The sequence below is a fragment of the Capra hircus genome, assembly GCF_001704415.2.
Source record: "Capra hircus breed San Clemente chromosome X unlocalized genomic scaffold, ASM170441v1, whole genome shotgun sequence".
NCBI classification, from domain to species: domain Eukaryota; kingdom Metazoa; phylum Chordata; class Mammalia; order Artiodactyla; family Bovidae; genus Capra; species Capra hircus.
This window is the reverse complement of record NW_017189517.1, coordinates 2,826,648-2,898,736: the sequence shown is the minus strand read 5'-3', so window position 1 is coordinate 2,898,736 and position 72,089 is coordinate 2,826,648. Positions and strand designations below refer to the sequence as shown.

Genomic DNA, 72,089 nt, shown 5'->3' with positions numbered 1-72,089 from the left:
GAACAATCTTGATTCCTATGTTTATGAATCACATACAGTGTAAAACATCTATCTCTGAATTTCCAAGTTGATAAGTGACCAACATAGAAAAACCCTTGATATCCCATGGAATTTAGTTATTCATTGATCCTTTCATGAGTGATGAATATTAAATTCCTAGGGCCATTTTGAACCACTTATAACTTGCTTTAGAATGAATTCTGACCCCCAGTTCAGCTTTAAATAATCCACATTTTCAATACCTAGTATAAACAGAGTACTTTCACCACTGATATTTGAAACACTCTTTTAAAAGCCCCAGAGTATGAAATGTGCTGTAATAATGTACAGATTGGTAAATTATGTTTTCAGTTTGTCCTCAATTTCAAGAAAATACTCAGCCAAATAAACTAGAAAGCAAATAAATCAGTTTAATTATAATAAATTGCAGTTTCTCTAAATATATTTCTGGCAGCAAATAGATTCTATTATTGAGTTTTGCAAGAATAATTTAAGGGAAAACTATTCTCACTAAAGTTAGAGCTGCCTGCCTTTGAACTGCTATTCCTCATCTGTGTATATTACATTCCATTTTGATTCTTCCATCATGGAAAAACTATTTCCAACCTTAAGGCACATAAGCTGATATATTTATTATGAAATTATCCATCTTGTAAATTATTTTCTTCATAGTGCTGCATTGGCTAAATTTGAGATTGCAATCTTCTATAGTGTAGATAGAATAATCATGGCTCAGGTCAGAAAAAAAAATAATGCCTTTCTAGAATTACAATAATATATCACGGTATTAAAATGAGACAAACTTTTACAACAAAAATTTTTCCATTGGCAAATAATTTTTCCCCATTAGTAATTTTTTTTACATAATAAAGATTGATCAATCGTGGTAGCTTTCTTGTGTGGTGAACAGAACATGGGATTCAGATCAAGATGATCTGGCTTTAAACCCCAGCTTCAATGTACTAGCTGTATGACTTTTGGCAAATTGCTCATTTCTAGGCTTGAGTTCATTCTTCTTCAAAGCAGAGATACCATTCAAATTTAAGAGCAGTTTATGAGTTTATAAAGTACCTAGTGCAATATCTGGCATATTGTGAGCATTCAATAAATGGTAGTCATTAATAATTGAATTTTCATACTTTATCATATTATTATCATATGCTCATCTAGAGTCTAGAACTTTTTATTGATATCCTTTGGTGAAATTACTAATCTCAATCAATCATTAACAGATCCCTGCTAAACCTGGTAGTCAACCAATTTTCCTAAAGATACAGGTATGTGAGGCTTATCAGGAAGCGGGGATGGTGTTGTGAAGATGGATTTAAAAGCATAAGAAGAATCTATAGGATTTAATGAGTTACTGAAAATTAATGGGGGAGAAAAACTAAAGAGCTTTACCAAGGAGGCTAAGGAAGGAACAAGTTCACCAGCATGGTTTCATGAGTATAGATGCAGTCCAACTTATCAAATTATACATTTTAAGTATGTTCAGTTCATTGTCAATTCTACCTGAATAAAATAGCTAAAAAATAAGCTGACTTACAAAAAATAGTACAAAGGTGACAAATAAGAATTAAAAATTATTCATTGTATAAAGGCAACTAGGACACATTTATAAATATCTGGGAAAAGTATAGCCAGGCAACACGGGGTGAAGAACAAAATGCCCTTTTTAAGAAATCTGTAAGACAACAGGATACAAAAGGGACACCTTACAGGTGTAAGGTTATTACTTAGGGTTCTTCTACAGTATCACAGGCAAAGTGGAGAAGTTCTCTAATACAGCAGATCTCTGAATATACAAAGTATGTATTTTGATTATCATTGATACAATTTTACTTACGATCCTCTTTCTTCCTCCCCTAGATTCTTCAGTAGAAGCCATCCAGTTATTACCATATATTATAGCAACTTTAAACATTTGCATTAGGATCTGTGACATTCTGTATGTTCTTTAGAGGAGCCACTGATCAAAACCACTCACCCTGGCCAGGTACATTAGCAAGCACTTGCATGCGTTATCTTTTAACAGGGGGTCCTGGTAAGGAACATGGAGCTGGCAAGCTACCCACCAATTGTAAGAATTCGGGAAAGGTCAAAAGGAGAGGAGAAATGCCAGTCCATATGTCCTACCAACCTCCCAGAATCCTTCCCACTGGAATCCCTCTTGACTGAGCAATGCATGCGCCACTAGGAAGGACCCTGAGTCAGAATGACTGCCCAGAGACAACCTGGAAACTAACCCCATTACCACATGGCTGAACAATTCTCCTGGGTTCCCTTACCCTAGTGCTCTCTACCCAGGCACCCTTTCCAAATAAATTCTCTAGCTTTGTCAGCATGTGTGTCTCCTTGGAGAATTCATTTCCAAGTGTTAGATAAGAGCCCACTCTTGAGCCCTCGAAGGCGTTCCCCTTCCTTTAACATGTTGATCACAGTATGAAATAGGTCTCTGCTCATTTCACTTCACTAATACCTAGAACCAGCAATGCTGAGCTGTGCCTACACAGTGATATGATCTGCAGAGCCGATAAAATTACCAATGCCAGGGCTTCCTTTGTGGCTCAGTTGGTAAAGAGTCTGCCTGCAATTCAGAAAACCGCCTGCAACGCAGGGACCCAGATTCAATTCCTGGGTCAGGAAGATTGCCTGGAGAAAGAAATAGCAACCCAGTCCAGTATCCTTGCCTAGGAAATTCCATGAACAGAGGAGCCTGGTGGGCTACAGCCCATTGGATTGCAAGAGTTGGATACAACTTAGCAACTAAATCACCACAACCAAGGCCCAACCTGAGACCACACAGACATAAATATCTCTTAGTAATATCTAGACATCTAAATTGCATATTTTAAAGCTCTCCAGGTGACTCCCAATATATAGTGAGACTTGAGAAATACTGATTCTCAGGCCCTAGACCATGAAGAAATTGGTTATTGGTAGAAATTTAAAAATCTATGAGGGTTCTAAGAAATGGGTTTGTAAATTTAATGAATGACATAATTCACACACACAAAATTGATACTACTATGTTTAATGGACATATATTTTTGGGGAAATATAAATAAAATTAACCACATTATTTGAGTCATATGAATCTTTCTGTTAAGGATCTTTTTTAAATCAACTGATACTAGAATACAATTAAAATCACTGAAGGCTAAGATACCTTGAACCTCTAGTTAGGACCCATCTGCTACCCATGGTGGCATAGGGGAGCAAAATCTGCCACTGCAAAATGTCTCTTTGGCATGTAGGTTGTTTCAAGCTGAAATAGTCGAGGTCCAAAAAAACTTCGACTTTCCTGCTAACTTCCTTAAGAATATGGATGGAGGACCTGTTCAAGGAAGGAGCCATCAACATAGGTAACTATAGAATGGACTAGGTGTGTACAGAGGGAGGAAACAGCTACATCTATTTGTTAAAATTCCTCTCTGCGTTCCATTGTCTCTGCCTGGCCCAGCAAACATTTATTTACCAAACATTTGCTTTTCCATCTCCATGTCAATTACCTTCCTCCCCTTCTAAGTCCCAAACCCCAAAATCCTATTTTGTCTTTCACTGAAGATAGTATTTAAGAAGAGGGCTTTGGAGGGGAGGAAAAGATGGCGGAGGAATAGGACGGGAAGACCACTTTCTCCCTCACGAATTCCTCAAAAGAACATTTCAACGCCGAGCAAACTTCACAAAACAACTTCTGTAGGCTGGCAGAGGACATCAGGCAACCAGAAAAGCAGATCATTGTCTTCAAAAACAGGTAGGAAAAAATATAAAAGACGAAAAAGGAGACAAAGGAGGTGGGGAGGGAGCTCCGTCCCGGGAAGGGAAGCCCGTCCCAGGAAGGGAATTTTAAGAAGAGAGGTTTCCAAACACCAGGAAACACTCTCCCTGCCGAGTCTGTGGCAAGCCTTGGAAACACAGAGGGCAACATAACAGGAAGGAAAAATAGATAAATAATTAAAACCAACAGATTACAAGCCCAACAGTAACTCCCCCAGCGGAAAAGCAGCACAGACGCCTGCATCCGCCACTGGGAAGTGGGGGCAGGGCAGGGACGCGCGGGAGGCGCCGGCTGCAGAGCTTTGTAAGAATTGGGCAGGAACGCCCCACGCACAACCAGAACGATCTAACTTGGGCTAGCAAACCAGACTGTGGGATAGCTACCACGCGAAAAGCTCGAACATAAGACACCGCCAGGACCGAGCACAGAACAAAGGACGGAACGGGAAAAGCCGGCTGCAGACCATCCCCCGCCGGGGACAGGCAGCCAGAGTCGTAAGGACTGGAAAGGGGCAATTGCAAACTCGGAGAGACTTTACTTACCTAACTGCAAGCAAGCTCCTTTGCTAAGACTTCTGGGGGTGCTGGACAGTCACACTCTACCGCACGGGGTGCGCCAGCGGCCCGCCCAGAAAGCTGAGCAGCAGCGGCAGAAAAGGTGACAAGCCGCAGCGCTCGCGCTCGCCAAACTCCTGAGCTACTTGGACCTGGGAAGGGCACAAAGCGCAGTTCCAGCCGAATCTGTGCCTCTGAGGGCTGCCTGAGCGCCGAACCTGAGCGGCTTGGACCGGGGAAGTGCACGCAGCCTAGGGCCGGCCCCAGACGGTTCCCGGCTGAGCATCCTAGAGCCGGAGCGGTTTGTGCGCCGCGAAAAAGGACAGGTCAAGCCGGGCAGAGATACTGCGTGCACACGACAGTGCTATTTGTTAGCAGCAGCCCCCCTCCCCACAGCGCAACTGTGAGCCTAAAAAGCCAGCAAACAGAAGAAGTTAAACAGAGGGAACCACCTTGGAAGTGATCCCACACGGCCCATTACACCAGAAAGGGCCAGATATTTTTAATATTTATAAAATCATTCCTTTTTTTTTTTTTTGCTTTTTTTTTCTAACTTTTTTTTAATTGTTGTCTTCTATTTCTCCTCTAATTTTTATTTCTATAACCTATTATTACTATATTTTTTTGTTTGTTTTTTAAAAAGACTTTTTTTTTTTTTAAGGCAAACACCATATACAGTCTTTGGATGGTTGTTGATGGCTTTTTTTTTTTTTTGATTGTTTGTTTGTTTGTTTTTTAATAATTCTTTTTCTTTTTTTTTTCTTTTTCTTTCTTTCTTCCTTTTTCCTTCTGCTTCTCTCTAATATTGTATCTTTGAAAATCCAACCTCTACTCTAGATTTTTAATCTTTGCTCTTAGGTTTTTGTGGTCAATTTTGTACATTTAAAAACCCTAACTTCACTATCCCAGTTTACCTGAGAGCGAGATTACTGGCTTGACCACTCTCTCCTCCTCTGGACTCTCCTTTTTCTCCACCAGGTGGCCTCTGTCTCTTTTCTCCCCCATCTCTCCTCTATCCAACTCTGTGAATCTCTGTGTGTTCCAGACGGTGGAGAACACCTAAGGAACAGGTTACTGGCAGGATTTGTCTCGCTCCTACTCATTCCTCTCTCTGATCCTCCTGGTCACCTCTGTCTACTTCCTCCCTCTCCTCTTCCCCGTATAACTCTGTAAATACCTCTGAGCGGTCCAGGCTATAGAGCGCACATAAGGAAGTGACTACTGGCTAGCTTGCTCTCTTCTCTTTTGATCTCACCGCATCTCATTCCAGTTACCTCTAACTACCCCCTCCATCTTCTCTTCTCCTTATAACTCAGTGAACCTCTCTGAGTGTCCCTCAATGTGGAGAAACTTTTCATCTTTAACCTAGATGTTTTATCATCGGTGCTGTATAGATGGAGAAGTCTAGAGGCTACTGTAAAAATAAAACTGAAAACCAGAAGCAGGAAGCTTAAATCCAAAGCCTGAAAACACTAGAGAACTCTTGAACTCAGGGAACATTAAGCAATAGGAGCCCATCTAATGCCTTCATACCTACACCGAAACCAAGTTCCACCCAAGGGCCAACAAATTCCAAAACAAGACATACCACGCAAATTCTCCAGCAACACAGGAACACTCCCCTGAGCTTCAATATACAGGCAGCTCAAAATTATCCCAAAACCTTTGATGTCTCGTAACCCATTACGGGTCACTCCATTGCACTCCAGAGAGAAGAAACCCAGCTCCACCCACCAAAACTCCAACACAAGCCTCCCTAACCAGGAAACCTTGACAAGCCACTGATAGAACCCCACCCAAAGTGAGGAAGCTCCATAATAAAGAGAACTCCACAAATTCCCAGAATATAAAAAAGCCACCCCAAACGCAGCAATATAACCAAGATGAAGAGACAGAGGAATACACAGCAGGTAAAGGAACAGGAGAGTTGCCCACCAAACCAAACAAAAGTGGAAGAAGTAGGGAATCTACCGGAGAAGGAATTCCGAATATTGATAGTGAAAATGATCCAAAATCTTGAAATCAAAATGGAATCACAGATAAATAGGCTAGAGGCAAGGATTGAGAAGATGCAAGAAAGGTTTAACAAGGACCTAGAAGAAATAAAAAAGAGTCAAAATATAATGAATAATGCAATAAATGAGATCACAAACACTCTGGAGGCAACAATTAGTAGAATAACGGAGGCAGAAGATAGGATTAGTGAAATAGAAGATAGAATGGTAGAAATAAATGAATCAGAGAGGAAACAAGAACAACGAATTAAAAGAAATGAGGACAATCTCAGAGACCTCCAGGACAATATGAAATGCTCCAACATTCGAATTATAGGAGTCCCAGAAGAACAAGACAGAAAGAAAGATCATGAGAAAATCCTTGAGGAGATAATAGTTGAAAACTTCCCTAAAATGGGGAAGGAAATAATCACCCAAGTCCAAGAAACACAGAGAGTTCCAAATAGGATAAACCCAAGGCGAAACACCCCAAGACACATATTAATCAAATTAACAAAGATCAAACACAAAGAACAAATATTAAAAGCAGCAAGGGAAAAACAACAAATAACACACAAGGGGATTCCCATTAGGATAAAAGCTGATCTTTCAATAGAAACTCTTCAGGCCAGGAGGGAATGGCAAGACATACTTAAAGTGATGAAAGACAATAACCTACAGCCCAGAATACTGTACCCAGCAAGGATCTCATTCAAATATGAAGGAGAAATAAAAAGCTTTACAGACAAGCAAAAGCTGAGAGAATTCAGCACCACCAAACCAGCTCTCCAACAAATTCTAAAGGATATTCTCTAGACAGGAAACACGAAAAGGGTGTATAAACTCGAACCCAAAACAATAAAGTAAATGGAAACGGGATCACACTTATCAATAATTACCTTAAACGTAAATGGGTTGAACGCCCCAACCAAAAGACAAAGACTGGCCGAATGGATACAAAAACAAGACCCCTCTATATGCTGCTTACAAGAGACCCACCTCAAAACAAGGGACACATACAGACTGAAAGTGAAGGGCTGGAAAAAGATATACCACGCAAATAGAGACCAAAAGAAAGCAGGAGTGGCAATACTCATATCCGATAAAATAGACTTTAAAACAAAGGCTGTGAAAAGAGACAAAGAAGGCCACTACATAATGATCAAAGGAACAATCCAAGAAGAAGATATAACAATTATAAATATATATGCCCCCAATATAGGAGCCCCGCAATATGTAAGACAAATGCTAACAAGTACGAAAGGGGAAATCAACAATAACACAATAATAGTGGGAGATTTAATACCCCACTCACACCTATGGACAGATCAACTAAACAGAAAATTAACAAAGAAACGCAAACTTTAAATGATACATTAGATCAGTTAGACCTAATTGATATCTATAGGACATTTCACCCCAAAACAATGAATTTCACTTTTTTTTCAAGTGCTCATGGAACCTTCTCCAGGATAGATCACATCCTGGGCCATAAATCTAAACTTGATAAATTCAAAAAAATCGAAATCATTCCAAGCATCTTTTCTGACCATAATGCATTAAGATTAGATCTCAATTACAGGAGAAAAACTATTAAAAATTCCAACATATGGAGGTTGAACAACACACTTCTGAATAACCAACAAATCACAGAAGAAATCAAAAAAGAAATTAAAATATGCATAGAAACGAATGAAAATGAAAACACAACAACCCAAAACCTGTGGGACACTATAAAAGCAGTGCTAAGAGGAAAGTTCATAGCAATACAGGCATACCTCAAGAAACAAGAAAAAAGTCAAATAAATAACCTAACTCTGCAACTAAAGCAACTAGAAAAGGAAGAGTTGGAGAACCCCAGAGTTAGTAGAAGGAAAGAAATCTTAAAAATTAGGGCAGAAATAAATGCAAAAGAAGCAAAAGAGACCATAGCAAAAATCAACAAAGCCAAAAGCTGGTTCTTTGAAAGGATAAATAAAATTGACAAACCATTAGCCAGACTCATCAAGAAGCAAAGAGAGAAAAATCAAATCAATAAAATTAGAAATGAAAATGGAGAGATCACAACAGACAACACAGAAATACAAAGGATCATAAGAGACTACTATCAGCAGTTGTATGCCAATAAAATGGACAACGTGGAAGAAATGGACAAATTCTTAGAAAAGTACAATTTTCCAAAACTGAACCAGGAAGAAATAGAAAATCTTAACAGACCCATCACAAGCACGGAAATTGAAATGGTAATCAGAAATCTTCCAGCAAACGAAAGCCCAGGTCCAGACGGCTTCACAGCTGAATTCTACCAAAAATTTCGAGAGGAGCTAACACCTATCCTCCTCAAACTCTTCCAGAAAATTGCAGAGGAAGGTAAACTTCCAAACTTATTCTATGAGGCCACCATCACCCTAATACCAAAACCTGACAAAGATGTCACAAAAAAGGAAAACTACAGGCCAATATCACTGATGAACATAGATGCAAAAATCCTCAACAAAATTCTAGCAATCAGAATCCAACAACACATTAAAAAGATCATACACCATGACCAAGTGGGCTTTATCCCAGGGATGCAAGGATTCTTCAATATCCGCAAATCAATCAATGTAATTCACCACATTAAAAAATTGAAAAATAAAAACCATATGATTATCTCAATAGATGCAGAGAAGGCCTTTGACAAAATTCAACATCCATTTATGATAAAAACTCTCCAGAAAGTAGGAATAGAAGGAACATACCTCAACATAATAAAAGCTATATATGACAAACCCACAGCAAACATTATCCTCAATGGTGAAAAATTGAAAGCATTTCCCCTAAAGTCAGGAACAAGACAAGGGTGTCCACTTTCACCGCTACTATTCAACATAGTTCTGGAAGTTTTGGCCACAGCAATCAGAGCAGAAAAAGAAATCAAAGGAATCCAAATTGGAAAAGAAGAAGTAAAACTCTCACTGTTTGCAGATGACATGATCCTCTACAGGGAAAACCCTAAAGACTCCACCAGAAAATTACTAGAGCTAATCAATGAATATAGTAAAGTTGCAGGATATAAAATCAACACACAGAAATCCCTTGCATTCCTATACACGAATAATGAGAAAGTAGAAAAAGAAATTAAGGAAACAATTCCATTCACCATTGCAACGAAAAGAATAAAATACTTAGGAATATATCTACCTAAAGAAACTAAAGACCTATATATAGAAAACTATAAAACACTGATGAAAGAAATCAAAGAGGACACTAATAGATGGAGAAATATACCATGTTCATGGATCGGAAGAATCAATATAGTGAAAATGAGTATACTACCCAAAGCAATTTACAAATTCAATGCAATCCCTATCAAGCTACCAGCCACATTTTTCACAGAACTAGAACAAATAATTTCAAGATTTGTATGGAAATACAAAAAACCTCGAATAGCCAAAGCAGTCTTGAGAAAGAAGAATGGAACTGGAGGAATCAACTTGCCTGACTTCAGGCTCTACTACAAAGCCACAGTCATCAAGACAGTATGGTACTGGCACAAAGACAGACATATAGATCAATGGAACAAAATAGAAAGCCCAGAGATAAATCCACACACATATGGACACCTTATCTTTGACAAAGGAGGCAAGAATATACAATGGAGTAAAGACAATCTCTTTAACAAGTGGTGCTGGGAAAACTGGTCAACCACTTGTAAAAGAATGAAACTAGATCACTTTCTATCACCGTACACAAAAATAAACTCAAAATGGATTAAAGATCTAAATGTAAGATCAGAAACTATAAAACTCCTAGAGGAGAACATAGGCAAAACACTCTCAGACATAAATCACAGCAGGATCCTCTATGATCCACCTCCCAGAATTCTGGAAATAAAAGCAAAAATAAACAAATGGGATCTAATTAAAATTAAAAGCTTCTGCACAACAAAGGAAAATATAAGCAAGGTGAAAAGACAGCCTACTGAATGGGAGAAAATAATAGCAACTGAAACAACTGACAAACAACTAATCTCAAAAATATACAAGCAACTTCTGCAGCTCAAGTCCAGAAAAATAAACGACCCAATCAAAAAATGGGCCAAAGAACTAAGTAGACATTTCTCCAAAGAAGACATACGGATGGCTAACAAACACATGAAAAGATGTTCAACATCACTCATTATTAGAGAAATGCAAATCAAAACCACAATGAGGTACCACTTCACACCAGTCAGAATGGCTGTGATCCAAAAATCTGCAAGCAATAAATGCTGGAGAGGGTGTGGAGAAAAGGGAACCCTCCTACACTGTTGGTGGGAATGCAAACTAGTACAGCCACTATGGAGAACAGTCTGGAGATTCCTTAAAAAATTGCAAATAGAACTACCTTATGACCCAGCAATCCCACTTCTGGGCATACACACCGAGGAAACCAGAATTGAAAGAGACACATGTACCCCAATGTTCATCGCAGCACTGTTTACAATAGCCAGGACATGGAAACAACCTAGATGTCCATCAGCAGATGAATGGATAAGAAAGCAGTGGTACATATACACAATGGAATATTACTCAGCCGTTAAAAAGAATTCATTTGAATCAGTTCTGATGAGATGGGTGAAACTGGAGCCAATTATACAGAGTGAAGTAAGCCAGAAAGAAAAACACCAATACAGTATACTAACACATATATATGGAATTTAGGAAGATGGCAATGACGACCCTGTATGCAAGACAGGAAAAAAGACACAGATGTGTATACCAGACTTTTGGACTCAGAGGGAGAGGGAGAGGGTGGGATGATTTGGGAGAATGGGAATTCTAACATGTATACTGTCATGTAAGAATTGAATCGCCAGTCCATGTCTGACGTAGGGTGCAGCTTGCTTGGGGCTGGTGCATGGGGATGACCCAGAGAGATGTTGTGGGGAGGGAGGTGGGAGGGGGGTTCATGTTTGGGAACGCAAGTTAGAATTAAAGATTTTAAAATTAAAAAAAAAATAAAAAATTAAAATTAAAAAAAAAAAAAAGAAGAGGGCTTTGGCCATTTGGGAAACTTACTCAGTTCTTCTGGTTCTCTCCCATTTTTACATATTATTAAACTCTGATTTTCTCCTTTTAATCTGTCTAATGTAAATTTAATTTTTAGACCAGCCAGAAAAACCTAGAAGGTTAGAGGAAACTTATTTCTTCCTTGAGAGTTCAAAATCCATTTGTAAACACTGCATATAATGTCTCTTTTTAAAACTTAACCATGCACAAAAATACATTAAAAGCTCTAAGACTCCCTTATTAAAAAAAAAAAAAAAGTTTCTTCAGCATTCTAAAACTTACTGTGCACAGAATCTTTTCCCCATTCCCAAGAACACATATTAATGTCCTAAAAGGCACTGTTTTCCTAAGATATTTTCAATTCCCAACTGGGGTCACTACAGAAGGGAAGGAATAAAGAAACTCCAGATGTATGCTTTCACAATGAGTGAACTATTGCAGGTGGTGCAGTTATCTTTACAATGAAGAATTATACACTTTCAAATGTGGTTTGCAAGGTCGAAAGGGTTGAATCTTGTCTTTTTACTTTTAAAAAATAGATACTGATAATAATAATGATAGCTAAACTGACGCTCAGTCGTGTCTGACTCTTCGCAACCCCGTGGACTATACAGTCCATGGAATTCTCCATGTCAGAATACTGGAGTGGGTAGCCTATCCCTTCTCCAGTGGATCTTCAGACCCAGGAATCAAACTATAGTCTCCTGCATTGTAGGCTGATTCTTTACCAGGTGAGCTGCCAAGGAAACCCATATAATGCTCCAAGCATTTTTCTAAAAACATTAGAAAGTATAATAGTTAATGTTGTTATCATTTTACTTATTTTAAAAATGAGAAACTAGGCCAAATAAGGTTTATGAAACTTGTCCAAGTTCACAAATCTAATAAGCAGCAGAGCTGGGTATTTAACTCAAGTCAATAACTTCAAACTCTAATCTCTGAAAAAAATAAGCTCAGTTACACACATAGACTAGGAAACCAGATTTCAAATTTCTAACTGGTTTAGATCTAGATTTTTTAGTTCAAGAACACAAGTTCAAATCTGATGTAACCATCAAAGAGATGAAAACTATTTATAAATAGCACTTGATGTCTTGGTAAAATTATTTAAAGAAGCATTTTTCTAACTTGTAGGGAATCTGTATTTACATTAAAACCTAAATGTAATACTATATGCAGAATTAATTTCTGTAGAGAGAAGAGTGACATTTATACTATTAGTAGCCAATTTCAGATTTTTTTAAAACTTGTACTTTTAGTATATCAGTAATACCGTCTACAATTATTTATGGTAGTCTTACTTGTATAGAAGAAAAAGGTGAAATTGTCAATTGTCTGACTGCTCCTTAAATCTTCTTACAAAGGATTAGGAGGATCTTGGAAACAGTGATCTAATGAAAGATGTGTGTCCTAAAACAGTGAAATGACTTGTCAAAGATTACACATTGAGTTTTTGGATGAGCTATCCTCAAATTGACAATTATTGACTCCTGCTTCTCTACTCTTATGCCATCTGTACTTTTCCACATCCACTTCATTTATAGAAACCACAACCTTAGTAAGATTGTTGGCAATTCAAACATATTAAATCTGAATGAGGCACCAATTTTAAAAGGAAAATTTGGCAATATTTCTTCTAGATTGTGTACTACAATTTATCTCTAATTAACCTAGAATGAGAGCACAGGAGCTGATAAATCCTAGTCACAATTCTATTAATAACTAATCAGGCCTAAATGTAAATTTCTGTGGTCATCCAATATGGCTTCTGCATCAACTTGTGATAGGGTGCTTTCCTCATTCGTTCAGATTTTCTTGGCATTGTCTGAAGATGTTTAAATAACACATTTCAGGAGTTACATTGATTGTAGACAGTGGATTAATGATTATCCAAGAAAATGTTAAAATAAGGCATTTAACTCACCAACTTCCTCTCAAATCTAAACAGAATGACAAATTTAAATCAGTAGTGGAAGCTAGAAGGCATGTTTCTGGTGGAAATATAAGTAGGTACAGTTTGAAAGGAAAGCTTGCAATTCATTTTGTTTAAAAGCTCCCAAAACAGTAATCATATATCAATTGTGCTCTTAATAAGTTATACTAAAAAATAATCCAATAAGGTAAAAAATGGAAACATTCCCATCACAGTTTTGATCTTATATAGCTGGGGCTGACATACAAAATACTTAAATAACAGAAATTTATTTCTCACAGCTCTGGAGGCTGGAAATCCAAGATCAAGATGCCAGCTTATTTGTTTCCCAGTGAGAACCATTTCCTCTCTTGTAGAAGGCCACTTTCTTACCAAGTGCTTGCATGGTCTTTCCTAGATGAGTACATGCAGAAAGTGAGAGAGAGAGGGTGAGCTCTCTGGTGGTTCATCCTACTTTTGATTAGAGCACTAACCTCATCATGTGGCCCCACCCTCATGAGTTTATCTTACCCTAATTATCTGCCAAAGGCCCACCTCCAAATAGCATCACAGTGGGGGTTAGAGCTTCAATATGTATGTGAATTTAGAAAGTGCATGATTCAGTCCACAGCAGGTTTATCATTAAAAAAAAAAAACAAACAAACTTGGAAATAAATTCAAATGTTTAACTAATTCTAATTAGCAAAAAATGTTCACAAAATTTCGGCTTTTTTTTTTCCATATAAGTATGTTCATTTTTGTATTCTAGTTTCATAAATACATACTTTATATTATAATAATCAGAGTTCAAGTGTATATTTTATTATATTTTACTAATATTTTTTAGACATTTACTCTGCCTAGATTCCCCACATCAGTCATATGTTATGAAATAAGGCAGTACAATCTAATTTTGTAATATGTTTATGCATATATGTGTTAGGTTAAAAATCAAGATATAGACCAGAATCTGCTGCATGAATCAATCTAGGTAAAATATTTATGTACATTCATGTGTATATACTCACAGACATTTCTGAAAGTGCATAAAATATACTGCTGAAGGTAGAGTCAGGAATAGGGTTGGAATGTTGCATTGCAAAGGAAACTATATTTTTAAGAATTTTTTGAATTGTTTTAAAATTTTACCATAGGAGCATATATTTCCAACTAAAAATGACTGTAAACAATCATATACAAAGAAAACCAAGACTGGAGGTAATGTTGACCGGAAAGTCTCATAGCTTCCTCCTTGACTTCGTTCTGGTTTTTCTCTAATGTCACTTTTTCCATAAATTCCTCTTTGAGAACTCTATTTAAAACAGAAGCTTTCTCCACGTTCACTGCCATATTCCCAATCCTCATTCTTGTTTTGATTTTTACCAAAAAAATTATAAACATACTGAAAGACTTCCTTATAGCTCAGATGGGAAAGAATCTTCCTGAAATGCAGGAGACCTGGGTTCAATCCCTGGGTCGGGAAGATCCCCTGGAGAGGGAAATCGTAATTGACTCCAGTATTCTTGCCTGGAGAACCTCATGGACAGAGGAGCCTGGTGGGCTACAGTCCGTGGGGTTGCAAAGTCAGACACGACTAAGCAACTAACACACATGTACCCTGCAACCTTTTTAAACTGAACACTATATTTTTTACTTCTTTTCAGTTCAGTTTAGTCCCTCAGTCATGTTCAACTCTTTGCAATCCCATGGACTGCAGCACCCCAGACTTCCCTGTCCATCATAAACTCCCAGAGCTTACTCTAACTCATGTCCATTGAGTCGGTGATGCCATCCAACCATCTCACCCTCTGTCGTCCCGTTCTCCTCCAGCCTTCAATCTTTCCGAGGATCAGGGTATTTTCCAAGGAGTCAGTTCTTCACATCAGGTGGCCAAAGTATTGGAGTTTCAGTTCCAGCATCAGTTCTTCCAATGAATATTCAGGATTGATTTCCTTTAGGATGGACTGCTTGGATCTCTTTGCAGCTCGAGGGACTCTCAAGAGTCTTCTCCAACATCACAGTTTAAAAGCATCAATTCTTCAGGATTTAGCTTTCTTTATAGTGCAACTCTCACATCCATGAAAAACCATAGCTTTAACTAGATAGACATTTGTTGGCAAAGTAATGACTATTATTTTTAATATATTTTCTAGGTTGGTCATAGCTTTTCTGCCAAGGAGCAAGAGTCTTTTACCTCCATGGCTGCAGTCACCACCTGCAGTTATTTTGGATGACACCACCCTTATGGCAGATGACACCACCCTTATGACAGAAAGTGAAGAAGAACTAAAGAGCTTCTTGATGAAAGTGAAAGAGGAGAATGAAAAAGTGGTCTTAAAACTCAATCTTCAAAAAACTAAGATAATGGCATCTGGTCCCATCACTTCATGGCAAATAGATGGGGAAACAATGGAAACAGTGACAGAATTTATTTATTATTTTACTTATTATCTGTCTCCATCCCTTGTTAATATAAATTGACTTTGGTTGGTTTTGTTAATGCTATATCCCCACAGCCAAGAAAAGTGCCTGACACATTTTAGGTGTTTCATAAATATGTGGTGAATGAATGAAAGAAAATACATTGTGTTAGCTATCATGGGTGGCTATCACAAAGAACCACAATCTGAATGGCTAAAACAACAGACATTTGTTGTCTCATATTTTTGGAGTCCAGAAGTCTGAGATCAAAGTGTCTGCAGGTTTGATTCTTTCTGAAGCCTCTGAAGGAAGAATCTGTTTCAGGACTCCTTTCTTGACTTAAAGATAGCTGCCTTATACCCGTGTCGGTTCACATTATCTTTCTTCTATGTCTATCTCTGTGTCCAAATTCCCCCTTTTTAAAAGGACATAAGCCAAATTATTCTGATGCAAGCAGTCAAAGGCTGTGGCATAGTCAATAAAGCAGAAATAGATGTTTTTCTGGAACTCTCTTGCTTTTTCCATGATCCAGTGGATGTTGGCAATTTGATCTCTGGTTTCTCTGCCTTTTCTCAAACCAGCTTGAACATCAGGAAGTTCACAGATCACATATTATTGAAGCCTGGCTTAGAGAATTTTGAGGATTACTTTATTAGCATGTGAGATGAGTGCAATTGTGTGGTAGTTTGAGCATTCTTTGGCATTGCTTTCTTTGGGATTGGAATGAAAACGGACCTTTTCCAGTCCTGTGGCCACTGCTGAGTTTTCCGAATGCTGGCATGTTGAGTGCAGCACTTTCACAGCATCATCTTTCAGGATTTGAAATAGCTCAACTGGAATTCCATCACCTCCACTGCTGCTAAGTTGTTGCTAAGTCGCTTCAGTCGTGTACGACTCTGTGCGACTCCTTAGACGGCAGCCCACCAGGCTCTTCTGTCCCTGGGATTCTCCAGGCAAGAATAATGGAGTGGGTTGCCATTTCCTTCTCCAATGCAGGAAAATGAAAAGTGAAAGTAAAGTCGCTCAGCTGTGTCCGACTCAGCTACCCCATGGACTGCAGCCTACCAGGCTCCTCTGCCCATGGGGTTTTCCAGGCAAGAGTATTGGAGTGGGTTGCCATTGCCTTCTCCTTCACCTCCACTAGCTTTGTTCATAGTGATGCTTTCTAAGGCCCCCTTGACCTAACATTCCAGGATGTCTGGGTCTAGGTGAGTGATCACATCACGGTGATTATCTCTGTCGTGAAGATGTTTTTTGTACAGTTCTTCTGTGTATTCTTGCCACCTCTTCTTAATATCTTCTGCTTCTGTTAGGTCCATACCATTTCTGTCCTTTATCGAACCTATCTTTGCATGAAATGTTCCTTTGGTACCTCTAATTTTCTTGAAGAGATCTCTAGTCTTTCTCATTCTGTTCTTTTCCTCTATTTCTTTGCATTGATCCCTGAAGAAGGCTTTCTTATATCTTCTTGCTATTCTTTGGAACTCTGCATTCAGATGCTTATATCTTTCCTTTCCTCCTTTGGTTTTTGCTTCTCTTCTTTTCACAGCTATTTGTAGGGCCTCCCCAGAAAGCCATTAAAATTCTGAAAGAGAAGGGAATACCAGACCACCTGACCTGCCTCTTGAGAACCCTATATGCAGGTCAGGAAGCAACAGTTAGAACTGGACAGGGAACAAAAGACTGATTTCAAATAGGAAAAGGAGTATGTCAAGGCTGTGAACTGTCACCCTGCTTATTTAACTTCTATTCAGAGTACACCATGAGAAACACTGGGCCTGAAGAACGACAAGCTGGAATCAAGATTGCCGGGACAAATATCAATAACCTCAGATATGCAGATGACTCCACCCTTATGGCAGAAAGTGAAGAGGAAGTAAAAAGCCTCGTGATGAAAGTGAAAGAGGAGAGTGAAAAAGTTGGCTTAAAGCTCAACATTCAGAAAATGAAGATTATGGCATCTGATCCCATCACTTCATGTGAAATAGATGGGGAAACAGTGGAAACAGTGGCTGACTTTATTTTAGGGGGCTCCAAAATCACTGCAGATGGTGATTGCAGCCATGAAATTAAAATACGCTTCCTCCTTGGAAGGAAAGTTATGACCAACCTAGATAGCATATTCAAAAGCAGAGACATTACTTTGCCAACAAAGGTCCATCTAGTCATGGCTATGGTTTTTCTAGTGGTCACGTATGGATGTGAGAGTTGAACTGTGAAGAAAGCTGAGTGCTGAAGAATTGATGCTTTTGAACTGTGGTGTTGGAGAAGACTCTTGAGAGTCCCTTGGACTGCAAGGAGATCCAACCAGTCCATTCTAAAGGAGATCAGTCCTTGGTGTTCTTTGGAAGGAATGATGCTAAAGCTGAAACTCCAGTACTTTGCCCACCTCATGCAAAGAGTTGACTCATTGGAAAAGACTCTGATACTGGGAGGGATTGGGGGCAGGAGGAGAAGGGGACGACAGAGGATGAGATGGCTGGATTCCATCACCGACTTGATGGACGTGAGTTTGAGTGAACTCTGGGAGATGGTGATGGACAGGGAGGCCTGGCATGCTGCAGTTCATGGGGTTGCAAAGAGTGGGACACGACTAAGCAACTGAACTTAAATGAACTGAACTGAAGCCAAATTATATTGAGGCCCACATTAAGGAACTCACTTTAACTTGATTACCTTTGTAAAGATCCTGTCTACAATTAAGATAACATTCGGAGGTACTGGAGGTTAGAACTTCAACATATGAGTTTTGAGGGGACACAATTCAACCCACAATATACATCTATGTGTTAATGGCTTTCTTTTTAATTTTTCCATATTTTTCAAATTTTAAAATAATGAGAATGTTTATACATTTGTTATCAGAGAGTATAATAATTTATTTTATTTATATCAAGTAATACATACTAGGGTAAAAAAATTAAATTAAAGCTTTCAATGAATAAAGAGCAAGAGCTCCATTCCCAAGGTTTTGCCCAGGCCTCTACTTTACAGAAGCAATTAATTGCAAACTCTTAAAAATTTTTTTGGTTACCTCTATATATCAAAATATGATTTAATATTTATTATATATCAACTTTAAACATCATCCATGAACTTCCTGTTATGAAAAAAGAATTTTAACACTTTTACATCCTCTACTTCTTCTTCTGACATATCCCAGTTGAAGTCCCTCTGTTTTAAGTCGCCTTAGTGACTTCAAATAATATACTTGAATCTACATTTCTTATTCCACCAAATGCAGTTTATCTTTCTTTCTTATCAGTTTTTCTCTAATAATCACATATGTTTTGCTATCTAAAGCCATAACTAAAGACATTAAGGCAGTTTACTATCCTAACCACTGTGCTTACATTTGTGTAAAGCTTGTGTCCTTTCTACTGATATATAATTGGAGAGTCCTAGCTGTGAAATGTCATGGGCATCTGTGTTTTACTTCGAAGCTTAGCATTTTAGAGGCTATTGAATAATGTAGATCCTTTTTTAGTGGTGCCACCTTCTCTGGGATGAAGTTGCTCAGTCGTGTCCGACTCTTTGTGACCCCATGGACTGTAGCCTATCAGGCTCCTCCGTTCATGGGATTTTCCAGGCAAGAGTGCTGGAGTGGATTGCCATTTCCTTCTCCAGGGGATCTTCCCAACCCAGGAATCGAACCCGGGTCTCCTGCATTGCAGGCAGATGCTTTACCGTCTGAGCCACCAGGGACTAGCATTTTGATGTGCCATATGTGATGCCGCTAGAAATTTCTGAGCTTTTCTATTGTACCATCAGCACGTCTGTTATCTGCCTTTGGCTAGATTCCTGAAATATGCCAGCATTGGCTTCAGTCTGGCCTGGTTGCTCTCTCTAGGTCTGCCACAGTGGTCATTTTGGGCTTCTCACCACTATTCCTTACAGTATCCACTGTTGCATGAATCTGTGTAATCTCCTTGCATGACTGTCTTGTCATATAGAGCACATCTTATACCTCCCTCCAAAGAAAGGGTACAGGAGAGGGGCATGATTAAGTCCTTTAAGTTCATAAACTTTCATTGGATCCCATACTTGAATGTTACATTTGATGAGCACAGAAATCTAGGTTGAATTTCTTTTTATATTATTTTTATTTTTTATGTTTTATTTTTATATAAATTTGTTTATTTTAATTGGAGGTTAATTACTTTACAAAATTGTATTGGTTTTGCCATACATCAACATGAATCCGCCACAGGTATACACGTGTTCCCTCAGAACCTTGAAGGGATGAACGTCTTTGTCTGCTATCATCTAGTATTTCTTGGGAGAAGTCTGATAAGACGATGCCTCTCTTTTGTGATGTTAACCCCTTTTCAGTTTTCTCATTTTATTTTTCCTACTGATGGAAATTTCACCACAAGGTTTGATGTGGGTCTTTCTTTAATTTGGTGGATATTCAGATGGCCCTGTTAATCTGGAGACTTCAACCTGAGCAAGGAAAATATACATAAGGGTGTGTGTGTGTATATATATATGTGTGTGTGTGTATATATATATATGCCAATGCTGGCATATTCCAGGAATCTAGCCAAAGGCAGATAACAGATGTGCTGATGGTACAATAGAAAAGCTCAGAAATTATATATACACACACACACATAATAGTTAGAAATGGACATGGAACAATGGACTGGTTCTAAATTGGGAAAGGAGTATATCAAGGTTGTATATTGTCACTCTGCTTATTCAATTTATATGCAAAATGCCAGACCAGATAAAGCATGAGATTCAAGCAAGATTGAAGGCAATCAAGATTGCCAGGAGAAATATCAATAATCTCAGATATGCAGATGATACTACCCTTATGGTGGAAATCAAAGAGGACCTAGAGAGTCTCCTGATGAAAGTGAAAGAGGGAGAAACAATGCTGGTTTAAAATTCAACATTCAAAAAACTAAGATCATGGTATCCGATTCCATCACTTCATGGTAAATAGATGGGAAACAGTGAAAACAGTGACCGAGTTTATTTTCTTGGGCTCCAAAATCAATGCAGATGGTGACTGCAGTCATGAAATGAAAAGACGCTTGCTCCTGTGAAGAATAGCTATGACCAACCTAGACAGAATATTAAAAAGCAGAGACATTACTTTGCGGATAGAGGCCCATATGTCAAAGCTATGTTTTTTACCAATATTCATGTATGGGTTGGAGAGTTGGACCATAAAGAATGCTGAGCACTCAAGAATTGATGCTTTTGAACTGTGATGTTGGAGAAGATTCTTGAGAGTCCTTTGGAGAGCAAGGAGATCAAATCATCCTAAAGGAAATCAGCCCTGAATATTCATTGGAAGAATTGATGCTGAAGCTTAAGAGCCAATACTTTGGTCACTTGATGTGAAGAGCAGACTCATTGGAAAGGACTCTGTTTCTGGGAAACATTGAAACCAGGAGGAGAAGGGGACAACAGAGGATGAGATGGTTGTATGGAATCATTGACTCAATGGACAGGAGTTTGAGCAAGCTCCAGGAGATGGTTAATAACAGTGAAATCTGGCATGCTGCAGTCCATGGGATTGCAAAGAGTCGGACACAACTGAGAGACTGAAGAAGAAGAACAACAGCAATGTGCATTTGTATTGTTTAAATTCTTTTACCATATATATATATTATATATATATTATTATTATTATTTTTCCTTTATTTTTTTTTAATTTTAATTTTTTATTTTTTTTAAATTTTAAAATCTTTAATTCTTACATGCGTTCCCAAACATGAACCCCCCTCCCACCTCCCTCCCCACAACATCTCTCTGGGTCATCCCCATGCACCAGCCCCAAGCAAGCTGCACCCTACGTCAGACATGGACTGGCGATTCAATTCTTACATGACAGTATACATGTTAGAATTCCCATTCTCCCAAATCATCCCACCCTCTCCCTCTCCCTCTGAGTCCAAAAGTCTGGTATACACATCTGTGTCTTTTTTCCTGTCTTGCATACAGGGTCGTCATTGCCATCTTCCTAAATTCCATATATATGTGTTAGTATACTGTATTGGTGTTTTTCTTTCTGGCTTACTTCACTCTGTATAATTGGCTCCAGTTTCACCCATCTCATCAGAACTGATTCAAATGAATTCTTTTTAACGGCTGAGTAATACTCCATTGTGTATATGTACCACAGCTTTCTTATCCATTCATCTGCTGATGGACATCTAGGTTGTTTCCATGTCCTGGCTATTGTAAACAGTGCTGCGATGAACATTGGGGTACATGTGTCTCTTTCAATTCTGGTTTCCTCGGTGTGTATGCCCAGAAGTGGGATTGCTGGGACATAAGGTAGTTCTATTTGCAATTTTTTAAGGAATCTCCACACTGTTCTCCATAGTGGCTGTACTAGTTTGCATTCCCACCAACAGTGTAGGAGGGTTCCCTTTTCTCCACACCCTCTCCAGCATTTATTGCTTGCAGATTTTTGGATCGCAGCCATTCTGACTGGTGTGAAGTGGTACCTCATTGTGGTTTTGATTTGCATTTCTCTAATAATGAGTGATGTTGAGCATCTTTTCATGTGTTTGTTAGCCATCCGTATGTCTTCTTTGGAGAAATGTCTACTTAGTTCTTTGGCCCATTTTTTGATTGGGTCGTTTATTTTTCTGGACTTGAGCTGCAGAAGTTGCTTGTATATTTTTGAGATTAGTTGTTTGTCAGTTGTTTCAGTTGCTATTATTTTCTCCCATTCAGTAGGCTGTCTTTTCACCTTGCTTATATTTTCCTTTGTTGTATATAATATATATATATATATTAAGGCACACCTCATGGCATGCAGAATCTTATTTCCTCAACCAGGGATCAAGCCCATGCTCCCTGCATTGGGAGCATCTAGTCTTAATCACTGGACTGTTAGTTAAGTCCCTACTATTATTTCAAAATGGTCAATCAACAATCTTCTTCTGGGACTCTACAGTGTTTCTTTTCATCCCACTATTTCCATTATCTAGACAATATTCTATATCTGATATGAATCAGGATTCTGATGAAATAGGTTTTCATTTCATATAGCTGAATTGTTTTCTTTAACGTGGTTTATGATACTTTTTTCAAAGGCAGAGACATTACATTGCCAACAAAGGTCTGTCTAACCAAGGCTATGGCTTTTCCAGTGGTCATGTATGGATCTGAAAGTTGGACTGTGAAGAAAGCTGAGCACTGAAGAATTGATGCTTTTGAACTGTGGTGTTGGAGAAGGCTCTTGAGAGTCCCTTGGACTGCAAGGAGATCCAACCAGTCCATTCTGAAGGAGATCAGTCCTGAGTGTTATCTGGAAGGACTAGTGCTAAAGCTGAAACTCCAGTACTTTGGCCTCGTCATGCGAAGAGTTGACTCATTGGAAAAGACTCTGATGCTGGGAAGGATTGGGGACAGGAGGAGAAGGGGACGATGGAGGATGAAATGGCTGGATGGCATCACCGACTCGATGGACATGAATTTGGGTGAACTCGGGGAGTTGGTGATGGACAGGGAGGCATGGCATGCTGCAATTCATGGGGTCGCAAAGAGTCGGACAAGACTGAGTGACTGAACTGAACTCATAAGTGACTTAAGTATTCTTTTAAATAACACATGTTTCTTTATATTAGAATCTCTTTAACATGAAAAGAGCATTGCACCTCTTAAATCTGAAAACAATTACAGTCTTCTCATTCTAGGGTTACACAGAAATTAACAGTGGTTTAAAAAAGGAAAACTTGATAAAAAAGAAAAAAGAACACCTTGTCCATCTTGCCCTCCTCAGAAATGCAATTTGCTTTTCTCCTTGTGTGGCACATCTCTGAACTATATTTTACATCATGGGGTCTTATGTGGCAACAAAATACTCCCTAACATCATTACAGTGCTAGAGAGAAACATCAACCACACCAATTATAAAAGAAAACAGATCAGCATTTACATCTATCTAGCAAAACAGTCTACATCTATCTAGCAAAAAAGAAGAAGTATAATGAGAATTTGTCTAGTAGCATAATTTTTCTCCCAATGTTGGAGAATATCATTACCCTAGTTACTAATGTTAAGAACTTTGAAGTTGGTCTACAACCCTCTATATGATTTCCCAAGTTAATTTGGAACCAATTCTGCCTCTAAAACCCAATCATACTTTCTCTTCTCACATTCTCATGGTAATATTTATATTCAGCCCTCATCATTTCTGTGGTAACTTGACAGTCACTCCCTAGCCCAATGGCTACCAGAGTGGTTTTGCAATAGGGCCTGCTTGCCCACTCCACACTTATATTAAAGACTGAGGTTCATTGAGCAAACACTTATGATGTACTTATTCTGTCCAAGATCTTGAAATGGCTGTTAGTAAATCAAATACAAGGTACACCTTTGTTTAGAGCAGGGATTTAGTCCCAGAAAGAGGCTAACTTGCTATTATTGTAAACCCTATGATGCTATCTATATGCTGAGGATACAAGTTAAATAAAATAGCCAAAGTTCTAGACTTGCTGCATCATGTAGCTCACAGTATAAAGGAGAAGACAAACAGGGAAAAGACTACTACAATAGAAGGCAAGGACTATGAAGATAAAGTAAATAAAGTGTGTACTTAAGAGATTACAAGAAGGGGAACTGCCTAGAGCAATAAGGAGATGGAGGAAGATTTCTTTAGGGACATGTTTGAGCTGAGACTGAAAGATAAAGAAGAGTTTGTCAACTGAAGAGAGAGGAAAATGAGCATTCAAGGAAGAGGGGATAACGTGTACAAAGGCCTTGAGTGGGGAGAGAGGACGGAGTCTTTGAGAACTAAAAAAAGATCAGCATGGCTTATGAGAAGATATGAAAGGGGTAATGGAATAAGATGAGACTAGAGAGCTTAGCTATTAAAATATAGAGGATGAACTGGACAAGAAGTAAGAGTGGGCTCAGGAAGATGAGACACGAGCTTGTTGCTATGGTCAAGACAGGAGATGAAAGGACAGTAACACTAGAGACTGAGACAGGTAACAAAAAACACAAAATAGTAAGTAGGATAGAGAGGAGGTAACGGAGAAATTTTGTGATCCAGTGAACGTGGAGATGCCAAGTGTTCTTCCAGAATGCTGGATCTATGATGGCATGACTAACTGTTATTCCTCCAAATAGTGGACTGAAGTTTCTGAAATAATCTATGCCCTGGTCAGGATTTGTTTAGAAAATTATTTTGCATGTAAAGACCACTGATGTCTTATGCTCAGAAAAAAGAAAGTAGAAACTGAAAAATAGAATTTGCATTACTTGAATGTAGAAGATTTACCTAAATGATAATCATATGCTGAGAGTGCCTAGCACAGCACATAAAATATGCTTAAGCATGCTCTTGGAACCGGGTTAAGAGTAATAACCTGGAGAAATACTGAAATGGTGTCATAAGGAACCTACTCCATTTATGTTGTTTGCCCCACCTCCTGCCTTTCTTTCTGCTCCATGTCTGGGCCAGCTGATAGAGAGAGATAGAGCAGACTGGTTCCCTCCCTCGCCACAGAGTTAGTCAGGGTCTCTTGCTCCCACTTTTCCTAAAGCCACTCAAGCCATTCTGAGACCTGCTTAGTGCTTGCCTTGCTCTCTTCAGTACCTTGTAAGCAATAACTGTCTTCACAAGTTTGTAGTGGCTGTGTGACATCAGTAGTCTTGACATCCAAATGGATTTTGATGGGGGTCTGTCTGGAGTCCACAGATAGAACATAACAGCTTCGAATTTGGAGAGAGTTAGTGTTTGCCCAATATTTCATAATCTCCACTACAATTTCCAGGCTCTTTGCATTTGGTTGGGAGCCACAGAAACAATTTTGGCCTAATGGACTGTGAGTAAAAGTAAATGTGTCATTTCCAGGCTGAGGAATTTAAAAATCAGACTTCTATTCCCATGTCAATGCAACCTTAGAGGCCACCCTGGGTGGTGATGAAAGAGGGCTCTGAAACCTGAACAGATGGTAATGTGAGCAAGAAATGAACTACTGTGTTAAATCACTGCAGTTTATCTGTTTCTGTAGCAAAGATTATAGTAACCTAATTAATGCTTATTGAATGGACCAATTCAGCAATGTACAGATTTATAGTCCACTTTTATAAATTAATGTTCAAAATATTTCACTGAAAACCATTTATCATAAAACATGGACACAGCTGTATGATATAATTATTTTATTTTCATGGCATTCACTTAAAAAGGGGAATAATGATATATGTCATAATCAGGTAAATACATCTCCTTAAATTAACTTTTCACTAATTTTCTTTTGAGATGGTGACATCTGAAATTGTCAAATAAAAATAACATAAAAATATCTATCTATTATACTTCATTATCAATCTAAATTCAATAACTGTGTTTTCCTACATGGTACATTTTGTACTCGGAGTACAAAATGAAGGAGGACAAAGGCTGACAGAACAGAGTTTTGCCAAAAGAACACACTGATCATAGCAAACATCCTTTCCCAACAACACAAGAGATGACCCTACACATGGACATCAATAGATGGTCAAAACTGAAATCAGACTGATTATATTCATTGCAGTCCAAGATAGAGAAGCTATACAGTCAGGAAACCTAGAGTGGACTGTGGCTCAGATCATGAACTACTTACTGCAAAATTCAGACTTAAATTGAAGTACGGAAAACCACTAGGGCATTCAGGTATGATCTAAATCAAATACTTTATGATTATACAATGGAGTTGACAAATTCAAGTGATTAGATCTGATAGACAGAGTGCCTGAAGAACTATAGATAGAGGTTCATAACAATGTACAGGAGGTGGTGACCAAAACCATCCCACAGGAAAACAAATGCAATAAGGCAAAGTGGTTGTCTGAGGAAGCTTTACAAATATCTGAGAAAAGAAGAAAAGAGAAGGCAAGGAAGAAAGAGAAAGATATACCCAATTGAATGCAGAGATACAGAGAATAGCAAGGAGAGATAATAAAGCCTTCTTAAGTGAACAATGCAAAAAAATAGAGGAAAACAATAAGATGGGAAAGACTAGAGATCTCCTCAAGAAAATTGGAGACACCAAGGGAACATTTCATGCAAGGATGGGCTCAATAAAGGACAGAAACAGCAGAGATCTAAGAAAAGCAGAAGAGATTAACAAGAGGTGGGAAGAATACACAGAAGAACTATACAAAAAAGGTCTTAATGACCTGTATAACCACAGTGGTGTGACCTGTATAACCACATTGGTGTGATCACTCACCTATAGTCAGACATCCTGGAATGTGAAGTCAAGTGGGCCTTAGGAAGCATCACTACGAACAAAGCTAGTGGAGGTGATGGAATTTCAGTTGAGCTATTTCAAATCCTAAAAGATGATGTTGTTAAAGTGCTACAGTCAATATGTCAGCAAATTTGGAAATCTCAGCAGTGGCCACAGGACTGGAAATGTCAGTTTTCATTCCAATCCCAAAGAAGAACAATGCCAGAGAATCTTCAAACTGCCATATAATTGTGCTCATTTCACATGCTAACAAGATTATACTAAAAATCCTTCAAGCTAGGCTTATGCAGTACATGCACCTAGAACATCCAGTTGTGCAACCTGTATTTAGAAAAGGCAGAGGAACCAAAGATCAAATTGCCAACAACCATTGGATCATAGAGAAAGCAAAGGAATTCCAGAAAAAAAAATCTGCTTCATTAACTAGTCTAAAGCCTTTGACTGTGCGGATCAAAATAAACTGCGGAAAATTCTTAAAGAAATGGGAACACTAGACCAGCTTACTTGTCTCCTGAGAAACCTATATGCAGGACAAGAAGCAATAGTTAGAACCAGACATGAGACTGATTCAAAATTGGGAAAGGAGTACGGCAAGGCTGCATATTGTCACCCTGCTTATTTAACTTCTATGCAGAGTATACCATGTGAAATGCCTGCTGGATGAAGCACAAGCTGGAATCAAGATTACCAGGAGAAATATCAATAACCTCAGATATGCAGATGATATCATTCTAATGGCAGAAAATGAAGAAGAACTAAAAACCTCTTGCCAAGGGTAAAAGAGTAGAGCTGGTTTAAAACTCAACTTTCTGAAAATGAAGATCATGGCATCCAGACCCATCACTTCATGGCAAATAGAAAGAGAAAACATGGAGATAGTGACATATTTCCTTTTCTTTGGCTCCAAAATCACTGCAGATGGTGACTGCAGCCATGAAATTAAAAGATGTTTGCTCCTTGGAAGGAAAGCTATGACTAACCTAGATAACATTAAAAAGCAAACATCACTTTGCTGACAATGCCCCTATAGTCAAAGCTATACTTTTTCCAGTAGTCATGTACAGATATGAGAGTTGGACCATAAAGATGGCTGAGCACTGAAGAATTGATGCTTTCAAATTGTGGTGTTGGAGAAGCCTCTTGAGATTCCCTTGGAATGCAAGGAAATTTTCAAAGCAGTCAATCCTAAAGGAAATCAATTCTGAATATTGATTGGAAAGACTGATGCTGAAGCTGAAGCTCCAATACTTTGGCCACCTGATGCGAAGAACCAACTCATTGGAAAAGACTCTGATGCTGGGAAAGACTGAGGGAAGGAGGAGAAGGGAAAGACAGGATGAGATGGTTGGGTGGCATCCCTGACTCAATGGATATGAGTTTGAGCAAACTCCAGGAGATAGTGAACTACAGGGAAGACTGGTGTGCTACAGTCCATGGAGTCGCAAAGAGTCAGACACAACTTAGGGACTGAACAACAGCAAAACATGATACTATTAAGCAGTAGGATATTTACTTATGGGCTTCCCTGGTGGCTTAGTCGGTAAAGAATCCACCTGCAATGCAAGAGACCTGGGTTTGATCCCTGATTTTGGAAGATCCCCTGGAGGAGGGCATGACAACCCATTTCAGTATTCTTGCCTGGAGAATCCCCATGAACAGAAGATCCTGGCAGGCTACATTCCATGGGATTGCAGAGTCATGCACAACTGAGTGACTAAGCATACATATTTACTAATACTCGAATCATATGTCCATAAAATGTTAGACATAACTTTGAAATTACTGTATATTGATTTACATGTAATGTTTCAGTCTGAGTTTAATCTTAAATTTAAGGGGAAAATGATTTTGAGAGAAGAGTAAATAAAACCAAACACTTCTTACAATGTAATTAAATCTATTATTTGTAGTATTCTATCACAGTTTATGTTTCAACAATCATTTTTCATATTTACTTTGATGGTAAAAAATCTGCCTGCAATGCAAGAGACCCAGGTTCAATCCCTGGGTCAGGAAGATCCCCTGGAGAAGGGAATGGCAACCCACTCCAATATACTTGCCTGTAGAATTTCATGGACAAAGGAGCCTAGCCAGCTACATTCCATGGAGTCACAAAGAATTAGACACAACTGAAGCAATTAAAACACAACACAGACACATCTAACACTGTGCAATTGAAATTTTCTTTGCTTACAGAGAGATTTTTATTATTTTTTTAATTTTTTTTAAGATTTAAAATGTTTTATTTTTTATTTTTTTTAAAACTTCAAACTTACAGTCTTGACCAATGATGTTCAAATGTTTTGTTGATATGTTTGACTCAAACACATTGATATATATTCTCTTCCACAGAACACAGGGTATTGATCAAGCATGAAATAATTATAATAGAGTATATGTATAATTATTCTAATACGATTTCAACTCAATACCTGAATTAAGGAAGTAATTCTGCTCTTAGACACATATCACAAAACAATTTTTAAATGACTGTTTTACTCTGGGTTGTCTATTTTGATGTAACATGAATTTTGTTATTTATTTCTTGTCAGCTTAGCAAACGTATCTTTGTATGATATCCAGCAGTTCTCTATTTCTTCACCAAGAATGAATGTATCCACCCATGACTTCCATCTTTACATGTCATTACTATCTTTTTTAGCTCTTTGAGTCCCTGTTGCCTCCTCTCCTAACCTTGCCTGATAGTATTTTAAAATTATTTTCTATCTTAACTTGCGTTCTAATCATTCTGTTTTCATCTTTGTCATAACATTTTTCTACTTCTGTTTCACTTAATCATTTTTTTTCTGCTTTTACTTTCCAAAATACTCACTGGTAACTAGCACAAATCACCATCTGCTTTTGTCTAGGCAGCACACTTTCATTTCTATTATAAAAATTTTCCATTGTGGCTCTGTGTTCATTTCTTAGTCCTGCTCATATTCAGTGAGAATTCTGAGCTCCTTCCACAAGGCACAGAGGTAAAATTAAATCTCCTTATTATAACCCTGTGCTTGGGGGAAATTAATTCTATTTACATGGTACTGAGATATGTAACTATGATTTCCTAGATGTATCATACACATAGGCATCTTTACTTCAGTGTTTCTCAGACTAGGTCATAATTTCTAGCTATTATGCTCAGAAGTTATCCCTGTAGAAAAAAACTATCAATCTTTCTTAGTTTTCCATAATCAACCCATTTCCTGTGTATCTCTAGACACATTCTCTACACTCTTTCTGACACAGATTATAGTTCACCAGATCACTAATGGCATTTCACACCTCTGCGCTTTCACAAATGTTGTCCCCACTGTCTAGCATTCTGTTCTATGGCTTTCCACCTGAAAATATCCATCATTTCAGATTCAAGTATCACCTCCTCTGGAAAGCGTTCCCCGTTGTTTCCTAAATCTGGTCTGGATATCCTTCTCTTCACCCCCAATGCATCCTGCATCTCTCCTCACATTACTTATCACATGGTGCTATCTTTTTCTTATGTGTCTTCCCCACTAGGATTATAGTCTTTCAGGGTAGGTACTGGGCCTTTTATCATTACATATAGAAGCTAATCTAGCATATGACTCATACACATACATACTCATATTCAAATAGTACTCATATATATTCATACTCATACTCAAACAGGTAAAAAAAAAATTGAATGACTGATTTCAGACTGCCTATGGTCTTATCTGGTGGGTCAGTGGTAAAGAATCCACCTGCAATGCAGGAGACCAGGGTACAATTCCTGGGTTGGGAAGATTTCCTTGAAAAGGAAACAGCAACCCACTCCAGTATTCTTGCCTAGAGAATCCCTTGGACAGAAGAAACTGACCGTTTGCAGTCCTTGGGGTCACAAAGATTCAGACACGACTGAGCAACTAACACTTTCACTTTCATTCTTTACTTACTTTGAAAACACAGTAACATGTCATTCTAGGGTAAAAAATAACAGCACATGTATTCATTTTTTAAATTAAAATGAATTAAACCATATTTACATTTTTATTGTACAAAACCCACATTTTATAAATCTCTCATCAATTTATGTGTCCAATACCATATTGTTAACTGAATATACACTATTGTAAAAAAAAAATCTCGAATGTTTTCATCTCTCACGACTGAAACTCTACACCCATTGAGTAGCAACTCTCCATTTCCCCTCCTCTCTTGGCCTTTGCCAACCACTATCCCGTCTATTTTAATTGGCTTTATCACTTTAAATACCTGATATAAGTGGAATCATGCAAATCTCCCTTTTTTTGACAGACTTATTTTACTTAGCATAATACTCAGAAGTAGAATATCTGGGTTTGCATTCAGTTCACTTCAGTTGCTCAGTCATGTCCGACCCTTTGCGACTCTATGAATTGCAGCACGCCAAGCCTCCCTGTCCATCACCAACTCCTGGAGTACATTCAGACTCACGTCCATCGAGTCAGTGATGCCATCAGCCATCTCATCCTCTGTTGTCCCCTTCTCCTCCTGCCCCCAATCCCTCCCAGCATCAGAGTCTTTTCCAATGAGTCAACCCTTTGAATGAGGTGGCCAAAGTACTGGAGTTTCAGCTTTAGCATCATTCCTTCCAAAGAAATCCCAGGGCTGATCTCCTTCAGAATGGACTGATTGGATTCACTTGCGGTCCAAGGGACTCTCAAGAGACTTCTCCAACACCACAGTTCAAAAGCATCAATTCTTTGGCACTCAGTCTTCTTCACAGTCCAACTCTCACATCCATACATGACCACAGGAAAAACCGTAGCCTTGACTAGATGGACCTTAGTCAGCAAAGTAATGTCTCTGTTCTTCAATATACTATCTAGGTTGGTAATAACTGTCCTTCCAAGGAGTAAGCATCTTTTAATTTCATGGCTGCAATCACCATCTGCAGTGATTTTGGAGCCCCCTCCCAAAATTAATTCTGACACTGTTTTCACTGTTTCCCCATCTATTTCCCATGAAGTGATGGGACCAGATGCCATGATCTTCATTTTCTGAATGTTGAGCTTTAAGCCAACTTTTTCACTCTCCTCTTTCACTTTCATCAAGATGCTTTTTAGTTCCTCTTCACTTTCTGCCATAAGGGTGGTGTCATCTGCATATTTGAGGTTATTGATATTTCTCGAGGCAATCTTGATTGCAGCTTGTGTTTCCTCCAATCCAGCGTTTCTCATGATGTACTCTGCATAGAAGTTAAATAAGCAGGGTGACAATATACAGCCTTGGCGTACTCCTTTTCCTATTTGGAACCAGTCTGTTGTTCCATGTCCAGTTCTAACTGTTGCTTCACAAAAGGCAGGTCAGGTGGTCTGGTATTCCCATCTCTTTCAGAATTTTCTACAGTTTATTGTGATCCACACAGTCAAAGGCTTTGGCATAGACAATAAAGCAGAAATAGATGTTTTTCTGGAACTCTCTTGCTTTTTCCATGATCCAGAGGATATTGGCAATTTGATCTCTGGTTCCTCTGCCTTTTCTAAAACCAGATTGAACATCAGGAAGTTCACGGTTCAGGTATTGCTGAAGCCTGGCTTGGAGAATTTTGAGCATTACTTTACTAGCATGTGAGATGAGTGCAATTGTGCGGTAGTTTGAGCATTCTTTTGGCATTGCCTTTCTTTGGGATTGGAATGAAAACGGACCTTTTCCAGTCCTGTGGCCACTGCTGAATTTTCCAAATTTGCTGGCATATTGAGTGCAGCACTTTCACAGCATCACCTTTCAGGATTTGAAATAGCTCCACTGGAATTCCATCACATCCACTAACTTTGTTCGTAGTGATGCTTTCTAAGGCCCACTTGACTTCACATTCCAGGATGTCTGGCTCTAGATGAGTGATTACACCATCATGATTATCTGGGTCTTGAAGATCTTTTTTGTACAGTTCTGTGTATTCTTGCCACCTCTTTTTAATATCTTCTGCTTCTGTTAGGTCCAGACCATTTCTGTCCTTTATCGAGCCCATCTTTGCATGAAATGTTCCCTAGGTATCTCTAATTTTCTTGAAGAGATCTTTAGTCTTTCCCACTCTGTTGTTTTCCTCTATTTCTTTGCATTGATCGCTGAAGAAGGCTTTCTTATCTCTTCTTGCTATCCTCTGGAACTCTGCATTCAGATGCTTATATCTTTCCTTTCCTCCTTTGCTTTTCGCTTCCCTTCTTTCCACAGCTATTTGTAAGGCCTCCCCAGACAGCCATTTTGATTTTTTTGCATTTCTTTTCCATGGGGATGGTCTTGATCCCTGTCTCCTGTACAATGTCATGAACCTCATTCCATAGTTCATCAGGCACTCTATCTATCAGAACTAAGCCCTTAAATCTATTACTCACTTCCACTGTATAATCATAAGGGACTTGATTTAGGTCATACCTGAATGGTCTAGCGGTTTTCCCTACTTTCTTCAATTTGAGTCTGAATTTGGCAATAAGGAGTTCATGATCTGAGTCACAGTCAGCTCCTGGTCTTGTTTTTGGTGACTCTATAGAGCTTCTCCATCTTTGGCTGCACAGAATATAATCAATCTGATTTCGGTGTTGACCATCTGGTGATGTCCATGTGTAGAGTCTTCTCTTGTGTTGTTGGAAGAGGGTGTTTGCTATGACCAGTGCATGTTCTCAGAAAAACTCTATTAGTCTTTGCCCTGCTTCATTCCCCATTCCAAGGCCAAATTTGCCTGTTACTCCAGGTGTTTCTTGACTTCCTACTTTTGCATTCCAGTCCCCTATAATGAAAAGGACATTTTTTGGGGGTGTTATTTCTACAAGGTCTTAACCATTCAACTTCAGCTTCTTCATCATTGCTGGTTGGGGCTTAGACTTGGATTACTGTGATATTTAATGGTTTGCCTTGGAAACAAACAGAGATCATTTCGTAAATTTTGAGATTGCATCCAAGTACTGCATTTCAGACTCTTTTGTTGACCATCATGGCTACTCCATTTCTTCTGAGGGTTTCCTGCCCACTGTAGTCGATATAATGGTCATCTGAGTTAAATTCACCCATTCCAGTCCATTTTAGTTCAGTGATTCCTAGAATGTTGACGTTCACCCTTGCCATCTCTTGTTTGACCACTCCTAACTTGCCTTCATTCATGGACCTGACATTCCAGGTTCCTATGCAATATTGCTCTTTACAGCATCGGACCTTGCTTCTATCACCAGTCACATCCACAGCTGTGTGTTGTTTTTGCTTTGGTTCCATCCCTTCATTCTTTCTGGAGTTATTTCTCCACTGATCTCCAGTAGCATATTGGGCACCTACTGACTTGGGGAGTTCCTTTTTCAGTATTCTATCATTTTGCCTTTTCATACTGTTCATGAGGTTCTCAAGGCAAGAATACTGAAGTGGCTTGCCATTTCCTTCTCCAGTGGACACATTCTGTCAGACCTCTCCACCATGACCCGCCTGTCTTGGATTGCCCCACAGGCATGGCTTAGTTTCATTGAGTTAGACAAGGCTGTGGTCCTAGTGTGATTAGATTGACTAGTTTTCTCTGAGTATGGTTTCAGTGTGTCTGCCCTCTGATGCCCTCTTGCAACACCTGTCATCTTACTTGGGTTTCTCTTACTTTGGGTGTGGGGTATTTCTTCATGGCTGCTCCAGCAAAGCACAGCCACTGCTCCTTAGCTTGGATGAGGGGTATCTCCTCACCACCGCCCTTCCTGACCTTCAACGTGTAATAGCTCCTCTAGGCCCTCCTGCACCAGCGCAGCCACCACTCTTTGGACGTGGGTTGCTCCTCCCGGCTGCCGCCCCTGGCCTCAGGCCCGGGGTGGTTCCTCCCGGCCACCGCCCTTGGCCTTGGACCCGGGTTGGCTCTTCCAGACCATCGCTCCTGACCTCGGACCCAGTGTGGCTCCTCCTGGCCACCGACCCTGGCCTCGTACACAGGGTGGCTACTCCAGACCGTTGCCCCTGACTTTGGACCCAGGGTGGCTCCTCCCAGAAGCCGTCCCTGACCTCGGACGTGGGGTGGCTCCTCTCTGCCTTTCCTGTGCCTTCGTAGCCTGGCACTCTCGGTCGTTGCCCCTGACCTCGGACAGGGGATAGCTCCTCTTGGCCACGCTTAATGCCGTCGCAGCCACTTGCACTTAGTGCACCCGCCGTCGCAGCCTCTTGAGCCACTTGCACTTAGGGGAGAGGGGTGACCTTCTAAGACCCCACACACAACAGTTCCAGAACTGATGTTATCCCTCTGGTTATACTCCATTCTAGTTGAGAGTATCACCTTCCGTAGCCCAAAGGGAAACCTATGTTATTGGAGACTCCTCTTCAGCAGGGCCCCTTCAGCTCTAGGACAGAGCTGTCTCTGCAGGCTGGCTCCTATCTATGCTGGACTCATCTTCCACCATCTCCATACCTCTGCTCTCTACCCCCAACTAAACCACGTGTGACACCCAGAGGAACCTGGCTGCACAGACTTCACCTACTTTTATTAAAATCTCCATGCTTTTACCCTTCTGAGATCCTTTGCAACCTAACTGGACCTGCTTCCATTTTTTTCTCTGGTGACTCCTTCCTTCATCCAAGCAACAATAGGCTCTTTGTCATTTTTAAACACATCATACTAAGTATTGAGTTTAGTATGCTATATTGTCAAAATTAATGAACCAGTATTGATACATTATTATTAATGTAAGTTCATACTTCACTCACATTTCCTCAGTTTTCCCTAGTGTCCATTTTCTGCTCTAGAATCCCTTCAGCGTTCTACGTTGAATTTACTAATCATCCTTCTTAGGCTTTTTGTGGTTGTGACAGTTTCTTGGACCTTTCTTGTTTTAGATAACCTTAACAGTTTTGAGGAGTACTAGTTAAGTATTAATACTTTGTAAAATGTCCTTCAATTGGTATTTTTCTGATGTTTTATGTTCTGGGGAGTTTGACCACAGAGGTAAAGTGCCATTCTCATCACATCATATAATGGGCACATACTAGCAACATGACTAAATGTTGATGTTGACATTGGTCACCTGGCTGATGTAGTGTTTGTATGTTTTCTCCACTGTAAAATTACTCCTTTTTTTTCCTCCCTTTATATGCTGCAATCTTCAGAAGAAAGTCACATTTAAAGAATATGGAGTTATGGCCAAATTCTTACAGGTGGATTAGATAATTCTTACAGGTGGATTACATAAATTATTTGGAACTATTCTGCATGAAATATTTGTCTTTTCTCTGCCAAATTTATTTATTCAACCATTTATTTATGTAAACATAGACTGATGAGTATTTATTTTATACTTTCGGGTATAATTCAGTACTAATTTATTAGTTTCTGAAACTGTTCCAGCTTTAGCCATTTCAGTTGGCTCCTGTGTCTCTGACATACCTCCATCATTCACTGTGCTTATGGTTTGTTTTTTTTTTATTAGCACGTACTTTACTTTTGCAGCTATAACATATCCCAAGTTCATCTTGTATATTCTCTGTACCAGTTCAAGATCTAGGCAATGGATGTGCTCATTGCTACCAAAGGCTTCAAGGGCCTTTAGCTGACAAAACAAGAATGCTTAACTGTATATAATAACCCATGTGTGTGTGTGTGTGTGTGTGTGTGTGTGTATCTCAGTTCAGTTCAGTTGCTCAGTCGTGTCTGACTCTTTGCAACCTCATGGACTGCAGCATGCCAGGCCTCCCTGTCCATCACCAACTCCCATAGTTTACTCAAATTCATGATCATTGAGTCGGTGATGCCATCCAACCATCTCATCCTCTGTCATTGCCTTCTCCTCCCACCTTCAATCTTTCACACACACGCACACACACACACACACACACACACACATTGCTATGTAAACATGTGCATATACGTTAAGCTAAGCATAGTTCACACTAGTATCTCCAACCACAATCTTTATTACATGGATCATCCCAGCTTTCTTCCCTTACTTACTGGTAACTTACTGCTCCCAGGTGGTGCTAGTGGCAAAGAACCTGCTTGCCAATGCAGGAGACATAAGAGATGCAGGTTCAATCACTGAGTCAGGAAGATCCCCTAGAGGATCCCCAAGTCTTCTTGCCTGGAGAATCCCATGGACAAAGGAGGCTTTGGGTTACAGTTCATAGGGTCACAAAGAGTCAGACATGACTGAAGCAACTTAGCAAGCATGCACACAAGTTATTGCTCCAACATTGAGAAATCCACCATCAACCATCCATTTACTTAATTGTTGAGTTGAAGTATACATGTAAGGTGGTTTCAGAATCACTACATGTATCAGAATGGGGACCAACTTTATCAAATACAGTGCTGTTCTTATGTACAGTTCCTTTTGTCTTTAGTCTTAAAGAATCTATTCATTTCCAAAGTAGCTTAGCTTATTCTTCTAGTTATCCTCCTTCAGTGAGGTTGCTTCATATATCCGTAATACATTAGATTTTTTGGTCACATTATATATTTCATTTTGGGATTCTTCAACCTCCCAAATGACTTTCAAAATTTATATACATTAATGTTCTCTTTTTTTTTTACACAAAATTCACATTTTATTTAGGTTGAAATAAACTATACAAAATTGATTTTCTTCACCAAAAATAATATTAATATTTTCTGTATTATTCCTAGATAAACTACAAAACACTTATTTTTGTAGACTTTCTAGGCTTTGCTTGTAAATCAAGATGAGGCAGTAGATACAGTCATGGAAAAAGCCAGAAGAAAACAGACAAATGAGCTGTCAGTATCCATGGCCTCTGATCCTTTCTTGACCATGAAACTGAAGTGTTCAACACATACCTGCCAAAAAGCTTACAAAGACGTAGGATCAATAAAGGAATGTAAACAGCAATACCAGATGTGGAACAACAATGGCAGGCTCTTCCATTCAAATTTTAACTTGTTGCTTTAACTTCATTTAATAAAGAGAAAATCTACAATGAAATCCTTGTTGGACAAGCTAACACGTTTCTCTTATAGTCTGATAATTTTCTTAACTGTCCTTTCCAGATTTTTAATAGCATACTTATAACTCCTATTATGTAAAAGTCAGTCATGAGCTTCACTGTAACATTTTACAAAATGCATTCCTTCCTCCCATACCTCCTCTAATTTTATTTTTTCAAAGATCTGATAACTTAATACCTGACAATTTGATTCACAGTGATAAACGTAGTGTCTAAAATCACTTAACTAAAACAATTCCAAAGTGCCATTAGCAGAGATCACATAACACTGTAATATGGTACTTTCAATGCTATCTCCTGGAAGAACAGTTAGGTCTCCAAAGCATGGGCATTCGAACAGGCTATTTAAACAGACAGATTATCAATGACTAATGTACTCAATGGGAGGCCTACAGGTCAAGATATTCAGTGATTAAGCAGCCTACCCTTACAACTTTTCTGTAAGATATTTTTAAATTTCTTACATTTTTTTGAATATCAAATATCAGAGAAAGTCTAAGTTAAAAGTCTTTTAGGTATTTTCAATGGTCTCTGAATTATCTGTAGGAAGCTCTGACTTACTTGTAAACAGTTTGACATATGTATCCACCATTAAAAATCCAAATCGTGTTTTATATTAAAATTTATGTTAAGCAAAGCCAAGTTACTTGATCTTTGATCTGTCAAAGTGTTCCTCAAGTATGCTTTGAGATCTTTTGCCCATTTTCATAGAGTTCATTCTCAACTTTCATCACAGGAAGAATACATAGGACTTTCAGCAATGCATAAACATTAGGAAAAAACTTGACGTCTGGTAGATGAAAGGCTTCATAAATAGTGGATGGAAGTTCTATATCTTTCCCTCTGTGTTTCCATTTGATTCTCCAACAATGCAGCTCAGCAGAGAGTGTGTCAGGATTAGGTAAGTCACTTCGGTACATGTCAGCATGGTGCTCCTCTGATGTATTGAATTTGAGCTGTCCCACGACAGAGGGTATCAGGGATAAGCATTTAAGCCCTTTGAGGTGCTGTTCTGAGAATATATCTTTCAGTTCCTGAATAATGTGTTCCACAGTTGGAACACTTAGAGTTTCTTTATAGTAACTCTCAGAGGTTAACTGAGATTCCAGGTTACTGTGCTGAGCTCTGCAAAATTTCCCTGGGAGTTTCATCTGAATATCAAGTTTGGTTGCCAAATTTGTGGCTTCCTCAGACCAAAATTCATGATAAACTTCAATATTTTCCATCACTTCATTTAGTGAATGTAGCACTGCAGTCAAGCCACTGGCTGCAAAAAAGACATCAGAGGTTTACCCCTGAAGATTTTTCCCAAAAGCTCTTGTAAAAGATAAAACATTTTTAAGAACAACAATGGTAACAATGAAATCAAAATCTGTTACCACACTACAGAGCACAAATGCTTGGCCAGCTATACAGTTATTCCATCTAACATTTGTGTCACTATTTATACCATCTAAACATAAAACAAGTTCTTGTAGGAGGTCCACTAAGATTTCAAAAACATCATGCCTGCCTGTTCACTGAGAATGTCTAATTTCCTTCAGTTCTTTGCCCCTTTCTTCGTTGTTCTGAAAGAGGACAGAAATTACATTTTCAATCTCTAAAAGCAGTTGTGGTGATCGATGAAAAAAAGAACAAACTTCCTCAATTGTTCCTAATGCAACAGATACTCCCATAACAGGCACTGATTTTGCCAACCACATATTTAAGGCACAGGAAAAGCAGAATGTGTAGATACCTTGGGGATATTTCTCTAAAAGTCTAGAAGCAACAACTTTCATTTTGGATGAAAATTCACTAGATACAATGTAAACCTGGCCATGACAGTACTGCATGTTTAATACCAATTTCTCAGTTATTGTAGTGTGAAATTTCACAGCCAAAATTTCTGTATCAGCTTCATAAGGCAGGAAGCCTACAAATTCCTCTCTCAGGTTGTGAGCTTCATCGACAAACCTCACGAACACAGGCAGGTGGTCTTCCCCTGCTATGTCCACCACATCATCAGTGATGACGGAAAAAAAGTGAGAATATCTTACTTCCCTGAGGGTTTCTTCCAGAATGCAGCTCTCCAAGATCTCCAGCATCTGTTTCTGCTGTGTTTTGGAACAGAACAATGTGTTAACTGCTGTTGTCTCAAAGCGTTTCCTCAGAATCCCTTCACCAGAATTAATCCGGCATTCTATCAGTGCTTGAAAGTTATCAGGAGTAAAAAGACCTTCTGGGATTTCATCAGCTTTATGTTCATCCAGAGGTATGTTTTGTTTTCCCATAAGAAGTTTCAAAGTGTTTGGAACACAATCGATAATGTTTATTTAGTTGATCAGGTGTTTTATCTTCTAAGTCTGCTCTCCTACAGTTCTCCAGTCACTTCTGGCATCTGGTGGGATCCCGTGGGAACCTGAAGAAGGCCAGGTCCGCGTGCAGTTGGGGGCCGCGCAGAAGTTCGGCATAGTTGTCTGCCCGCCGGCCAACCCAGCCCTCCCCTCCCCACCTCCTCAGGGCAGCCTGCCCGCCCGTCGGGGCCGGGGAGGGGAGCCAGGCCAGCCGGCGGGCCCCTGAGGGCCCGTGAGGGCCGGTTCGCTGGGTAATGTTCTCTTTTAAGCCTGTAAAGTTCTGTAAGATTTGACAAATTCTTTATGCTGTGTCTTTACCGTTACAATAGCCCACACATTACTACACTATCAGCGGAAATTCATCCTTGTTTTTAAAAAATGAACAATTCTGGTGAGTGATACCGATAAATGGCGGGGGTGGGGTGCTTTGCATTTAGGGGGTCAGAATATATGTGGGAAATTCCTGTGCATTCCTCTGAATTTTGTTATAAGATTAATTTTAAAACTGCTGTTACAAATATTTTTACAAAGATGAAAATAGGTAAAAACACCAGCCACATACAGCTTCACTGGGGAATTCTACCAAATATCTAATGAAGAAATAATGCCAATTAAAAAGAAAATGCCTGAAAGTATAAGAGGAGGGACTACTCTCCAGCATGTCCCAGCATGTTCCCTGAGGTTGACATTAACCAGTTACCAAACCAGAAAAAAACATATATACTAAAAGAAAAAAAAAAAAAGACTACAAATATTTAGGAATATAGACAAAAATATTTGACAAAGCTTTAGCAAATAGAATCCACCAGTATATAAAAAGGATAATACATCATGAATAAGTAAGATTTATTTCAGAATTATAGTGTTTGCTTAATATTTGAAAATCAATTTTATGTGAATCATCATATTTACATACTAAATAAGAAAAAGGCAATTGATTGCATTAAAAGATTTATAAAAACCATATGAAATATTAAACATACATTTTTAGAACAAACTCTAAGCAAACTTGGAGGAAATTGCTAAGAATTTTGTCAACCAGATAAACAGTATCTGAAAAATCTACATATTTGTGTGTGTGCTGTCATGTCCAACTCTTTGGCATCCTATAGACTGCAGCCTGCCAGACTTCTCTATCCATGGGATTTCCCAGGCAAGAATACTGAAGTAGGTTTCCATTTCCAACTCCAGGTGATAGTCCCAATTGGCAGGCGGGTTCTTTACTATCTGAGCCACCAGGAAAGCAAAATAACTACTTGTAGCTGTCTTTTTTTTTGGGGGGGGGGGCGGTGTATATTATTCATTTATTTTTTCAATCTAAAATATTTATATATTTATAAAATAATTGCATCACTTTTGATATCTTCAGAGTTGTTCCAGATTTGTTCATACTTCAAATATTTGTCCTGGCAAAATTATATATTTTTTCATATCACACAATTATTTTATATGAGGCGCTAAAGACACTCAACTTTTAAATAAGAGGAATGGGTTAGACTTTTCTATTAAAGGTATAAATAGCAACCAGCCCATAAAAGACACAATCAATAACTAGAAGATACAATTAATCTTAAAAGACATTAAAAAAAACCAATCACTTTCAATGAAATTTAAAGTAATTAACAATTACCCTCTGTTTCTTTATAACATGAATGTATTTACAGGCATGCATACCCTCTGAATGCTTTATAACATTTTCTTGATTTAATTTTTTTGGTTTATTTTATTTATTATTATTATTATTTACTTTACAATATTGTATTGGTATTGCCATACATCAACATGAATCCGCCACAGGTATATACGTGTTCCCCATCCTGAAATCCCCTTCCTCCTCCCTCCCCATACCATCCCTCTGGGTCATCTCAGTGCACCAGCCCTAAGCATGCAGTATCATGCATTGAACCTAGGCTGGCGATTCATTTCATATATGATATTATACATGTTTCAATGCCATTCTCCCAAATCATCCCACCCTCTCCCTCTCCCACAGAGTCCAAAAGTCTGTTCCATACATCTGTGTCTCTTTTGCTGTCTCACATACAGGGTTATCGTTACCATCTTTCTAAATTCTATATTTAAGCATTAGCATTGGCGTGTTTCTTTCTGGCTTACTTCACTCTGTATAATAGGCTCCAGTTTAGTCCACCTCGTTAGAACTGATTCAAATGTATTCTTTTTAATGGCTGAGTAATACTCTATTGTGTATATGTACCACAGCTTTCTTATCCATTCATCTGCTCATGGACATCTAGGTTGCTTCCATGTCCTGGCTATTTTAAACAGTGCTGCAATGAACATTGGGGTACACGTGTCTCTTTCAATTCTGGTTTCCTCGGTATGTATGCCCAGCAGTGGGATTGCTGGGTCATAAGGCAGTACTATTTCCTGCTTTTTAAGGAATCTCCACACTCTTCTCCATAGTGGCTGTACTAGGTTGCATTCCCACCAACAGTGTAAGAGGGTTTCCTTTTCTCCACACCCTCTCCAGCATTTATTGCTTGTAGACGTTTGGATCACAGTCATTCTGACTGGCATGAAATGGTACCTCATTGTGGTTTTGTTTTGCATTTCTCTAATAATGAGTGATGTTGAGAAGCTTTTCATGTGTTTGTTAGCCATCTGTATGTCTTCTTTGGAGAAATGTCTATTTAGTTCTTTGGCCCATTTTTTGACTGGGTCATTTATTTTTCTGGAATTGAGCTGCATAAGTTGCTTGTATATTTTTGAGATAAGTTGTTTGTCAGTTGCTTCATTTGTTATTATTTTCTCCCATTCTGAATGCTGTCTTTTCACCTTGCTTATAGTTTCCTTTGTTGTGCAGAAGCTTTTACATTTAATTAGATCCCATTTGTTCATTTTTGCTTTTATTTCCAATATTCTGGGAGGTGGGTCATAGAGGATCCTGCAGTGATGTATGTCTGAGAGTGTTTTGCCTATGTTCTCCTCTAGGAGTTTTATAGTTTCTGGTCTTACATTTAGATCTTTAATCCATTTTGAGCTTAATTTTGTTTATGGTGTTAGAAAGTGTTCTAGTTTCATTCTTTTGCAAGTGGTTGACCAGTTTTCCTAGCACCACTTGTTAAAGAGATTTTCTTTAATCCACTGTATATTCTTGCCTCCTTTGTCAAAGATAAGGTGTCCATAGGTGTGTGGATTTATCTCTGGGCTTTCTATTTTTTTCCATTGATCTATATTTCAGTCTTTGTGCCAGTACCATACTATCTTGATGACTGGCTTTGTAGTAGAGCCTGAAGTCAGGCAGGTTGTTTCCTTCAGTTCCATTCTTCTTTCTCAAGATTGATTTGGCAAGTCGAGATTTATTGTATTTCCATACAAATTGTGAAATTATTTGTTCTAGTCCTGTGAAAAATATTGTTTGTAGCTTGATAAGAATTGTATTGAATGTATAATTTGCTTTGGGTAGTATACTCATTTTCACTATATTGATTCTTCTGATCCATGAACATGGTATATTTCTCCATCTTAGTGTCCTCTTTGAATTCTTTCATCAGTGTTTTATAGTTTTCTATATATAGGTCTTTCTTTAGTTTCTTTAGGTAGATATATTCCTAAGTATTTTATTATTTTTGTTGCAATGGTGAATGGAATTGTTTTCTTAATTTCTCTTCCTATTTTCTGATTATTGGTGTGTAGGAATGCATTTCTGTATATTGATTTTATATCCTGCAACTTTACTATATTCATTGATTAACTCTAGTAATTTTCTGGTAGAGTCTTTAGGGTTTTCTATGTAGAGATTCATGTCATCTGCAAGCAGTGAGAGTTTTACTTCTTCTTTTTCAATTTGGATTCCTTTTATTTCTTTTTCTGCTCTGATTGCTGTTGCCAAAACTTCCAAAATTTGAATAGTAGTGGTGAAAGTGGGCACCCTTGTCTTGTTCCTGACTTTAGGGGAAGTGCTTTCAATTTTTCACCACTGAAGATAATGTTTGTGGTGGGTTTGTCAAATATAGCTTTTATTATGTTGAAGTATGTTCCTTCTATTCCTGCTTTCTGAAGAGTTTTTTTTTTTTATCATAAATGGATGTTTAATTTTGTCAAAGGCTTTCTCTGCATCTATTGAGATAATCATATGGCTTTTTTTTCCAATTTTTTAATGTGGTGAATTACATTGATCAATTTGCAGATATTGAAGAACCCTTGCATTTGTGGGATAAAGTCCACTTGGTCATGGTGTATGATCTTTTTAATGTGTTGTTAGATTCTGATTACTAGAATTTTGTTAAGGATTTTTGCATCTATGTTCATGAGTGATATTGGCCTGTAGTTTTCTTTTGTTGTGACATCTTTGTTAGGTTTTGTCATTAGGGTGATGGTGGCCTCAGAATGTGTTTGGAAGTTTGTCTTCCTCTGCAATTTTCTGGAAGAGTTTGAGTAGGAGAGGTGTTAGCTCTTCTCTAAATTTTTGGTAGAATTCAGCTGTGAAGCTGTCTGGACCTGGGCTTTTGTTTACTGGAAGATTTCTGATTACAGTTTCAATTTCCATGCTTGTGATGGGTCTGTTAAGATTTTCTATTTCTTCCTGGTTCGGTTTTGGGAAGTTGCACTTTTCTAAGAATTTGTCCATTTCTTCCAAGTTGTCCATTTTATTGGCATATAATTGCTGATAGTAGTCTCTTATGATCCTTTGTATTTCTGTGTTGACTGTTGTGATCTCTCCATTTTCATTTCTAATTTTATTGATTTGATTTTTCTCCCTTTGTTTCTTGATGAATCTGGCTAATCATTTGTCAATTTTATTTATCCTTTCAAAGAACCAGCTTTTATCTTTGTTGATTTTTGCTATGGTTTCCTTTGTTTCTTTTGCATGTATTTCTGCCCCAATTTTTAAGATTTTTTCCTTCTACTAACCCTGGGATTCTCCATTTCTTCCTTTTCAAGTTGCTTTTGACTTTTTTCTTGTTTCTTAAGGTATGCCTGTATTGCTATGAATTTTCCCCTTAGCACTGCTTTTACAGTGTCCCACATGTTTTGGGTTGTTGTGTTTTCATTTGTTTCTATGCGTGTTTTGATTCTTTTTTGATTTCTTCTGTGATTTGTTGGTTATTCAGCAGCGTGTTGTTCAGCCTCCATATGTTGGAATTTTTAGTAGTTTTTCTCCTCTAATTGAGATCTAATCTTAATGCATTATGGTCAGAAAAGATGCTTTGAATGATTTCAATTTTTTTGAAATTATCAAGGCTAGATTTATGGCCCAGGATGTGATCTATCCTGGAGAAGGTTCTGTGTACACTTGAGAAAAAGGTGAAATTAATTGTTTTGGGGTGAAATGTCCTATAGATATCAATTAGGTCTAACTGGTCTATTGTATCATTTAAAGTTTGTGTTTCTTTGTTCATTTTCTGTTTAGTTGATCTGTCCATAGGTGTGAGTGGGGTATTAAAGTTTCCTACTATTATTGTGTTATTGTCAATTTCCCCTTTCATACTTGTTAGCATTTGTCTTACATATTGCGGTGCTCCTTGTTGGGTGGATATATATTTATAATTGTTATATCTTCTTTTTGGATTGATCCTTTGATCATTATGTAGTGTCCTTCTTTGTCTCTTTTCACAGCCTATGTTTTAAAGTCTATTTTATCTGATATGAGTATAGCTACTCTTGCTTTCTTTTGGTCTCTATTTGCATGGAATATCTTTTTCCGGCCCTTCACTTTCAGTCTGTATGTGTCCCTTGTTTTGAGTTGGGTCTCTTGTAGACATGTAGTTTTCTTTTTAAATTGCCCCAGACTGTTTGACATTCTTCTCTTTAATAGATAGGGTCTATGTCCCTCCCCTTAAATCTGGGCAGGCTGGTGACTGCTTCAACAGAGAGTAGAGCAGAAAGGATGCTGTATGATGTCCAACACAAAGTCATAAAAACCTGAAGCTTCCACCCTTTCTGTTGGTTTTTCTTTGACTTGAACTCTGAGCTATCATGTTAGAATTTGACTACCCTGAGGCCATCACGCTGTGAAGATATATAAGACACATGGAGAAGCTACATAATTTTTAATTGATAAACCCCAACTGATATCCAAGCCAATAACCAATATCAAGCTATCAGCCATATGAGAGCCACTTTGGACATCCAATCTAACAGGGCCTTGATAAAACTAAAGTCCCAGATAACACATGATAGCAACCACATAAGAGACATCATGAGGCATGTGGAATGCCTGGCCAAACCCAGTCTAAATTCTTGACCCAGAGAATTCTTGAACATAGTAAAATGGTTGTTTCATGCCATTAAGATGTGAATAGTTTATTTCTCAGCAAGAATAACTGCATTGGTACCTCTAAAAATTGTGAAAAAATGTAATATTTTATATATAAAAATAAATAAATACATATTGTGAACATGTAAGGTATTCTTTATTATCTAATGCATGTATTGTTAATTACAGGTCACATATCAGTTGGTCATGATCTATTTCATGCACACTGATATTATCTTCCCACTTGTACTGTCAACTGCTAGCACCAGGGTCTAAGTCTTATAATGCATTTTCATTACCTGCAGCCATTAAGATTGAATGGGGTACAGAATCAATAAAACCTTTTGGAAAGACTGTTGTCTTACCTGTAATGTTGAAAGAGTTCACTGAAACTTGTTTGATATATTTCCAAAGTATCTATTGAAGTTAAAATAATTCCACTATCCAAATTCTGTTCACAGTACTAATATATCATTCTCTATTTGTTGTTAAGGCTGGTTCAATTATTCTACTTACTAACTCTTACTCTAATTGAAAAAAAAAAAAGTTTAACCAGATGGCCTATCTCAATCACTTGTCTTTTTAAAGGGAAAGTTAAACCTCAGCACATAAACTATCTGAGAAGTTAATTCCTTTTGCAATTCTTATTTTTAAGTATTCTAATTAAGTTTCCAAATTAGTGCAATATAAAATAATCAGTGAAAGCCAAAAAAAGTCATTAAGATTTTTAAGTCCTCTTAACATTTTTATTCTTAAACTTTTCCCCTCTATGGACTCTCACTTTTTACTCTGCATTTTCCTCTATCCTCTCCTTGGGAGTTTAAACTCCTACAGCCATTTACTCAACTTTTATCTGTGCATAAGCCATATAAAAAACTGAAAATAAATGCAAACCACTACAAAACACCAAGTTGGAGAAAATCGTGAATTCCATTGGATACTCATCAATTGCTTGTCCTTTTTCTGATTTCATGTTGACTTTGCTACATTCCCCACAGTTGTTGCTCCAAACCTCTCCAGTTACCTGCCAAACCACTAGCAGGAGCTGACATCACTGCTTACTTTATTTAGATGGAGGCTATTCAGGGTAAGGTCCTTCAGGATCTCACTTACATTCACAACTGGCCTATAGGTTCACTCATCTTTATTATTTTTTTATTATTATCTTGAAGCATGAGTAATTCCTCTATTATTCAAAGACCAGTTTTTCTATCTGATCATGGAATCTCTTCATTCCTGCCTCTTTTAGAAACCTATGCTATCATTTATCCTTTTTCTGGCATTTTGCAAGTCTCTGGCTGCTTTTCCATGAAACGGAAATGTGGAAAACTTCCATCAGAAAATAATAGATGTATCCCTGTAGTTTTAAGCCAATCTGCCCTATCCAGGACCTGGGAGTAACAAGTGACAGTAGAGGAAGAGCCGAACACTCTAAAGTAATAGTGAGACAATCCCATAATTTTCATACATTCCCCAATACACTCTATCTCTGCCTGGCTTTTAACATCTACACCCTTCTCTTCCATTTTATGTCCTATGTGTGCCTTGTGGACCAGAATGATTTTTGTCTCCTCTCTGTCTTTAAGAAACCTCTCTGGATGTGGAGTAAAGAGAATTCTCTTGCACTTTTGGTGGAAATGTTCATTGACAGAGCCATTATGGAGAACAGTATGGAGATTCCTTAAAAAACTAGGAATAAAACTACCATATGATTCAACTATTCCACTACTGGACATATACCTTGAGAAAACCATAAATTAAAAAGATACATGTACCCCAATGTTCTTAGCAGTACTATTTACAATAACTAGGACATGGAAGCAACCTAGATGTCTATTGATACAATGGAATATTCAGGTCAGTTCAGTCACTCAGTCATGTCTCTTTTCCGCCTCATGAACTGCAGCAGGCCAGGCTTCCCTGTCCATTACCAACTCCCAGAGGTCATCCAAACCCATGTCCATTGAGTCGGTGATGCCAACCAACCATCTCATCCTCTGCTGTCCCCTTCTCCTCCTGCCCTCAATCCTTCCCAGCATCAGGGTCTTTTCAAATGAGTCAGCTCTTTGCACCAGGTCACCAAATATTGGAGTTTCAGCTTCAACATCAGTCTTTCCAATGAACACCCAGGACTGATCTCCTTTAGGATGGACTGGTTGGATCTCCTTGCAGTCCAAGGGACTCTCAAGAGTCTTCTCCAACACCACAGTTCAAAAACATCAATTCTTTGGCATTCAGCTTTCTTTATAGTCCAACTCTTACATCCATAGTTGACCACTGGAAAAACCATAACCTTGACTAGATGGACCTTTATTGGCAAAATAATGTTTCTGCTTTTTAATATGCTGTCTAGGTTGGTCATAACTTTCCTTCCAAGGAGTAAACGTCTTTTAGTTTACTCAGCCATAAAAAAAGAATGAATTTGAGTCAGTTCTAGTGAGGTAGATGAACCTAGATCCTGTTATACAAAGGGAAGTAAGTCAGAAAGAGAAACACAGATATTGTATATTAACATTATATGTAATTTAGAAAAATGGTATTGATGAATCTATTTTCAGGGAAAGAATGGACAATCAGACATAGAGGACAGACTTGTGGACACAGTGGATAAGGGAGTGAGTGGGACAAATGGGCAAAGTAGAATAGACATATATACACTACCATGTGTGAAACAGATAGCTGGTGAGAAGGTGCTGTGTAACACAAGGAGCCCAGCCTGGTGCTCTCTGATGACCTAGAGGGGGGATGGGAGATGGGAGGGAAACTCAAGGTAGAGGGATATGTGAATAATTGTGGCTGATTGGCATTGTTTTATAGCAGAAGCCAACACAACATTGTAAAGTAATCTTCCTCCAATTAAAAATAAAATTTAAAAGCCAAAAAATAAGAAACTTCCCTGACTTGTTTCACTCTTTCTGCAGTAAGATTCTGCAAAGCAACTCAGGTACCAGTTTATCTGGCAGCCTTCCTTTGGAGAAACTGTTCTCACACAAAGCTGATAAAAGGGCATTTCCAACCACCTGGCCTGAGAGAGAGAGGGCTCCTGGAGTCTGGCCTGCAGTATTCTGACATATGTGATACTGCTAGCATTCCTGCTAATATTTATTGAACACTTGCAGCTAGGAATGATCCTAGGCCCATTATAGGTATTACCTCATTTAACATTCACAACAATTCTTTAAGGTAGAATTATTATTGTCACAGTTTTATGTAGGAGGAAACTGAGTCACAGAATTATTACCGTCCTTGCTCAAGGTGTTATACACTTGGTTAATGAGAGAGAAGGAAGTCTAAACATCCATTCTTTTCCAGAAACTATCCTATTCAGGCAAATTTTTCTAATGAGATTGTAGACAGTTTAAAGAAAAGCTCTTAACTACTTCAGTCATCGTTTAATATCATTTTTCCCAAACGGCAAAACACCTCTTGGGAGCCTCACGTTGAAAGAAGAGAATGACTAACAATCAAGTCAAGATCTAACTGGCTTGCCTCTTCTACTGACTGAATTTCATAATGAATAATCTCAAGTGGTGCCAACATATCTAAGCATACAAACCACAAACAAAGTCACAGGCACCAGGATATTAACTATGTGGTATAAGAATTTTAAGTGTCAATAAAAATGATTTGAGGACAATCACTAAATTTTAAACTTGACAAACTTTATCCATAAATTAGATTCATTTAAATGGCTATACGAATTACTGATGTTTTTCTCAAGATCTTTTTTAATTTAGCATGCAAATTACTCCCTGATATAATTGAACATATCGTTACTGATTGAAAGAGCACGTCTGCAAAGGCAGTCTGGTGAGTAACTAAAAGAATGAGCCCAAGAGACTACAGAAATAATTCCTGTATTGTATTAGGTTCATCAATGGTAATTTGTAGCCAAAAGAAGGTTCATTTAGTATTTGCCCCAAAAAAGATGAGTTAAGAATTTTCACACTTAGTCATATCCATTCTTTATATTCATATGGCACTTCACATCGTGTAAAGCATTTTTCTTTCCATTATTACAATTGAGACTCTTAATTCCACAGGGTAGACAAAATTTCCAGGGAATTCTTCTTCTGCTTTAAAAATGCATTTCTTCTGCTGCCTTGGCTTTCAGGAAGCCTAGAGATAAACTGAATGATCAAGTGTAAAAATAAGTGCAATTTTGTATCCCTTACTTTAATATTATTCCAATCTTTCTTTCTCTGCTTAAAAAAAATTGATTTTTTAGTTGCTCTAAATATTTGATTATAAGTTTCCACAAGTTCTTTACAAAGTATGTGTGGTGTAAAATTCAAACAAATAAAAATTGATAAATTCTCTTCCTAGCAAAATGGTAGGCCTGAGAACTAATCACAAAGTACACAAAGCCCAATCTAATCCCAAACTGCATTCATCAAAAGAGCCCTGCTATCTCATACTATTGGATAAAAAAGCCCAGAGCAACACGATATGATGAACAAAACCAATGAGCACTGAAGTCTTCTGTTTGCTTGTTTGTTTTGCACTGAAGTCTTAAGAGAAATTCATATTTCACATTGTGTTCTCCTATGAACAAGTAAGTATAAAGAGATCACTATTATTTGATTAAATTGATGCAGAATGTTAAATTTTCAGATGACTATTTAAATTTTAAAATTTTGCCAATTAATAGACCTTTACAAGACTGGTAGAACATATTGTTATAATATATTTTACTTAAAAAAAATCTCTATTTTTTCCTCATAGCTTTACTCACTTCCCTATTGGGCTATTTCCAGGATTTTATTTTTCTTATTCATTTTTGAAGATTTATATATATATATATACAAAATGAATCATTTTATCTTTCTCTTGTGTGAAAAATATGCTTCACAGTCTATCAAAAACCTGAAGAAAGTAAGTGAAAGAAGCATTCCACCTGGCAGTAGAGCATTTAGAGCACAAGAAAGAGCAAGTGACTAGACCACAACAAGGAAAGCAGTATAATTAATATAGAAGAAATATGGTGAGACATGAGGTCAGTCAGGTAAAGTCTGTGGTAAGATCATGTAAGGCCAAGTAGGACCTTATAAGGTGTTTGGATTTTACTCAGAGTAAGATGGGGGACCACTGGAAGATCATGAGGGACATGATCTGACTGGTGTTTTAAAAATAACTTCTGATTTAGGGATGGAGCATACACTTGCAGGAGGTGGACAGGGCAAGGGCAGAATAAGGTGAAATTGTTAGGAAGAAAGATGATGTTTTTGTGGGCAGAGTTTTCCCAGTGAACCTCTGTCAGCTTCTGGATACATTTTGAAGATAAACTAAGCATGGTTTGCTGATAGATTACATATGGAATGTGCTAGAAAAAAAAAAAAGTTATGTTTGTAGGGACCACTTGGACACCCAGGGTTAATATGAAGATTATTTTAACTCCAAATATTTGTGATTCAATAGATACAGAAAGAAGACTTTCCAGAGTTTATCTGGAACTTTCTAGAGATTATCTGACTAAAGACAGAAACTTCTGGGAGTGAGACTGCATCCCTTTTTGGAGTAGCATAATTCACTAAAGAGCAAATTAAATAATGTAAATCTTTCTTTTAGAGTAACTTTTTCTTACACGGAAAAAACAGAGAAGACCACATATCCCTGTCTAAACAAATATTATTGCAAACTATCTTATCCCACTTTTTCCTTGAAAAGCCCATTTGTTTTTCCTTAAGAGGTCATTTGATCTTTCCATAGAAGCCTTTCTCCCTGCTCCGTTTCCTCTATTAACTTAGGTCTACTGAGTTAGTTATGAATACTTCAACTGTGTGTTGCCATATGTATATGAATAAATTTTGGTTTATTTCTCCTGTCAAGCTGTCAATTTCAGTTAAATTCTCATATCCCCAAATACTGAACCTAAGTCTATAGTGGAAAAATTTCACCTTTTAACAGATGATTCCAGAGTTTTTGGTCTGAATAACTAAGAGGATAGAATTGTCATCAGTAGAGAAGAGGAAAACTTAAAGTCAAGTGGGTTTCACATAGGAAATAAAAATGTCAGGTACATTTAAAATGTCTACTAGAAATTCAAGTAAATTCCCACACTATTCAGTCATCACTAGTTGACCCTGGCCCCCAGTGCTTGCCCTGGCCCATGCTACCACATGAGGGTCTGAAAATGTCCCCTGCCACCACACGGGCACCTGCAGGCAGCCTCTACAGATAAGCATGTGCACACGATCAGCTGCAGCCTCCACCACCATCTACCTTGACTCCAAGTTGCTGGACCCAGGAGCACTGCTAAGGACCCCATTAGCCCTTGGAGCCACAGTAGACTCTCCACAGTTCTCACCAAGGATCACAACTTGTTGATGTAAGATCCTGAGTGCCTGAGCCAATAAGACACCACACCTCCCTGGGTCCAGCGCCTCCCCATATCATGGCACGTGGCACACCACACCACTAGACTTGAATCACAGCAGGCTCCAGCATACACCAACTTGCAGGAGAAGTTCTTTCCTCACCAAAGTCAGTCCCTTAAGTCTGGAAGAGGTGACTCGTTCTTCAAACGTGCAGACACCTACACAAGGCTATAGAGATAATGAGGAATCTGGGAAACATGACACCACCAAAGGAATACAATAAATGTTCAGTAAACAATCTGCTTCTAGGTTGGCACTAGTGGTAAAGAACCGGCCTGCCAATGCAGGAGACACAAGAGATGTCAGTTCAATTCCTGGATTGGGAAGCTCCCCTGGAGAAGGAAATGGCAACCCACCCGGTATTCTTACCTGTAGAATCCCATGGAAAGAAGAGCCTGGTGGAATAAAGTCCATGGGGTCTCGAAGAATCAGGCACAACTGAGCAACTAACTCTTTCACTTTCATATATATGTATAAAATTATCATGTTATACATTTTACACTTGTACAATGTTATACTTCAGATTTCAATAAATCTGGAAAAAGAACCACTGAGTCTAATACAACTGTAGACTCCTCAGTCTCAGGAATCTTAAATGTAAATTTTCTACATAAACTCTTTTAAGAGCAATTTCTCAAAATCAGTTGAACAACAGTTTGTTAGTTACTATTTTACAGCATAGGAAAACTGTTTAAATCCTTGCAAAGTTAGAAGAAATAACGAGTTATCAAAAAGTAAATTATTCCCTTGTATTTAATAGAACTCATCAAATAATTAAAATCATTACAATATAAGAGGATTGTAAAAATTGTCTTTAATGCCATTAAACAAATTAAAAATTGTGTTTCTTTGTGAGAGGAAGAAATAAAGGATATGGTAAACTGAATTACCTTAAGAGTAGGAAATCAATTTAGAAGCCTCAAAATAGAACAATGTTCTTTTGGTTAACTTTTTCATCCAAACAAAAGCATATTTGATACCGAGCAAACCACTGAAAATAATCAACAGTGATAAACCAAGATATCCGGTCATCCCAATGTTGTTCAGTTTATTAGAAATATTAAACTCTAAGTTTTGTTATTGCTAAAAAGAAGGAAATTCTAGTAGAAAAGTCAACTGAATTATTAGAAATGAGTGCTTAGAATTCAAGAGAGAGAGAGGAATAAGACTGGACATATAAATTTAGGAGGCATTTATATGGTGTAGAAAAATTGAGAATTCAACTAAAGGCTTGAGGAAATCAAAGAAGCAAGGATAAATGGAGAAGGAAGGGGTAATTGTGTCAAATGCTGATTATGGGTCAAATAAAGTGAAAGCTGAGAATGCACCATTTAATCTGACAATGTTCTGCCCTCTAGTGATCTTGATAAACAGTGAATGGAGTGATGATAACACTCCAATACATTGATGGAAACACTCCAATGCAGTGATGGTAACAAATGATGGAGTAGAGTAAGTTCAAGGAAGAATAGCAGGAGTAGAAGTGGAGAGGAAATGTTGACAACTCTTTCAGGGAGTTTTTCTTAAAGGGGAGGAAAGAAATGAAGCAGTAGTATAAGTGGGATGTGGTAGGTATATGAGGAAACAATTCTGCTTCTTTAAATTTTCTCAGTGACCAGCTTTCTCAGTGAAAAAGGCAGCGAGGTCTTTAAACAGGAGTGAGAATGAGGGGAGAGGAACTTGGGACTTGAACAAGAGTGAAAGTGTTTATGGACTAAGAAAAATAGATTGTAACACATATCCAACATAATTTTGGTGGTCATGTTTTTAAAGTGAACAACAGCATGGTGGAGTGCTTTCCGTGGGCCATATTCAGCTTAGGAACAAGAGTCATACATTTATTAATTTCATTTGAAGAAAAAAATTTTATAGTGTGACACAGGAGGTTTTTTTCTTCTTAAAGTATTGTCTAGTATTCCTAAGTGTTTGTTTTAGAATTATTCTGTTTGAAATTATTTTCCTCTGTTTAACTTCAATTGCAAGTTCATATTTAAGAATGAGGCAATAGATATGCAACTAATAAGCTACTTAGGAACACTGTATTGGGTGGGACTTTTCTATAGTCAGTCTTTCTTTAGAGTTGAGTAGAGTCAGGAACAACCATTATGCCAGAATGGGTGGTATCTCATTCTAGAGCAGATGTTCTTAATCCTGACTGCACATTAGAATCATTTGGGCACCTATTAAAACTGTCAGTGTACATTTTTTCTCCTAGATATTCTGATTCAAACAATAACATACAATAATGAATATTGCAATGTATAATTAGAGGTCTATCTGCAAATACTTAAAATATTAATAGCAAACTTTTCAACACCCCTCATGCTTCAATATTTTAGACTTGGGATGTTGTGTTATGCTGCATTCAAGATATGCAGATATTTTGCCCATACCATTCCATGGAAATTACTTGTTCTGAGCTTTCAGGAAGAAAAATCTTCAAAATTTACAAAGAAAAAATATAATTACATCGACTTTTAATAAAATTACATTGACTTAACACAATTTGTTCTAGCTCTGTGAAAAATACCGCTGGTAGCTTGATAGGATTGCATTGAATCTGTAGATTGCTTTGGGTAGTATACTCATTTTCACTATATTGGTTTTTCCGATCCATGAACATGGTGTATTTCTCCATCTATTAGTGTCCTCTTTGATTTCTTTCATCAGTGTTTTATACTTTTCTATATATAGGTCTTTAGTTTCTTTAGGTAGATATATTCTAAGTGTTTTATTATTTTCGTTGCAATGGTGAATTGAATTGTTTCCTTAATTTCTCTTTCTACTTTCTCATTATTAGTGTATAGGAATGCAAGCAATTTCTGTGTGTTGATTTTAGGTCCTGCAACTTTACTATATTCATTGATTAGCTCTAGTGATTTTCTGGTGGACTCCTTAGCGTTTTCTATGTAGAGGATCATGTCATCTGCAAACAGTGAGAGTTTCACTTCTTCTTTTCCAATTTGGATTTCTTTTATTTATTTTTCTGCTCTGATTGCTGTTGCCAAAACTTCCAGAACGATGTTGAATAGTAGCAGTGAAAATGGGCACCCTTGTCTTGTTTCTGACTTTAGGGGAAATGCCATCAAATTTTCTCCATTGAGGATAATGTTTGCTGTGAGTTTGTCATATACAGCTTTTATTATGTTGAGGTATGTTCCTTCTATTCCTGCTTTCTGGAGAGTGCTTTTTTTTTTTTATCGTAAATGGATATTGAATTTTGTCAAAGGCTTTCTCTGCATCTATGGAGATAATCATATGGCTTTTATTTTTCATTTTTTTAATGTAGTAAATTACATTGATTGATTTGCAGATATTGAAGAATCCTTGCATCCCTGGCTTAAAGCCCACTTGGTCATGGTGTATGATCTTTTTAATGTGTTGTTGGATTCTGATTGCTAAAATTTTGTTAAGGATATTTGCATCTATGTTCCTCAGTGATATTGGCCTGTAGTTTTCTTTTTTTGTGACATCTTTGTCAGGTTTTGGTATTAGGGTGATGATGGCCTTGTAGAATGAGTTTGGAAGTTTGTCTTCCTCTGCAATTTTCTGGAAGAGTTTGAGTAGGAGAGGTGTTAGCTCTTCTCTAAATTTTTGGTAGAATTCAGCTGTGAAGCTGTCTGGACCTGGGCTTTTGTTTGCTGGAAAATTTCTGATTACAGTTTCAATTTTTGTGCTTGTGATGGGTCTGTTCAGATTTTCTATTTCTTCCTGGTTCAGTTGTACTTTTCTAAGAATTTGTCCATTTCTTCCAAGTTGTCCATTTTATTGGCATATAATTGCTGATAGTAGTCCCTTATGATCCTTTGTATTTCTGTGTTGTCTGTTGTGATCTCTCCATGTTCATTTCTAATTTTATTGATTTGATTTTTCTCCCTTTGTGTCTTGATGAGTCTGGCTAATGGTTTGTCAATTTTTTTTATCCTTTCAAAGAACCAGCTTTTATCTTTGTTGATTTTTGCTATGGTCTCTTTTTTTTCTTTTGCATGTATTTCTGTCCTAATTTTTAAGATTTTTTTCCTTCTACTAACCCTGGGGTTCTCCATTTCTTCCTTTTTTAGTTGCTTTAGGTGTAGAGTTAGGTTATTTATTTGACTTTTTTCTTGTTTCTTAAGGTATGCCTGTATTGCTACGAACTTTCCCCTTCACACTGCTTTTATAGTTTCCCACAGGTTTTGGGTTGTTGTGTTTTCATTTTCATTAGTTTCTATGCATATTTTAATTTCTTTTTTGATTTCTTCTGTGATTTGTTGGTTATTCAGCAACATGTTGTTCAGCCTCTATATGTTGAAATTTTTAATAGTTTTTCTCCTCTAATTGAGATCTAATCAATGCATTATGGTCAGAAAAGATGCTTGGAATGATTTCAACTGTTTTGAATTTATCAAGGCTAGATTTATGGCCCAGGATGTGATCTATCCTGGAGAAGGTTCCGTGAGCACTTGAGAAAAAGGTGAAATTCATTGTTTTGGGGTGAAATGTCCTATAGATGTCAATTAGGTCTAACTGGTCTATGTATCATTTAAAGTTTGCGTTTCCTTGTTAACTTTCTGTTTAGTTGATCTGTCCATAGGTGTGAGTGGGGTATTAAATCTCCCACTATTATTGTGTTATTGTTAATTTCCCCTTTCATACTTGTTAGCATTTGTCTTACATATTGCAGTGCTCCTATGCTGGGTGCGTATATATTCATAATTGTTATATCTTCTACTTGGATTGATCCTTTGATCATTATGTAGTGTCCTTCTTTGTCTCTTTTCACAGCCTATGTTTTAAAGTCTATTTTATCTGATATGATTATTACTACTCCTGCTTTCTTTTGGTCTCTATTTGCATGGAATATCTTTTTCCAGCCCTTCACTTTCAGTCTGTATATGTCCCTTGTTTTGAGGTGGGTCTCTTGTAAACAACATATATAGGGGTCTTGTTTTTGTATCCATTCAGCCAGTCTTTGTCTTTTGGTTGGGGCATTCAACCCATTTATGTTTAAGGTAATTATTGATAAGTATGATTCCATTGCCATTTAATTTATTGTTTGGTGTTCGGGTTTATACACCTTTTTTGTGTTTCCTGTCTAGAGAATATCCTTTAGCATTTGTTGGAGAGCTGGTTTGTTGGTGCTGAATTCTGTCAGCTTTTGCTTGTCTGTAAAGCTTTTGATTTCTCCTTCATATTTGAATGAGATTCTTGCTGGGCTGTAGGGTTAATCTTGGCTGTAGATTATTTCCTTTCATCACTTTAACTATGTCCTGGAGTTCCCTCCTGGCCTGAAGAGTTTCTATTGAAAGATCAGCTGTTATCCTTACGGGAATCCCCTTGTGTGTTATTTGTTGTTTTTCTTGCTGCTTTTAATATTTGTTCTTTGTGTTTGATCTTTTTTATTTTGATTAATATGTGTCATGGGGTGTTTTGCCTTGTGTTTATTCTATTTGGGACTCTCTGGGTTTCTTGGACTTGGGTTTCCTTCCCCATTTTAGGGAAGTTTTCAACTATTATCTCCTCAAGTAGTTTTCTCATGGTCTTTCTTTTTGTCTTCTTCTTCTGAGACTCCTATTATTCGAATGTTGGAGCATTTCATATTGTCCTGGAGGTCTCTGAGGTTGTCCTCATTTCTTTTAATTTGTTTTTCTTTTTTCCTCTCTGATTCTTTTATTTCTACCATTCTATCTTCTTTTTTCACTAATCCTATCTTCTCCCTCCTTTATTCTACTATTTGTTGCCTCCAGAATATTTCTGATCTCATTTATTGCATTATTCATTATATATTGACCTTTTTTATTTCTTCTAGGTCCTTGTTAAACCTTTCTTGTATCTTCCCAATCGTTGTCTCCAGGCTATTTATCTGTGATTCTATTTTGTTTTCACGATTTTGTATCATTTTCACTATCAATATTCAAAATTCTTTCTCAGGTAGATTCCCTATCTCTTCCTCTTTTGTTTGGTTTGGTGGGTATTTATCCTGTTCCTTTACCTGCTTGGTAGTCCTCTGTCTCTTCATCTTGGTTATATTGCTGTATTTGGGGTGGCCTTTCTGTAATCTGTAAGTTTGTGAAGTTCTGTTTATTATGGAGTTTTCTCACTGTGGGTGGGGTTGTATCAGTGGCTTGTCAAGGTTTCTTGGTTAGGGAAGCTTTTGTCGGAGTTCTGGTGGGTGGAGCTCTATTTCTTCTCTCTGGAGTGTAATGAAGTGTCCAGTAATGAGTTATGAGATGTCAATGGTTTTGGAGTAACTTGAGCTGCCTGTATATTGAAGCTCAGGGGTGTGTTCCTGTGTTGCTGGAGAATTTGCATGATATAACTTGCTCTGGAACTTGTTGGCCCTCGGGTGGTGCTTGGTTTCAGTGTAGATATGGAAGCGTTTGATGAGCTTCTATAGATTAATGTTCCCTGGAGTCAGGAGTTCTCTGATGTTCTCAGGATTTGGACTTAAGCCTCCTCCTTCTGGTTTTCAGTTTTATTTTTACAGTGGCCTCAAGACTTCTCCATCTATGCAGCACTGATGATAAAATATCTAGGTTAAAGATAAAAAGTTTCTCCACATTGAGGGACACCCAGAGAGGTTCACAGAGTCACATGGAGAAGAGAAGAGGGAAGGGGGAGTTGGAGGTGCCTGTAATGAGATGAGGTGGGATCAAAAGAGGAGCGAGCAAGCTAGCCAGTAATCACTTCCTTATGTGCACTCCACAGTCTGGAATGCTCAGAGATGTTCATGGAGTTATACAGAGAAGAGGAGATGGAGGAAGGAGACAGAGGTGGCCTGGAGGATAAAAGAGGGAAATGAAAAGGAGAGAGACAGATCCAGCCAGTTACCAGTTCCCTATGTGTTCTCCACTGTCTGGAACACACAGAGATTCACAGAGTTGGGTAGAGAAGAGAAGGGGGAGGGAGGAGACAGAGGCAACCTGGTGGAGAAAAAGGAGAGTCAAAAGGAGGAGAGAGCAGTCAAGCCAGTAATCTTGCTCTCACGTAAAAATGGGTACTGAAGAATGGGTTTTTAAAGGTACAAAATTGATAACAAATACCAAAAAGCAAAGATTAAAAATCCAGAGAAGAGGTTGGATTTTCAAAAATACATTATTAAAGAAAAGAGGAAGAAGAAGAAAAAAAATCACAAGAATTATTAAAAAACAACAACATCAACCACAAAAAAATATATGGCATTTGCTTTAAAAATAGTGTCTATTTTTTTTTGAAAAGTAATAGTAGGTTATAAAAATAAAAATTAAAGGAGAAATAGAGGACTTAAAAATTTAAAAAATGTTTAAAAAAGAAGAAAAAAACAAACAAAAAAGAATGATCGTAACAATAGTAAAGATATATCTGGGACTTTCTCTGCTGTTGTTGTGGGCAGCGTGGGGTCCTTGGTCCGGCTTATATTTCTCAAGATCTATAGGCCCCTTCCTATGTAGTCGGTACTAACGACAGGGTTTTAATCTATTGTGACTGTCACTTCCAAGGCGGTTCCCTCTGTTTTAGCTTCTTCTGTTTGCTGGTCTCTTCAGTGTCTGATTTCCGCCCTGACACAAGGGGGGTGGTGGTGGACACTTTTTTTTTTTTTAGGCTCACTTGTTTAGTCGTACTGTGGGGAGGGAGGGATGCTGCAAACAAATAACACTGGAGTGTGCTCGCAGTGTCTCAGCCGTGCTGGGCCTGCCCCCGCTCACGGCACACACTGCTCAGGCTCTAGGTTGTTCTGCCGGGAACCGTCTGAGGCTGGCCCTGGGCTGCATGCACCTCCCCAGTGTAAGCCACTCAGGCTCAGGCACTCAGGTAGTCCTCAGAGGCACAGACTTGGTTGGGCCTGCATTTTGTGCCCTTCCCAGGTCCGAGTAGCTCAGGTGTTTGACAAGTGTCGTCGCTGCGACTTATCACCATTCCCATCCCTGCTGTTCAGTTTTCTGGGTGTACAACTGGCACCCCTTATTAGGCAGATGGTGACTGCCCAGAACCCCAAGAAGTCTTAGTTAGCAAAGAAGCTTGCTTGCAGTTTGGTAGTTAATTTCTCTCTGGGGCTGCAATTTTCCCCCTTCCAGCCCTTTTGGCTCTGGCTGCCTGTCACCGGAGGGGGATGGTCTGCAGCGGGCTAATTCTATTCTGTTCTTTGTTCTGTGTGCAGGCCTGGCGGTGTCTTATGTTAGAGCTTTTCATGTGGTAGCTCTGTTACAGTCGTGTTTGCTAGCCCAAGTTAGTTCGCTGTGGTTACACTCGGGGCATTCCTGCCTGATTCTTAAAAAGCACTGCAGCCTGCACCTCCCTGCTCAGCCCCTGCTTGCTAATGGTGGATGCAGGCATCTGTGCTGCTTCTCTGCTGGGGGAGTTACCACTGGGCTCGTAATCTGTTGGTTTTAATTATTTATTTATTTTTCCTCCTTGTTATGTTGCCCTCTGTGCTTCCAAGGCTCGCCACAGACTCAGCAGCGAGAGTGTTTCCTGGTGTTTGGAAACTTCTCTCTTTTTAAGACTCTCTTCCTGGGATGGAATTCCCTCCTTACCTCTTTTGTCTCTTTTTTTGTCTTTTATATTTTTTCCTACCTGTTTTTGAAGACAATGATCTGCTTTTCTGGGTGCCTGATGTCCTCTGCCAGCATTCAGAAGTTGTTTTGTGGAATTTACTCAGCGCTGAAATGTTTTGATGAATTTGTAAGAGAGAAAGTGGTCTCCCCATCCTATTCCTCCACCATCTTAGGACCGCCCCTAGTAAAATCAGTAAATGTACTTTTATATCATCATCAGAGCCCAGATGTTTTATAGTACCTTAAACTGTAGAACACAGAAAGAGTTGAAATGTTTTCTTTTTTCTTTCTGATGAAGAACTTAATGCCAAAGATTATGATTTTATTTCCTGATAGAATAGTAACCAGTTTTGTATCTAACCCAGCGAAAGTATTTCAATGTTTCCGTCCCCATTATTTCCAAGTTTGTCAAATCCTGTTGGAGCTAGCTCAGTTATTCCTCTGATTACCTCAATAATGAATTGAATAAAATTTTGACACATGCTCATTATATACTTGTATGAGAATTATGCTTTTAACAGCTGAGTTATATACTTTCACAGTTCAGGATAGTTCTACATGGATGTGATCATAGCCTGAGGAAATGCTGGAGCAGAGAGCAAACTTCAATCAGTAAAGGTTGCAAGAGGAGAAACTTTAGGATTCTATAAGACTTCCTGACCACCCTCTTCCAGAGCTAACAAGGCCAGCTAGTGAGTTTGAGCTGAGAATAGACAACTAGGGCTGCTTTTTAGATCCCACATGACAAAGTCTGTTGGTATCTTAATATTTTACAAATTGGACTCTGCTTTTCACATGCATTTGTATGCTATTACCATCTGTCAGTTAGAAACTGATGGGACTTGGAGATTGTCTTCCCAGAAGTCTGAAAGACCTGTTTTATTTATATTTTTTCTTTTCATGCTATTTTTAAATTAATTAACTTATTTTAATTGGACGTTAATTACTTTACAATATTATGGAGGCGTTTGCCATACATCGACATGAATCAGCCACAGGTGTACTTGTGTCTCCCCATCCTGAAACCCCTCTCACCTCCCTCCACACCCCATCCCTCTAGGTTGTCCCAGAGCACTGGCTTTGGGTTCTCTGCATCATGCATCGAACTTTTCACTGGTCACCTATTTTACATATGGTAATATACATGTTTAAATGCTATTCTTTCAAATCATCCCACCCTTGCCTTCTCCCACATAGTCCAAAAGTCTGTTCTTTACATCTCTGTCTCTTTTGCTGCCTTTCTTATAGGATCATTGTTAGCATCTTTCTAATTTCCATATATATGCATTAATTGAAAGACCTGTTTTAGATACCAGATTGAGTCCGGAAGGCCTCTGCCTTTCAGTTTAAAGACTTGGGTGTGGTGTCCCAGCGTGGTGTGATACCAGTTGTTTGTATCTGAAAGCCGATGAATGTCATAAAGTGAGGTGAACTGGTGGACTTGCACACATCTGCAAGTGTTTCTTTTGTTTAAGAAATGTAGGTTAGTGGCTACAAACTCCCAGCATAAATGGGAAAGAAATTAGGGTCATCCAGTTCTCTTATGTCTGAAGAATAGTGAAAACCTCTATTTTTAAAAATGGATTAGAATGAGCAATTATTCAGTTTCTGAGGGTTCTGTTTACTTGTAAAGGTTTTTGTCTTTTTGTTTTTTTTTCTTTTTGGTCTGATTTTGCCTGAAGACATTTATCATATGTATACATTTATACTTGTATTTATTTTAGATTTGTGTGTGTCCATGACTCAAAGATTGAGCAGTTCTAACTCCTCCTCACAGAGCGGAAGTAATTGACCATTTCCAATGATCTAGTTGTGTTTGTCGCTCTATATATTTATGAATGGCTTCTTGGGGGGCACTCTTAGAGATTAATTGAGCATGTAAGTCTGTCATCTGTCTGTAATATTGAGATATAGAACTCAAAAGACAGATTTATGAGCAAATAGAAGAAAAATACAAATTAATATCAAGGTAACAATTAGTGTCATAAAATTGTACTAATGAAAATTGCTGTGAATCATTTTTAATACTTTGCAAGTAATACAGAATTATACCTTTATCTAAGTTCACATAATATTCCTAATCAAGGGGAATCCTTGGACATATCAGATTGCTCTGAAAATTTTGGTTTATGAACACTGTATTCTCTATGATTTTGTTACACTGTGGAAGATAATATAAGCTGTGCTATCTTTGGTCCCCCAAAAGCAAATTCTGAAACAATTTGCTTTCAAGAATTAATTGGAAGCTGATCTCAGGAAGCACTGTGTAAGAGTGCAGAACTGGGAGTTTATATTATTGACCCACTGAGAACTAAGGAAACTGGAGCATTTACTTTCAGTTCAGTTCAGTGGCTCAGTCGTGTCCGACTCTTTGCGACCCCACGGACTGCAGTACACCAGGCCTCCTTGTCCATCACCAACTGCTGGAGCTTGCTCAAACTCATGTCCATCAAGTCAGTGATGCAATCCAACCATCTTGTCCTCTGTTGTCCCCTTCTCTTCCTGCCTTCGATCTTTCCCAGCAAACTGGAGAAAACTGGAGAATTTAGTTTACCAGCTCGTTTCATTGGTTAGGTGTGTTCTGAAAGATTCACTCTCCAAAATATCTGGCTAACCTCAGAGACAGACCCAGGATGCTCTAGGATTACAAAATGTCTTCAGGAAAAGAGATACAAAAACCTATCTGCATGTACAAGAACCTCTTGTAGTGGCCTCTGGGATAGGTCAAAGTCATATGGCAGGAAAAACAAGAACATCTACTGACAAACTAATAGTTTTCTATGACTTGGCTTTATCTTTTTCATGGAAAGTGTAGTTATTTTGAACTTTCTAAATATAAACATAAATATTTATACACTGCTTTTCTATGACAAATAAGTGAACAGTGTTTACACAATATATTGAATTCTAACTCTTATCTTTATTAAATTAATTGTTATTGGAGTATAGTTGCCTTGCACCATTCTGTCAGCTTCAAAAGTACAGCAAAGCAAATCAGTTATATGTATATATACATTCCCTCTTTTTTTTTGGATTTTGAATTCCAGTTGAGCTGTTTCAAACCCTGAAAGATGATGCTGTGAAAGTGCTGCACTCAATATGCCAGCAAATTTGGAAAACTCGGCAGTGGCCACAGAATTGGAAAAGGACAGTTTTCATTCCAATCCCAAACAAAGGCAATGCCAAGGAATGCTCAAACGACTGCACAATTGCACTCATCTCACACGCTAGTAAAGTAATGCTCAAAATTCTCCAAGCCAGGCTCAGCAATACGTGAACCGTGAACTACCTGATGTTCCAGCTGGTTTTAGAAAGGGCAGAGGAACCAGAGATCAAATTGCCAACATCCGGCGGATCATGGAAAAAACAAGAGAGTTCCAGAAAAACATCTATTTCTGCTTTATTGACTATGCCAAAGCCTTTGACTGTGTGGATCACAAGAAACTGTGGAAAATTCTGAAAGTGATGTGAATACCAGATCACCTAACCTGCCTCTTGAGAAATCTGTATGCAAGTCAGGAAGCAACAGTTAGAACTGGACATGGAACAACAGACTGGGTACAAATAGGAAAAGGAGTATGTCAAGGCTGCATATTGTCACCCTGCTTATGTAACTTCTATGCAGAGTACATCATGAGAAACACTGGACTGGAAGAAACACAAGCTGGAATCAAGATTGCCAGCAGAAATATCAATAACCTCAGATATGCAGATGACACCACCCTTATGGCAGAAAGTGAAGAGGAAGTAAAAAGCCTCGTAATGAAAGGGAAAGAGGAGAGTGAAAAAGTTGACCTTAAGCTCAACATTCAGAAAACGAAGATCATGGCATCCGGCCCCATCATTTCATGGGAAATAGATGGGGAAAAAGTGGAAACAGTGTCAGACTATTTTTTGGGGCTCCAAAATCACTGCAGATGGTGATTGCAGCCATGAAATTAAAAGACATTTACTCCTTGGAAGAAAAGTTATTACCAACCTAGATAGCATATTCAAAAGCAGAGACATTACTTTGCCGACTAAGGTCCATCTAGTCAAGGCTATTGTTTTTCCTTTGGTCATGTATAGATGTGAGAGTTGGACTGTGAAGAAGGCTGAGCACCGAAGAATTGATGCTTTTGAACTATGGTGTTGGAGAAGACTCTTGAGAATCCCTTGGACTGCAAGAAGATCCAACCAGTCCATTCTGAAGGAGATCAGCCCTGGGATTTCTTTGGAAGGAATGATGCTAAAGCTGAAACTCCAGTACTTTGGCCACCTCATGAGAAGAGTTGACTCATTGGAAAAGACTCTGATGCTGGGAGGGATTGGGGGCAGGAGGAGAAGGGGACGACCGAGGATGAGATGGCTGGATGGCATCACGGACTCGATGGACATGAGTCTGAGTGAACTCTGGGAGTTGGTGATGGACAGGGAGGCTTGGCGTGCTGTGATTCATGGGGTCGCAAAGAGTCGGACACGACTGAGCAACTGAACTGAACTGAACTTGATCACCACAGAACACCAAGTAGAGTTTCCTGAGCTACACAGTACATTCTCATTAGTTATATATTTTATACATAATAATGTATATATGTCAGTCTCTAATTCATTCCATTTCTCCTTCTGTCCTTGATAACCATACATTTGTTCTCTACATCTGTGTTTCTATTTCTGCTTTGCAGCTAAATCTTTCGAAATCAATGATTAATTTTTATGGAGCTCAGACAATTTCTATTTTCATTGTTGATGTGAATTTTTAAATGTCATCTCAGAAATATTTTCAATATTAATAACGTTTGTGTTGTTCTATTGTGTCAAGTTAAATATAATTTTCAAGTTCATCAAATGACTTTAAACCTAAAACTAGCATTATATTTACTTAGTTTATAAGAAAATTTTAGTTACCTGTAAACATTTCAAAACATTAAAATTCATAAAGATAAAGAAAGCAAAGGTCATCAAGTAAAGTTTTTACTTATTTAGACTGCTCTATTTTTGTTTTTGTAAATCACCAATAAATATGGAAAATTTAATGTGGTTTATGCCTTCCTGTATACTGTGCTTCTTATATGATTAAATATATTTTAAAGCTAAACATTGACTACTTCAAATAATATTGCCATCTGATTATTGATTATATGTTTGTGTTTATGTGTGTGTGATTTATATATATGCATGTTTACATTAATAAAAAATGAAGTTTATATATGATGAAGAGGAAAGAACAAGCAATTCACAATTGGTCTTGGAGTCTTCAATCTGCTTTTAACAAAAGTGTGTTTTCTTGACCTCCTGTGAAATAAAGCCATATAGAAGAGTTTCTTTGTCTTACCAGAACAATCTCACTAGAAAGACTATTTTTCACCAATAAATATGATATTTTCTTTAAGTTATTCATAGATGTCCTTCATCAGTTTGAAGAAGGTAATACCTACTAAACCTATTTTGGTAACAGACTTGTCACCCAGTCATGTTCAACTCTTTGTGTCCCTATGGACTGCAGCACACCAGTCCTCCCAGTCCCTCACCATCTCCCAAAGTTTGTGCAAGTTCATGTCCATTGCATCAGTGATGCTATCCAACCGTTTCATTCTTTGATGCCCTCATCTATTTTTGTCCTCAGTCTTTCCCAGCATCAGAGACTTTTCCAATGAGTCAGCTGTTCACATCAGATGATCAAAATACTGAATTTTCAGCTTTGGCATCAGTCCTTCACATGAATATTCAGGGTTGATGTCCCTTAAAATTGACTGGTTTGATCTCCTTGCTGTCCAAGGGACTCTGAGGAGTCTTCTCCAGCACCACAGTCAGAAGGCATCAATTCTTCAGCACTCCACCTTCTTTACTGTCCAGCTCTCACAACCATACATGATTACTGGAAAAACCATACCCTTTACTATATGGACGTTTTGCTGGGCTCCAGCCCCGGTGGATCCAGGGAATTCGAAGTGGGGACGGCGTTGGCGAGGAAAGACTTATTTATTTAATATAAGATTAGATTAGGAAGAAATAGTGTAGTAGGAAGATTAAGTGGAGAGAAGAGGCTGATTAGCTTGGGTTACGTGGAAAACCAATAAATTTCCAGACAAGGAACATGCACCATCTACGTTAGGCCACCAGCGTCCGTTTGAATATCGGAGAGTTCCCTGCCTTGGGCTCTCTCTCTTACAGATCTTAGAAGCCGGGACAAATAAGTAGACATGATGAGCCTCCCTGCTCCAGATGGGAATTCAGCCGGAAAAAGAAAAGAACAGCATGGGGAAGCCCAGCATCGGTGGAAGACTCCAAAAACTATTTTTCAAAATCAGCTTATATACCCCAAGTTGTACATAGAGAAATAGAGTTATGCAGGGGCAGCAGTCCTGACCCTCATTGAGACAAGGCTTTCTTTTTTCATACCCTCCCATATACAAAAGGTCTCAGGTGGTTTACATTATCTTCTGGCCAAGAGGCTTTTTAACACTTTTATGGCTCTCTTCCTGGATAATTGTCAAGAAAAGTCCTTTTCTCTAGAAGTGTTTTTTCTTTACTCTGCAATCCCTCAAAGTACAAAAAAGTTACATTCCTATAGAACAAAGGTGCAGTGGGTTATAACAAAGAAAGTACTTAACTCAAAGATCTAGTGTTGCTAATACCAGGTCTACTACCTGTTTTTCTATATACCAACTATACCTAAAAATAAAAGATATGAAAATTTGGCAGCAAGTATTGGCTAAAAAAATGAAACCTTTAATCAGTCCTATTCTAATGATTTTGACTCCTTGGAAGCCTCGACATTCCTAGGATGTTTTAAGCTTCCTGTGCCTCCCACAGTCGGGAGGCCTCAAACAATCACCTGCGCAGCTGAGTCCTGCAGGCAGACTAAAAAGCCATCAGAGGGGTTTTTGGATTGAAACACTCGTATTATGCCCAGGAGATTTATTATCTAAAAGCTCTAATTTTTTCCAGAAAAAGGTGGTGGTGGAACAGTCCCCTGTTAATGACAGAAGAGTAGGTGGAAAGCATAACATAGTAAAGCAGGCAGATTCTGGTCTTGGGGGGTGGATGCTCAGGAATTTCCAGGGGGAATCCCTGAAGCCGAACACGTCCTTGCGTTTTGTCAGGCTTCTTTCCGCATGACCTTGTCATGGGTGGGATTCCTCACGCTGGCTCCCGACAATGTTTGCCAGCTGAGTGATGTCTGCTGTATAACACACTGTCTAAGTTTGTCATAGCTTTTCTGCCAAGAAACAATCATCTTCTAATTGCATGGCTGCAGATACCATCTGCAGTGATGTTAGAGCCCAAGAAGAGGAAATCTGTCACTGCTTCCATGTTTTCTCCTTCTATTGCCATGGAGTGATGGGACTGGATGCCATGATCTTAGGTTTTTTTTTTTTTTTTTTTAAATTTAGAGTTTTAAGCAGCTCTTTCACTCTTAAAGAGCCACCATCAAGAGGCTCTTTAATTCCTCTTCACTTTCTGCCATTAGGGTGGTATTATCCACATATCTGAAGCTGCTGATGTAGTAAACACACTTTACCATGAATGATTTTAAATTTTGTTTAATACAGACAAACCTCAGAGATTTCGCAGGTTCAGTTCTAGACCACTATAATAAAGTGAATATCACAATAGAGCTACTCACATGAATTTTCAGTTTTTCCCTGTGCATATAAAAGTTATGTTCACACTGTACTGTAGTCTGTTAAGTGTGTAATAACATTAGGTCAAAAAATGCACACACCTAAATTAAAAAATACCTTCTTTCTAAAAAATGTTAGCCATCATCTGAGACTTCAGTGAGTAATAGTAACATTAGAATCACACATCACAGATCATCATCACATGTATAATAATAGCAAAAAAAAATGAGATATCTTGATAATTTCCTAAATGTGACACAGAAACATGATGTGAGCAAGACTTGCTTTACAAAAGGTTGCCACAGACCTCCAATTTGGAAAAAGGTAATATCTACAAAGCACAATAAATTGAAGTGTAATAAAATAAGATATGCCTGTATTTTCTTTGTACTTAGGAAAATGACTATGTGGTTTGTTTGTTCTCTGAATATGATAAATTATAGTGATTAGTTTTTAAATGTTAAACCAACTGTGAATTCTTGTAATTAAATCCTACTTATTCATGGTTCATTAAACTTTTTATGTATTGTTACCTATTTGTTCATAGAAATTAGACATTTTATGTCTATATTTATGAGGGACGTTGGTTTGAAAGTTTCTTTTTTTCTGAAATTTGTCAGTTTTTCAATAGTGGTTATACCAATTTATATTCCTTTTAACCACTTTTAAGTGTACATTTCAGTGGCATTAATTGCATTCACAGTGCAAACTCAATACTACTTATTTCTTATCTCAAACAAAAACTCTACAACCATTAAGCAGTAACCCCCATCTTCTCTTACCTTCAACCACTGATAACCTCTAATCTACTTTCTGTCCCTAGGAATTTTCCTATTATAGGTTTCTCCTATGTAAGTAGAATCATATAATAGCTGTCATACCATGGCTGGTTTGTTTGACTTAGCATAATGCTTTCAAGGTTCATCCAGGTTGTGGCATGTATTAGAACTTCACTCAGTTCATTTCAGTTCAGTTCAGTTGCTTAGTCGTGTCCGACTTTCTGCGACCCCATGAATCGCCAGGCCTCCCTGTCCATCACCAACTCCCGCAGTTCACTCAGACTCACGTCCATCAAGTCCGTGATGCCATCCAGCCATCTCATCCTTGGTTGTCCCCTTCTCCTCCTGTCCCCAATCCCTCCCAGCATCAGAGTATTCTCCAATGAGTCAACTCTTAGCATGAGGTGGCCAAAGTACTAGAGTTTCAGCTTTAGCACAAGTCCTTCCAAAGAACACCTAGGACTGATCTCCTTTAGAATGGACCAGTTGGATCTCCTTGCTGTCCAAGGGACTCTCAAGAGTCTTCTCCAACACCACAGTTCAAAAGCATCAATTCTTCGGTGCTCAGCTTTCTCCACAGTCCAATTCTCACATCCATACACGACTACTGGAAAAACCATAGCCTTGACTAGATGGAACTTTGTTGGCAAAGTAATGTCTCTGCTTTTCAACATGCTATCTAGGTTGGTCCTAACTTTTCTTCCAAGGAGTAAGTGTCTTTTATTTTCATGGCTGCAATCACCATCTGCCATGATTTTGGAGCCCGAAAAGATGAAGTCTGACACTGTTTCCACTGTTTCCCCATCTATTTGCCATGAATTGATGAGACCAGATGCCATGATCTTCGTTTTCTGAATGTTGAGTTTTAAGCCAACTTTTTCACTCTCCTCTTTCACTTTCATCAAGAGGCTCTTCAGTTCTTCTTCACTTTCTGCCATAAGGGTGGTGTCATCTGCATATCTGAGGTTATTGATATTTAGCCCAGCAATCTTGATTCCAGCTTGTGCTTCATCCAGCCCAGTGTTTCTCATGATGTACTCTGCATATAAGTTAAATAAGCAGGGTGACAATATACAGCCTTGTTATACTCCTTTTCCTATTTGGAACCAGTCTGTTGTTCCATGTCCACTTCTAACTGTTGCTTCTTGAACTGCATACAGATTTCTCAGGATGCAGTTAAAATGGTCTGGTATTTCCAGCTCTTTAAGTATTTTCCACAGTTTGTTGTGATCCAAACTGCTAAAGGTTTTTGGTGTACTCAACACAGCAGAAGTAGATTTTTTTTTTTAATTCCCTTGCTTTTTCTATGATTGAATGAATTTTGGCAATATGATCTCTGATTCCTCTGTTTTTCTAAATCCAGCTTGTACATCTGCAATTTCTCAGTGCAAGTACTGTTGAAACCTAGCTTGAAGGATTTTGAGCATTACCTTACTAGCACACAAAATGAGTGCAATTGTGTGATAGTTTCAACATTCTTTGATCTTGTCTTTCTTTGAGATTAGAATGAAAAGTGACCTTTTCCAGTCCTGTGGACACTGTTGATTTTTCCAAGTTTGCTGGCATAGTCATTGCAGCACTTTAATAGCATCATCTTTTAGGATTTGAAATAGCTCAGCTGGAATTCCATCACCTCAACTAGCTTTGTTAATAGTAATGCCTCGTAAGGTCCAAATGACTTCACACTCCACGATGTCTCGCTCTAGGTGAGTGATCACACCATCATGGTAGTCTGGGTCATTAAGTCCTTTTTTGTATAGTTCTGTGTATTCTTGCTACCTCTTATCTCTTCTGCTTCTGTTAAATCCTTGCCATTTCTGTTCTTTATTGTACACATCTTTGCCTGAAATGTTCCCTCAGTATCACAATTTTTTTTTTTTTTAACGAGATCTCTACTCTTTCCCAGTCTTTTGTTTTCTTGTTTTTTTGCACTGTTCACTTAAGAAAGCTTTCTTGTCTTTGGTATTCTCTGGAACTCAGTTGGGTATACCTTTCCCTTTTTGCCTTTCATTTCTCTTACTTTCTATGCTATTTTGAGGCCTTCTCAAACAACATTTGAGCCTTCTTGCATTTATTTTTCTTTAGGATGGTTTCAGTCACTGCCTGCTGTACAATGTTATGAACCCCTGTCCATAGCTTTTCAGGCACTTAATAAGATCTAATCTCTTGAGTCTATTTGTCACCGACACAGTATAATCATAAAGGATTTTATTTAGGTCATACTTGAATGGGTTAGTTGTTTTCCCTGCTTTCTTCAATTTAAGTCTGAGTTTTGCAATAAGAACTTCACGATCTAGCCACACTCAGTTCGAGGTCTTGATTTTTCTGACTGTATAGAGCTTCTCCATCTTTGGCTACAAAGAATATAATCAATCTGATTTTAGTATTGGCCATCTGTTGATGTCCATGTATGGAATCATCTCTTTTGTGGTTGG

General features: G+C 38.2%; 1 pseudogene; it reads right to left on the bottom strand.

The window, feature by feature from the left end:
* Positions 1 to 38,333: 38,333 nt before the first annotated feature.
* Positions 38,334 to 40,095, bottom strand: LOC102181373 (annotated as a pseudogene).
* Between the last annotated feature and the right edge of the window lie 31,994 nt (positions 40,096 to 72,089).